The following is a 72,089-nucleotide window of genomic DNA, read 5'->3' as shown; positions in this document are numbered from 1 at the left end:
TTGCTTTGCTATGTCTGAGTAGTTCAATTATTAGATCCAGGGTTCAGATAGGTTTGTGGGATTAGCCCCAAACTATAGATCTGCCGTGTTGTGATACTCATGATAGATTTGTATTCATTGCTTGTTTTAGCCTTGCTAACTAAAATTTGATTATAGGATTGTATATTCAAGCACCCTTGTTATCCCATCCTGACATCTATCTATCATATTAGGACTGCTAGAGAGGGCTAACCGCCAATTTAGTATCTTAATAGGGCATATCATACTCGCGTATAGGTCTGGCTAGAACCCGTCGATCGATGTCCTCAACTGACTATCGATCGACGTTGGCAAAGGTGTATCGGTCGACTTCCCAATGTACCATCGATCGACACTCTCTCGTTGTCGACATACTAACCGTTGAGATACGAGATCTAGCCTGTTAACCAGTGAAACATGCGACAGCTGATCACTGAGTTAAGCGATTGAGCTCTAACATATCATGCATGCAACAATTAGGCATATATAGATATTATAATCTCCAACACCTGAATAGTGGCCTTGCATCTAATATCATTTCCAACCAAGTTACGTTTACTAGTTACTTTGCTTGTTACTATTGATATATCATTTAAACAATTTACAACCCTTAGAATTAATAAACACTAGATTTAATTGTTCTCTAGCTCCTTGTGGATTCGATCCCTAAGTACTACAACTGAACCTCTTTTGATGAGAGTAACACTCCTTAGGGTAATTTGAGTGGTATCAAATTTGGTGCCGTTGTCGGGGAGCTTTGATCGCCATTAGATTTAGTTTTATTGATTCTTATTCTTTTCTCTACCCCCTTTCTAATAATCTTTTTCTTGTCTTTTGAGGTGCATGTCCAGCGGTACCAGAAGCAACAAGGAGAAAGACTTGCTGTTCTCAGACGATCCTGCTCACTTGTAACGCACCATCCGTAGAGGTCAACGTTCCACATCGCTCGACGCAACAACTTCGTCGTCGATCGATACGCACAACCAACCGTCAACCGACACCAGACCTTCATCATCGATCGATCCCAATCGTTCGACAACGATCGATACTACACCGCGTACGTCGATCGATACCGTGTCATCAAAAATGGTAAACATTATTATTCTAACACAGGACGAGAACGGAAACCTGTATGACCAGGACGGTCATCTGCGTAATGCAACATGTCAGAAAATAGACGCTCAGGGGACTGTAATCCCTGATGCTAATACTACAGGAGCTGCTCAACCTGTAGATGAGGACGTTCGATCGATACCACTGGCCGACTACAATCGCCCAGATGAGTACTATTCCAACAGATCAGCTATTCAGCTTCCGGAGATCCAGAAGCAGAATTTCGAGCTGAAGCCTCAATACGACACCCTCGTGTCGCAGATACCCTACTCTGGGTTACCGCACGAGCATCCTATGGACCATCTGGAACGGTTCGAGGATCTAATCGCTGTTATTCGGATGGAAGGAGTCCCCGAAGATTACCTGCTGTGCAAGCTCTTCAGATACACGCTGAATGGAGAAGCGATGCACTGGCTTAGGCAGCAACCCGCAGGATCTTTAACATCCTGGGCCGACATCAAGAATGCTTTCTTACGAAACTTCTTCGATGAGGCGCGCGCTGAAGAACTTCGGAACAAGATTTCCACATTCTCGCAGGAGGCTGGAGAGTCCTTCAAAGATGCTAACACGGACTCTTCCAGCGAGACTGTCCATACCACAGATTTAACAAAGTGCAGATGCTAAGCACTTTCTTCCGAAGTCTCGCCTTACAGTATCAAGTGGCTCTTGATACGGCGAGTGAAGGAAACTTCACTACTCGGAATCCGTTGGAAGCTGTGAGACATATCGAAAACCATGCTAACAGCAGCAACACCAAAAACACTGATTCTGAACGGAAAAAGTCTGTAGCCTCTATCGGGAAGGAACATATGGACGAAATAAGAGCTAAGTTAGATGTGGTGCACGAGCTTCTTAGGAAGCAAGTCTGTTCAGCTGAAGGAGAAGTAGCAGATACGGAAGGAGAAGAAAATGTGAATTACATCGGAGGTACCGGATTCCAGAAATTTGGAAACCATGGCGGAAACATAAACTTCTTTATAAATGGTCAAAGAAGTAACCAAAATTCACAATTTCAAACCATTCAACAACAGCAAAAGCTACTCGAACTCTTACTACCAAAATCCACCACCCCAGACTCAGGAAAGCAAGATCGAAGAGATGCTTGATCGAGTACTGTTGGGACAACAACAAATCACCGTGGATTTTAACGGTTAGATAGACTCCGCCTACAACAATCTGAACACCAAAATCGAGACCTTAGGGACTCATGTGAGAAAACTTGAGACGCAAGTAATTCAGACGGGCGAGACTATAAAGAGGCAAGAAGCTTTCGCTAGAGAAGGAGGAGCCGACAAAGGGAAACACCATGTAAATGCCATCATAGATGATGATTTCTGGCAAGTGGTGAGAAATGAAAATCTTGAGGAAGGAGACTTTGAAATCGAAAGCTCCATGAGTCTCGGCGGATCCCAATGGTGTCGACCAATGTCGATGGACTCGCATCGATCGACAGACCATGACGAAGATCGATGGACGGATTACTCCAGTCATCGATCGATGTTGTCCGCTAAATCGACTGAATGCAATGCAGTTTAAATTCTAACTCATGAAGAATTCGCAGCTAAGCATCCTCACCCACCCTCCCCTTTCAATGATAAAATCGATCGATCGGTTGAGCCAACCATCGATCGACAGAGTGAGTCCGACGTCGATCGTCACACCCCACCTCCCATCGATCGGCAGGCACCTCTGACATACCGAGTGCGGTTACCCTCAATCGATAATGATTACATCAATGCACTCAGACCACCACCTAAACCATTAGCTAGCCCACCCGAACCAAAACCCAACCCTTTAAATAGTTCTCCAGAACCAGTTCAAGAAGAACAAGAAACTGAAGGGAGAAGGTTAATGAAAAGAAAGGAGAAGATTCCTAAGAACCTTAAGAGGGAAGCTAACGATAAGGAGATGGATGGTTTCACTAAAAGAGTCCTCAGAATCCCAATCGAAAAAGATTTTGATGAAGCTTACTTCACACACTGGTTGTGGATGTTCTTCAGAGAAACAAAGGTAACTGAGGAGGACATTAGGAGAATGTTTCATCAAGTCAGAGAGAATATGAAACACATGATCACATTAACGTAGAAGAGTGATCCTGAGAAATTTGCAATACCATGCGCAGTCAAGGGTGTTGAATTTCTCCATTCAATGTGTGACACAGGAGCATACTTAGTATCCTCCCTAGGATCATGGCAGACCAACTTGGTTTGACCATCGAACCTTCAACATAATCCTTCACCTTCGTGGATCTTTCAGAAAAACGATCAGGAGGTATAATACGAGATCTGGAGGTACAAATTGGTAATGCCCTTGTCCCTGTAGATTTTCATGTCTTAAACATCGAGCTTAACTGGAACTCTTCACTTCTGCTTGGAAGATCTTTCCTAGCTACAGTAGGAGCCGTATGTGACATGAACAAAAACAAATTGTGTCTGACGCTCATAGACCCCAACATCCACTACGACCCTATCCGACCTAAGAGAAAGGTTATTAATTCTGTGGATTACGAGAAAGAAATTGTGGAGCAGAGTATGAATTGGAGTACGAAACAGAGTACTCGGAATCGATCGACACCCCCACTTTTCCATTGATCAATTCCAATGAGTCAACTGTGACCGATGACCGCAACAACACGTCACTCGTCGTAAAGCAGCCGGTTGACCATTTCACTCCACCTAATCATTGTTACCCCCACTTTGCCTTCCAACCTCCAAGCAAGAGAACATGATAACTATTCCATAGGCAGTTGGGCAGACAGTGGTTTCCATGAAAGTTTTGCAGTTGACACTGTAATTACTTCATCTAACGAGGAACATACAGAAGAATACGATGAGGATTATTGGAAAGAACGTGCAATAGAAATGTTTTTGCAGGATGAAAGATTTGAAACACATAAGTTCAAAAACACGTTTCCAACATCGATCGCCGAAGTGCACTCCACATCGGTCGATACCCACCCTCGTCTAGCAAAACAACCGCTCACATCGATCGACACCCACACAGGAACATCGATCGATATTCGCGCCGCAGCGAAAATTCAGGAGCAGGAGAATATTTCCTCTCCAACTAGGTTTATAGATACCTATATTAATCGTTTTGCACCCCCGAAACCACCTCAACACACCAGAGCAGACACACAAGCAAATAAGATGAACACTCTGCCTTCTACATCAACATAAAAATCCATGAAGAGCAATCATCTCAAGAACACAAGTTCTGCATAAATTACTCTGCTATCGATCGATGCATCTGCATCTACATCGATGAATACTACTCTAAACCCTAATCTTTCTATTTTTAAATTGAATGATAATGCAAACATTGATTACGATTTTCTAACACCTGATGAATTTGGTATTTTCAGGGACCCAGATGGCAACGCACGTGCAATAGATGGAAGGATCTTACAAGTGTCCGGAGAAGACATAGCAAATATCCTTCAAGTAGCCAATGGACCTGACAACCTATTCTCACAGCAACTTGGCACTCCAGACGTCATTCAAACAGATCCTAACAACCATGTAGGAGTCGCCACAACAGAAATCAATCCAGATCTATCACGCCAACCAAAAGGGCAATCATCGATCGACGGGCCAACGGTGACATCGATCGACAGGGTAACACCAACGTCGATCGATAGGGATAACCCGACGGCGATCGATAGATGTTATGAATTTGGAAACTACGCTTTTGACATGTACGGAGCCAGAAAGTTCACTTAGGAACGAAGGGACGAGTATGGAGTCTACAGAGATGAGTGTGGACACGCACGAGGTGTAGCTGGTGAGATGATACATGTCACAAAGGACGACATCAGGAAATTACTGGAAAGAGCATATCTTTTTGAAGAGAGCCACATCTGTCTTCCAGAACATGCCACTTTCTTCACACTCACAAAAGTAGCGCCAAAACTCTACACCAAAGATGAAATCAATGAGATGGTGTTTGGTATTTGTGGAGGTCAGGAAAGGCTGGGAGAGGAGCTCAAAACATTGGTAGAAGATACACATCAACCTTTGGATAGAGACTACAATGAGCTTTTCAGAAGTATGGTAAAAATGAGGACAGAATTTGAGAGTTTACGTCAGCAACTTGAGAAGGAAGCCACGACCTCAGCATCGATCGACGCACCACATGCACCATCGATCGACGTCAGTCTTCCTACAGCCCAGATCCCTGCAGAACCGCAATGTTCAGCACAACACAAGGATGAATGGGAAGTCTCATACATCGACACAAGGATAAACGACGTGTACTACCCTCTCAACAACAACGTGGACTGGCTGAGCACTAAAATCGAGCTACTACAGCAAGATCTGGATACCATTCACAAGAAGGACCAACAACCAGCCATATCGATCGACGTGTGTACATTCAAATCGCTCGACGCGAAGGTCTAAGCCATGAATGAGAGGCTGAGGACTTACGAGGACATGCATGACCGCTTTATATCACTAGTCATGATAGATTTAAACAAATTGTCGAGTCAATTACTTCATGCCCAAAGGGATATTGATAACATTACTAATCAAAAATTTTTGCAGACAAAATCAGCATCGATCGACAGGCTACGAGGGCCTTGGATCGATGGCAAGAATCCTGTGGAGTTACTTCCTTACACAGCAGCAGAGGTTGACAAGATCACATCCAAGATCTACACTGCTATAGACACCATGGAGGAACGACTTGACAAACGCTGCGATGACATCTACTTTCCATTCGACAACAAAATCAGTGGAATAGACAGCCACGCAGAATGGCTACAGAAAGAAGTCAAAGCCATTCAGAGGCAACTCGCAGCTCAGCACCAGATATCAGCATCGATCGACAGGACGCGAGCGAAATCACTTGATGGTAAGTCGCCGAGATCGACCGACGAACACATAATCGCATCGATCGACGCCGAGTCTACACCAGCCGGCGAGCAGCTGATACACAAGACGATAGAGTCAATGCACAAGGAACTGACAGAAATTTCAGCATACGCCTATGACAACATAGGCTGGCACCAGTTCAGCATTGACAGCAATCAAGATAGGCTACAAAACATCTCCAATGTTCTTGAGAAGATGGATGACAAATGGACAAAAAATGATGAGGCCACAAGAAGTTTCATTGCATCTTGGTCCAGAATGTGCAGAGATGACGTGGATGCTTGTTTTCCAACAAGCAGTTGTTTCTCCACCAAATAGCCAATCACTACCATAGTCAAGCAAAATGACTATAACCAAGAGCTGAGTGGCAGACAACCCACTATTAGGTATTTCATTTAGGTTTTATTAGTTAGCATTTATTTACTTTTGTTTTATTTCTTTCAGATTTAGGAGATCCAAGTAGGAGGATCTGAATATCGACCGCCGACGAGACGTCGACATCGCTCGACATGAACAACCACACGACGATAGATGTAACATATTCCCATCGATCGATATCTACTCCGGTCAGATGTATCTTCCCTACTTGTTACATTGCGTACATCATGAACTATTTTATCATAACTCCGACTGAGTTACACTGGGACAGTGTAATTTAAGTCTGGATGGAGATTTACTGATATAATTTATTTTATTCTTATATAAAAGGAATTTTAATAAATTATGCTTAGCTATTGAAAATAGGGACAATAATCTTATATTGATTGAAACTTGAATATCTAACCAATCTTTAGCACCATTTTAGATTTACTGATTGCAGATAGCACTATAGATGCTAAAGCAGATCAACCTATCAACTACACACTTGCCTTGAAACGAATGAAGCAACCAAAGCTGATTTCAACCACTAAACCTGACATAACCGCTTGTCTTGGGGCTTGATATACATGGGATCGGATTCTTCAGACAAGTTTGGAAGGTAACGCCTGGTGTAGATTATTTATCACATTTTCTCTCTCTAAATTTCGACCCTAGAATAGTTAATGAGTATATTAAAAAATAATAATAATAATAATAAAAAGCAATAAAAAACATATATATATAAATAAAATCTATTGTTTACTTAGGATGAGTCTGAACAGGACTTGGTGGCTAAAACCATTAAGGCTTGATTCATAAAGACTCCAATAAAAGAGTTCGAAACATGATTTGGAGGCGGCAATCTTCAAGGCTCGATTTCGCAAAGAACTCTTGGATATAGGTCAAAAAGAAGTGAACAGAGCTTGGTGGCAACCACCATTAAGTTTTGATTCATGGAAGCCTGTCCAATCTTGGTCACTGATCCTGCAATGGAAGCAGACTTTGACTCAAGAGAGAAAATTAGAGAGAGAGAAACTAGGAACTAACTTTTACCTGCAGCTCCAGATACTTGTCTGATATCCTTGCATCCTATGATCGATAATCCCAAGGTAAATCATTCACTTTATATTTATGCTAAGAAATGAAGTCAGTAGAGGGGATGTCAGACGTGAATTGATGAGTTGTGTTATGTTAGAAATGGTTGCTAAGCTAGGATATTGCATAGTGTGCTTCTGTGATTAGGACTTTTTAAATGTGGTTGCAAAATTGTCGAGGAAAAGATTTCTATGCTTTAAAATCTTAAGTCCCTAAAATTTTCAAACCTCTTTCAGAGAGACTGCCTGTATGTTTTGCTTGAGGACAAGCAAAAGGGTAAGTCTGGGGAGTTGATATACCTTGGATTTGACCCGTTTTCATCCATGGTATATAAGTGTTTTACTATATATATCTATGTTTTCTACTCTTCTAGGTATGTTTTCAGGTTCAGGTGCATTTCGGAGTAAAGCTATGACTTTGGAGCATTTTGGAGCTTAAAGGACATTTCACCCGAGCTGACCACATAGAGGTCGACGAGAGAAGAACAATCGATCGATGCGCATCAGTGCTGACGATCGATACCAGGAGATGCCTCGACAAGTACCATCGATCGATGTCGAGACATCAGACACGCGACATTTTAGATTCAGCAGACTTAAAACCCAAGGCCAAGCCAAATTACGAAAATGCCCTGACGAGTTTTTAATCTAGTAGATTATATACTGCCTAAGTGTTTTGACGGCAAAGGGAGTTTTTCACAGAGTTTTCTTCAGAGTTTTTTCAGTTTCAGAATTTGAGTTTACAAGTTTTGGAGAGAAGATCACTTGTGATTGGAACTCCTTGTTACCATTTTTTTTCATCTATACTATGAGTTTCTATTTTTTCATTGTTATGATATATGAATTGCTTTGCTATGTCTGAGTAGTTCAATTATTAGATCTAAGGTTCAGATAGGTTTGTGGGATTAGCCCCAAATTATAGATCTTCCTTGTTGTGGTATTCATGATAGATTTATATTCATTGCTTGGTTTAGCCTTGCTAACTAGAACTTGATTATAGGATTGCATATTCAAGCACCCTTGTTATCCCATCCTGACATCTATCTATCATATTAGGACTGCTAGAGAGGGCTAACCGCCAATTTAATATCTTAATAGGGCATATCATACTCGCGCATAGGCCTGGCTAGAACCCGTCGATCGATGTCCTCAACTGACTATCGATCGACGTTGGCAAAGGTGTATCGGTCGACGTCCCAATAGGACCATCGATCGACACTCTCTCGTTGTCGACATGCTAACTGTTGAGACACAAGCATGTTAACCAGTGAAACATGCGACAGCTGATCACTGAGTTAAGCGATTGAGCTCTAACATATCATGCATGCAACAATTAGGCATCTATAGATATTATAATCTCCAACACCTGAATAGTGGCCCTGCATCTAATATCATTTCCAACCAAGTTACGTTTACTAGTTACTTTGCTTGTTACTATTGCTATTTCATTTAAACAATTTACAACCCTTAGAATTAATAAACACTAGATTTAATTGTTCCCTAACTCCTTGTGGATTCGATCCCTAAGTACTACATCTGAACCTCTTTTGATGAGAGTAACACTCCTTAGGGTAATTTGAGTGGTATCATCAATCCAGAAGAAGAAGAGGAGGATGTTAACTTTGTAAGGGGTGTTGGTTTTCCAAATCAGAGGTATGTGAATGAGAACAAAAACATAAACTTCAATGGTTCAGGCCAGAGGAGTAACTACAATCAGAACTCCAGTACCAGAAACCCTTCAACAAAAGCAACAAAAACTTCACAGGAAATTATGGAGCATCTTCATACCAGAACATTCCTCCACCAACTCAAGAAAGCAAACTGGAATCAATGAATGATCAAGTTCTTGAAGGGCATGAGAACATGGTTGTGAACTTTAATGGAAAGATAGATGTTGTGTACACCAACTTGAATGGGAAGTTTGACACTCTCAACACCCAGGTGAAGAAGCTGGAAACCCAGGTTGCACAAAACACTGAGGCTGTAAGGAAGCAAAAAGCAGGCGTTAAGGAAAGAAGTGAGACTGGACAAAGACACCACGTGAACGCCCTACTTGATGATGATTTTTGGGGTGAAGCATGAGAAACTCCAAGAAGGAGACCTGAAAGTCGATAGCTCCATTTTGATTGGCAGCTCGCATTGGTATTTTTTGATACCACCCGCTGAGCAGCGATTGACACCACCTGTTGAGCATCGATTTCCACCTCCGTTAGAGCAACTATCGACACAACCTTCAGAGTCCGTAGGATTTTGACAAACTGCAAGCATCGACCGATGCTACCCTGATGACGATATTTTCTACATAAAACCTTCAGTATTGATCTCACTCAAATTACCCTAAGGAGTGAATTACTCTCTCAAATAAGAGGTTCAATTGTAGTACTATAGGGATCGAATCCACAAGGAGGTAGGAAACCTAATAAATCTAATCAGAGTGATTAAGCTAAGTTGATTATGTTTAAATTTAAATAGCAGGTTGTGAGCAAGGTAGTTGCTTGGTTGATTTGATTGGGGTTTGGCACTTAAATGAAATAGCTAGACCTAGGGTTTCTATTCAGGTAATCCAGATTATAATCCTACAGATGCTTAACAGTTGCATGCAAGATATTATAGAGCTCAATCGCTTATGAACAAACCGATCGGCGTTTGCTTTCTAGGTTTGTCTATTGACCAGATCTAAGTGTCGATCGATGATTATAGAGGAATATCGATCGATACATGATCTTCACTCAATTAGCCTAACGAGATAATTACTCTCTCAAATAAGTGGTTTAGTTGTAGTACTTAGGGATCAAATTCTCAGGGAGCAAGAAAACCTAATAAATCTAATTAAGTTGATTAAGCTAGGTTGATTATGATTAAATGTAAAAGATAGGTTTGTGAGCAAGTTAATTGTTCGATTGATTGATTGCGGTTTTGGTACTTCAATGAAAATAGCTAGACTTCGATTGATTGATTGCGGTTGTATGCATGATATTATAGAGCTCAACACTTAATAACAAACCATTAGGCTCTCGCTTTCTAGGTTTGTCTATTGACCAGTGTCGATCGATTATTCTATAGGAATATCGATCGACGCTTTTGGTCAAACGTTAATGCGCGGGTTGAATGTGCTCACTAACCTTCCTAGATCAGCTATCGCCTTACTCTAGCAATCTTAGCTCAGTTAGGATGGATTCAGGGTGAGATGCTAGCTAACGCTTATGTCTACAACTCCTAGGACAAGTTCTAGGTAGCTAATCTAGAAGCAGACATTACTGATTATCATAAAGATGAATATCACAAATTAGCAATCTATAGTTGAGGCTAATCCCTCATAACCTATTTAAACCCTAAATCTAACAAAGAAAACTACTCAGATATGGCTAAGCAATTCATAACTGCAATAAGGTATAAAAACTGCATAGATAAATAGATAGATATCAATGGAGTTCTAATCACAAATCTCTTTGGATCTTCTCTCCAATCTAGTAAAAATCCTAGAAAACCTTTAGCTATGAAAATAGTAAAACAAGAAAGCAAATTTTGACTCTAACATGTTGGCAAAGCATATATAATTAGGTTAAAATACGTTAGAGGTAATCTTGTAAATTGGTGAAGAATTGGGCTTTAAGTCGGCTGAGACCAAACGGGCTTTCTGCGCGCTTTGCTGTCGATCGATGTCAAGATGTGAACATCGATCTATTATTCCTCTTCAGTGTCGACCGATGCTCGTGCTCGATGGTCATCTCGGGTGCTTACTCCAAATATCTCCAAAATGTTCTAAAATCATCAATATCTTCAAAATCACTCACGATCCTATAAATATACTAAATAGACTCTATAATATAATAAATAGTAGTTAAAACACTTATAAACCATAGAAAAAGTGGGTCAAATCCGTGGTCTATCAACTCCCCCAGACTTACCATTTTGCTTGTCCTCAAGCAAAACACACAGACAGTCTCTCTGAAAGAGGTTTGAAAACAGCAGGTTCTCACAGATTTTAAACTTAGAATCAACACCTTAGAAATCCCTAATCTGTTTGTTCAAAAAAAAAAAAAAAAGAAATTCCTAATCTAGAAGCAAACTATACCATATCCTAGTACAGCAACCAAGTTCATCTAGTCAACAATTTAGCAAATCATGTTTGACAATCCCCCCTATCAACCTCAATTCTTGCATAAAATAAAAGTGTAGGATTTACCTTGGGGGTATCGATCACAGGATGCAAGGATGCTCAAACAAGTATCTGGACCGCATGTAAACAATAGTTCTTATCCTCTCTCTCTCCACTAATTCTCTCTCTCAGTCAAAGTCTGCTTATATTGCAAGATCATTGACCAGGATTGGACATGCTTCCATGAATCAAGCTTTAATGGTTATAGCCACCAAATCCTGTTCACTTTTTTTTGACCTATATTCTAGGATTATTTGTGAATCAAGCCTTAATGGTTGTAGCAACCAAGTCCTGTTTGAATTTCTTCCTAAATTTATTTTTCTATTTCTAACTCTATTATATATATATATATAATTTTTTTTTAAAAACTATATCTATATTTTGAAAATACAGAGAGAGATGGTGATAAATCTACACAAGGCTTTACCTTCCAGACTTGTTTGAAGAATTCTGATCCCATGTATACCAAGCTCCAAGACAAGCAGAGTTGAGTTCAATTAGGTTGGAGGTAAGCTTTGGTTCCTTCAAACATTCTCAGCAAGTGTAACATAGTTGACAAGTTGATCAAATTTTGTATATTTAGTGCTATTTGCGACTAGTAAATTCTATAATGGTGTGGTTAGATAATAAGCAAAAATCAAACAAGTTCATTATCCTCTTCTTGACCCAATAAAAACTCTTTTAGAAAACATTTTAATAAGACTCATGAATAAACTAGTATCAGTAAACATCCCGCCCAGACTTAAACTACACTGTCCCTAGTGTAAATTCAGTCGGAGTTACGGTAATAACTAAATCATAAAGACTCAATGTAACAAGTTAGAACGATATACCAGACCGGATTAGATGTCGATCGATGTAAATGTTTTGTCATCGGTCGTGGCTGGTGATGTTCTGTCGATCGATGTCGGCAGTGTTTCATCGATCGATACTCACGATAATCGTCTACTCGGATCTTTTTTTTATGACATACAATAACTAAAAACCAACATAAATACTAAATTAATAAAAACCAATTAGATATTACATAATAGTGGGTTCCCTCCCACTCAGCGCTTTTTTATAGTCTTGACTTTGGAGGTGATTTGGGTAGTAATGTTGAAAGCTGAAACGTGCTGGGAAACAAGTGTCCATCTCTTCTCTGCCCTTGTTGAACCATGTGCCAGTGAAGTCTCGTATTGCTTCATCTCCTCTGTGCCATTTGTTCTTCATTGATGCAGTTGTGTTCTCCACCTTCTGCAATATGTCTCCAAGACGCTCAAGGTTGAACTGATGTCTCATAAGTGTGGCGTATGCGTCGTCTGAGATCTCCTATCCATGGTTGTGTGTATTAGACATGTCTGATTTCACCTTTGGTACTAGCCTGCCTCGGTTTGTAGCTTCGTCAATCAATGTTCGTCTGTGACTGTCGGTCGATTTGTTATTGCGTCTGTCGATCGATGTTGATGCTTCTTGTCGGCGAGCAATGTATCTCTGAATTTCTACTATCTCCCTTTGTATTGCTTCGAACTGAGAAGTCAGATAACTCATTATATGGTCCATTGGGAAATAGATGTCATCACACCTCCTATCAAGCCTCTCTACTGTAGTTTCCAGAGTTTTGTAGATCCCTTCTACCAATTGATCAATCTCTGCTCTGGTGTAGGAATCTGGTTGAGACCTCATCAGATTCAAGTGTGTGATGTCGTCGTCAATCGATGTTGAGTGGTGTCTGTCGATCGACGGTGGTGCGGTCTCTTCGGCTGCACGCTGTGTTTGTATCCTGGCTATGTTGATGTGATCTTGGCTAGCAATGGAATTGAAGAGATGTATCAGCTTGAACCAGAACTTGAGGAAGTTGAAGAAAGAACCAAGGAACAACTTGAACCAGAGGGAAGAAATGAGAAGGACCTAGAAGTACCGATTGGTCCAATGACAAGATCAAAGCAATCAAGATTTCGACAAGCTCTTCATCAACTACTTCAAACTATCCACGACAGTCTTGAGTGTGCTTATCCAACCACTCTGATTGTGATTCAAGCCATCTAAGAAATTCATCAAAAGAGGTGCTGTGACTTGCACTTTTTTCCTTAGTTTGGTTTTGTCCCAATGGATTTTCCAAACAAGGTTTTTAATGAGGCTTGGACACAACAATTATACATGAGCCTCTTGATGAAACTAAGCCCAAACAAGACCCATTTCCTACTCTAATTTCGTGCATGAAGAAACCAGAAGCCTTTTCTTATTTTAAAATTCGAACTTAGTCTTTGTTTTAATTGTTTTGTGTGTTTCCAAGAAGCTGTGCATGTACAGTCTTCTTCTTATGGATGAAATTCTTCAATAAAATCATCAAACTCTTTTCTTTTCAAAACATTCTCTGAATCTTGTTTGATCACATCTTGTCTAGTGTAATTCGGATCTTCGATCCTTACATTACAAGTTAATATGATAGTCTGAGAGCCAATTCCGAAACTCTTAGAAGTATCAATTCAATCCACTGCCTATTTTCATCATCACAATCATTGGAGAGCATTCAGGGACGTGATCATCATACCTAGGATCACTTCAAGTGGTATCAGAGCAGATCTCCATCATTAGGTTGTGTTTTTCTAGATTTGCAACTTTTAGACTTTTCATATTCTGTTATCAGATCTGTTCTAAAATCTAGATCTTGCTAGAAACGTGTTTATTAGGGTCAGATCTACCTAGAAAAAGTTTAAAAATTGCTAAATTATCTGATTTGATTTTTGAAATTGCAGAGAAAAGAATTAGGGTTCCTCATGAAAATTTCAGAAATCTGATTATTCTAAATTCAATTCCATTACTTTCTGTTATATTATGTTTCTGTGATCTCTTTTACTGGTTTTGTGATTGGAATTTGATCAGGAACCATGGGGGAAGAAAAAATTAGAAAAATGGAATAGATAAACTTTTGCTGGCGGCCTTAACTACGCAGATGTCTGCTTTGATGGATCAGTAACTAGAAGACTACAGAGCTGAGGTTGCCCAGTCAAAACGTGAGAGACCTAGAAGAAGTCCAAACCAATCTGCCTCATAGAGATATTATAGTCATTCCAACGGATCCCGTGGCACCAGAAGAAGGAGGCGTGATCAAGAAGAAAGACCACAAACCAATGATCGTCTGGGTGGTTTGAAATTGAAGATTCCTGAGTTAAAGGCACTGCTGATCCGGAAGAATATTTAGAGTGGGAAAAGAAAATTGAACTTGTGTTCAATTGCAGAGACTAAACTCAAGAGTATAAGATGAAGCAAGCTCCTACTGAGTTCAAAGAGTATGCGCTAAGCTGGTGGGATAACTTGGTTACAGCAAGAAGAAGGGCTGGAGATTTTCCTGTTGAAACCTGGAACCAGATGAAGGTGATCATGAGGAAGAGATTTGTACCAAGCCACTACCACAGAGAGCTTCACTTCAAGCTCAGAACACTGTCTCAAGGAAGTAGATCAGTTGAAGAATATTATAAGGAGATGGAAACCCTTATGCTGAGAGCTGACATACAAGAAGACAGAGAAGCAACAATGGCCAGATTCATGGGTGGTCTAAACCGAGACATCATGGACAGACTTGAAGTTCATCATTATATTGAGATGGAAGAGCTTCTGCTCAAGGAAATTATGTTTGAACAGCAGTTGAAAAGAAAAAGTTACAAGTCTAGTTATGGAGCCAACAAGCCACACTACCAGAAGGACGAAAAGACCAGAGAATCCAAACCATTCTCCAAGCCTAAAATGGAGGAGCAGAGTATTAAAGGAAAGGAAGTTACCACTGCATCCAAAACCAGAGACATACAGTGCTACAAGTGTAAAGGTTATGGACACTATACCAGTAGCTGCTCCAACAAAAGGGTAATACTCATCAGAGAAAATGGAGAAATTGAATCAGAAGAAGAGGAACAATCTGAGTCTGAAGAAGAAAGAGTGGAGATGCCAGCTCATAGAGAGTTACTTGTCGCAAGAAGAACACTGAATCTGCAAGCCAAGACTGTTGGAGATGAGCAAAGAGAGAATCTGTTTCATACTCGCTGTATGGTCCAAGGTAAGGTAGTTTGGTTATAGATGGAGGAAGTTGTACCAATGCTGCAAGTGAAACAATGGTTGAGAAACTTGGTCTGAAGATCATGAAAAGACCAACAACCTACAAGTTACAATGACTTAATGATGAAGGCGAGCTGGAGGTGAAACACCAAGTCAAGGTACCATTGTCTATTGGGAAGTATGAGGATGAGATATTGTGTGATGTCTTACCTATGGATGCTGAACACATACTGCTTGTAAGGCCTTGACAATCCGATAGAAGAACTCTTCATGATGGGTTCACAAACAGATACTCGTTTGAGTACAAGGGAAAGAAGACTGTCTTAATTCCTTTAACACCGCAAGAAGTCCATCTAGATCAGAAAGCTTTGAATAAGAACAAAGCTTCATCAGAATCAAAGACAAAACAGGCTGCCAATCTACTGCTTCAACCTAAAGGAAGTTCTTTACCTCACTTGCTGTTTGTTTTAAAATAATGTTTAAACATAAAAAATCCAGAGCATGATCTTCCTAGCAAAATACATATGCTTTCGTAGGAATTCAAAGATGTTTTTCCAGAAGAAGCTCCACAAGGATTACCAGCTATCAGAGGAATAGAGCATCAAATCGATTTTATTCCAGGAGCTTCACTTCCGAACAAGCCAGCCTATAGAACTAACCCTGTGGAGACCAAGTAACTACAACAGAAAGTCACTGAGCTTATGGAGAAAGTTCATATCCGTGAGAGCATGAGCCCATATGCAGTTCCAGTCTAGCTTGTACCAAAGAAAGATGGTAGTTGGAGAATGTGTGTCATTTGCAGATCCATCAATAATATCACTGTAAAGTTTGACACCCCATTCCTAGATTAGATGATATGCTTGATGAGTTACATGGTTCTAGCATCTTTTCTAAGGTTGATTTGAAAAGTGGGTATCACCAGATTAGAATGAAAGAGGGTGATGAGTGGAAAACCGCTTTTAAAACGAAACAAGGGTTATATGAATGGTTAGTAATGCCATTTGAGTTGATGATATCACTCAAATTATCCTAAAGAGTGAATTTAATCTCTCAAAAAAGAGGTTCAAATGCATTACTTAGGGATCGACTCCACAAGGAGCTAGGAAACCTAATAAATCTAATGGGATTTTTAAGTTGGATGGTTTGATGATTAAATTGTAAATTTGCAGTTTTTGTTGAGCAAGTAATTGCTTGATTGATTGGTTGAGGTTTTGGTGCTTAAAAGAAAATAGCTAGACATTGTACCATATCTTTGCTTAGCAACCAAATTCACCTAGCTAACAACTTAGCAAATCTTGTCAGACTTTCCCCTCTACCAACTTCATTTCTTAGCATAAATAAAAGTGCATGCTTTACCTTGGGAGTATCGATCACATGATGCAAGGATTTTCAAACAAGTATTTGGACCTGTAGGTAAACATTAGTTCTTATCCTCTCTCTCTCTCTCTCTACTAACTTTCTCTCTTAGTCAAAGTCTGATTATATTTTCAAGATCATTGACCAAGATTGGACAGGCTTCCATGAATCAAAACTTAATGGTGGTTGCCACCAAATCCTGTTCACTTCTTTTTGACCTATATCCTAGGATTATTTGTGAAGCAAGCCTTAATGGTTGTAGCCACCAAGTCATGTTCTAATCTTTTACCTAAATAATTCTTATGAAGCAAGCCTTAATGGCTGTAGCCACCAAGTCCTGTTCGAATCCCTTCCTAATAAATCTCTAATAGATATGTATAAAATATATAAAAAAATATTTTTTTTCTTTTTTATATCTATATTTCAAAAATAGAGAGAGAGGGTGATAAATCTATATACACAAGGCTTTACCTTCCAAACTTGTTTGAATAATCCGATCTCATGTATACCAAGCCCCAAGATAAGCAGTTGTGTCAAGTTTAGTGTTGGAGGTCAGCTTTGGTTCCTTCAAACAATCTCAGCAAGTGTAACTTAATTGACTGGTTGATCCACTATAGTATCTTTAGTACTATCTGCAATCAGTAAGTTCTACAATGGTGCTAAAGAGTGGTTAGATAACAAGCAAAATCTTATAAGTTTATTATCCCCTTCTTAACGCAATAAAAGCTTTATGTTTGAAAATATTTTTATTCATGAATAAACTAATATCAGTAAACCTCCCCCCAGACTTAAACTACACTGTCCCCAGTGTAACCTCAGTCGAAGTTATTGTGATAAATAAATCATAAATACGTAATGTAACAAGTTAGAATGATATAGCAGACCGGAATGTATGTCGACCGATGTAAGGATGTTGATATCGGTCGCAGCAGGTGATGCTATGTCGATCGATTTCGACAGTGTCTTGTCGGTCGATACTCACGGCAATTGTCTACTCGGACCTTATCTTTTTTTCTATAATAATGTGCAATAATTAAAAACCAACATAAATAGTAGACTAATAAAAACCAAATAAATATTACGTAATAGTGGGTTGCCTCCCACTCAGCGCTTTGTTATAGTAATATAGCTAGACTTTGGAGGTGATTTGGGCTAGTAATGTTGAAAGCTTGCACTTGTTGGGAAACAAGTCTCCATCTCTTCTCTGCGCTTGTTGAACCATGTACCAGTGAAGTCTTGCATTGCTTCATCTCCTCTGCGCCATTTTTCCTTCATTATTGTAGTTGCATCTTCTAGCTTATGCAATCTATCTCCAAGACTCTCAAGATTGAACTGATGTCTCATAATTGTGGCGTATGTTTCAGCTGAGATCTCCTCTCCATGGTTGTGTGTGTCAAACATGTCTGGTGTCACCTTTTGTACTAGCCTCCTTTGGTTTGTAGTGTCGTCGACCGGTGTCTGTCTGTGAGTGTCGGTCGATTTATTGTTGCGTCTGTTGATCGATGCTGATGCTTCTGGTCGATGGGCAATGTAACTCTGAATCTCCACTAATTCCCCTTGAATAGCTTGTATCTTGGAAGTCAAAGCACTAATGCTAAGATCCATTGGAAAATAGATGTCATCACATCTCCTATCAAGCCTCTTTTCTGTAGTTTCCAGAGCTCTGTAGATCCTTTCTACCAACTGATCTATCTCTCCCCTGGTGTAAAAATCTGGTTGAGACTTCATCGTATATGAGTGTGGTGGGTTATCGTCGACCGATGCTGGTAAGCGGTTGTCGATCAATGCATGTAAGCGACTGTTGATCGATGCCTGTCGATGTCTGTCGATAGATATAGAGGAAGAAACGTAGGTCGCACACGGAATTCTGGCTATGTCTTGCCGCATCTCTTCCAAGCAAGTAGTTAGTCAACTGATACTATCATTCAATGGATAGTAGACTCCATCAAGCTTCATCTGGAAGTCCATTTGGTCACAGACGACTTAGAGCCCAAATCTTCACCAATTTACAAGATTGCCCCTGACAAGTTTTAACCTAATTATATAAGCTTTGCCAACATGTTAGAGGCAAAGTGTGCTTTCTTGTTTTACTATTTTCACTGCAAATGTTTCTAGGATTTTAGTAGATTGGAGAGAAGATCCAAAGTTATTTTGTGATTGGAACTCCATTGATATCTATTTACTATTCTAATGCAATTTTCATACATATTTGCTGTTATGAATTACTTGGCCATGTTTGAGTAGTTCCCTTGTTAGATTTTAGGGTTTAAATAGGTTACGAGGGATTAACCCTAACCATAGATTGTTAAGTTGTGATATTAATCATTAGGATTGTCATTAATGTGTGATTCTAGATTAGCAATTTAGAACTTGCCCTAGGATTGTTAGATATAAGCGATAGCTTTCATCTCATCCTGAAAACATTCTAATTGAGCTAAGATTCTTGCTAAGAGTAAGGCGAGAACCCATTTGGACAACTCCTGCTTGGACAGCCAGCCACAGGGTTGGTTTTAAAAGGGGGAGGAACCCATACAACAGGAACGGGAGGCTTCACTTCGCCAATAGCCATCCGCCATGCAGCGACCTCTTCGGGATCGATCAACTCGGCCGAGAATTCCACCTTTGGCACAACTCCAACTTGCTGCGAGCTAGAACAATTAGGAACAGAACGGTCGCGCCAAGACTTGGTAGAAGATTTTCTATTCGAAGACATGATCTTTCCTTCTAAAAGAAAAAAATGAGAGAAAAAAGAGAAAAAAAGAAGAGAAGAGAGCAAAGGATCTTCTTTGGGAGAAAATTTGTGGGAATGAGCAAGTAAAGAATTTGAAAACTTACTCCAGCTAGTTATAGGAAAAAAAGAGTCACTATACATCTTCGGATTTTTACATGGCGGATTCCGTCTAACTCATACCAACATGTCTAATCCGTTCGCAAGAACCTCACGATCCTAACGAGCTGGGGGCCTAACTGTTGGGGTCAAAATCTGTTACGACGAAATCAACGTCAGAAAAGACGTCCGAGAAAACTTTCTCTTCATAAAAAAAATGAAGTCATGAAAGAACGGAAAAACTATCAAAGGTCTAAGGATCTCTTCCTCGAAACAAACAAACTTGATCATCGAACACGGATTCAGCTCGACCGTTCGCCGAGCTGGACCCAACGCGGTTTCAGCTTGGCCGTTCGCCGAGGTGGATCAACCGCGGATTCAGCTTGGCCGTTAGCCCTCGTAACTCCTCTCCCGAGATTGCATCGAACTCATTCTTGTTTCGTCACGATCGGAGGCATCGTCAGAACTTTACGATTTTAAAACCGAAAGAGCTCGTTCTTTCTCGAAGAACATTCGGATTAATAGTATAAAATGGCAACGGTTTGCCGAACACCCGTGATTTCCTACGCTATACGAGGAATTTGAATGTTCTCCGGAATTTACGTTGTTTCGGAAGCATTCTTGTTATAAAATCATAAAAGTGCCAAAGTCGGAAAACGGCCCAGAAAGGTGTTTTTACTACTAATTATTATATTATAGAGTCTATTTATTACATTTATAAGATCAGGAGTGATTTGGAGATAAGTGATGATTTTGGAGCATTTTAGAGTTATTTGGAGCAAACACCCAAGATGACCATCGAGCTCGACCATCAATCGATATTGAGGAACGAATATAGATCGACGTTCACATCAGAACATCGATCGACAGCGAAGCGCGCAGAAAGCCCGTTTGGTCACAGCTGACTTGAAGCTCAAGTATTCACCAATTTACAAGATTATCCCTAACGAGTTTTAACCTAATTATATAAAATTTGCCACCATGTTAGAGGCAAAGTGTGCTTTCTTGTGTTTTGTGGGAACCGAAATTCGCACTGTCGATTTTCGTTTAAATAAGGAAACTAGGAAAACCCTAATTTCCCAGAGGTCCTGGATCTCTGCGAGAGCCAACGACAAGTGATCGAATATATGCGGAAATCATGAAAAGATAACAAACGAGTTTAGAGAAAACAGTAGATCTTATTTCGAGTCCGCGTAAGAACGTTGCGATCATTACAAGGGATCATAAAAGCTTTGGCCGCAAAGGCTCTCAGCGCGTTACTTAGTTCTAGCAGCCTAAAAGCTCAAACCTAGTTGAGTCGCAGCTCGATAACAAAAGACGAAAAAGATATATAAAAGGTTTTTGATTGATTTCGGACTGAACCTTGTTAAAGGCTGCCTACGTACCCCTTTCGAGGATTAAGCCGAACGTAGTTCAATTGATAGAGCTGGAAAAGAGATCGAACTGCCTGGGCGAGTTTGTTTAGTAATTGAGTGCCAGTCATAGAAACCGAACTTGTCAAGAATAAAGCCTAAAGTTTCTAAGTGCAGAGAATTCCGAATCTAAAAAAGTTTTCCTCATGCCTCTCGCCTAGGACTCCTTATATACTATGCCCTTAAGCCGTCATAGCATAAAATGGAGATATTCCATTTTTTTCGATCTTCGTAATTATCCTCAAAATTTCGTATTTATCCGCGGAAACTTGATATTTATCTTTCCTTGCGCACCAAGCATAAACCGTCATACGGTTTATGGGCTTTTGGTTTAGAAATCATAAGTTGGGCCTCGAGTCGTGTCTTAGGTCCCTTTGGGCCGTCTTACGACTCGAAACGTTTATTACGACTTCTTTCGATAAAGAAGGAACTTTCCGCGGTTTTTACCGCAAAGTTAGATTGATTTCTTTAGAATGGTCGGAAGACATGAACTGAGTTCGCTACGGTCTTCGGGAGATAGCATCGTAGGATAGACGAGAATGCATGAACTGGAGTCGTAGATGTTTCAGAAGAGTTCGGTCGCTACGTAACGACCGAACAGAACGCACGCTCGGTCGCTACGTAGCGACCGAGCAGGACGGATGCTCGGTCGATACGTAGCGACCGAGCGGGATGGACGCTCGGTCGCTACGTAGCGACCGAGCGGGACGGATGCTCGGTCGCTACGTAGTGACCGAGGTTGGCTCGAGCTCGGTCGCTACGTAGCGACCGAGCGGGACGGACGCTCGGTCGCTACATAGCGACCGAGGTTGGCTCGAGCTCAGTCGCTACGTCGCGACCGAGGTTGGCTCGAGCTCGGTCGCTATGTAGCGACCGAGCGGGACGGATGCTCGGTCGCTACGTAGCGACCGAGGTTGGCTCGAGTTCGGTCGCTACGTAGCGACCGAGCGGGATGGACGCTCGGTCACTACGTAGCGACCGAGCGGAATGGATGCTTGGTCGCTACGTAGCGACCGAGCGGGACAGACGCTTGGTCGCTACGTAGCGACCGAGGTCGGCTCGAGCTCGGTCGCTCCATAGCGACCGAGCGGGACGGACGCTCGGTCGCTACGTAGCGACCGATCTGTGTGCATGCTTGGTCGCCGCGTATCGATCGAGCTTGGCTTGTCCGTGGTCCGATTGCCGTACTCGAGCTTGTCCGCGGCCGAATCGGATACATGTATGTTTCCTTCGGACAATCGGTATTTAGTGGTTCGATTGAGATTTGAACAAGATTTTACCGCAAGGCTCTTTGTAAAGATATCTTTACGAAGATTACTTTTTCGTAAAAACGTTCATGCTGATTTTTACGGACTTTCAAGCATTGATTCCGTTGTGACCGATTTTGACCCCGACATGTTTCTTGTTTTACTATTACCAGCCAAAAGTTTTTTAGGATTTTGAAGATTGGAGAGAAGATCCACAGTTTTATTTGTGATTGGAACTCCATTAATATCTATTTACTATTCTAATGAAGTTTTCTTACCTAATTGATGTTTTGAATTGCTTGGCCATGTGTGAGTAGTTCCATTGTTAAATTTTAGAGTTTAAATAAGTTATGAGGGATTAGCCCCAATATATATTTCTGAGTTCTGATAATAATCATTAGGATTGTCATTAATGCCTGATTATATATTAGCTACCTAGAACTTGCCCTAGGATTGTTAGATAAAAGCGATAGCTTCATTCTCATCCTGAAACCATTCTAATTGACCTACGATTCTTGCTAGAGTAAGGCGATAGCTATTCTAGTGAGCTTAGTGAGCATCATTCAACCCGTGCATAAAGATTAACTAGAAGTGCGTCGATCGATATCCATACTGGATAATTGTTGGGGTCAAAAACGGACACAACAAATTTAACATCCAAATAATCGAAAAAATCAGCATGAACGCTTTTAAGAAAAGTAATCTTCGTAAATAAACCTTTACGGAGAACTTTGCGATGAAATCTTGCACTAATCTCGGTCGATTCATTGAAACTAAATACCCATAGTCCAAGAACACGTTCATAGAACGTCAGAAAAAGTTCCAAACAAGGTCACCACGTAGCGCCGGTCCGCGAACAAGCCGGTCGCTATGTAGCGACCAAACAAGCCACTCGGTTGGTCGCTATGTAGCGACTAAACAAGCCACTCGGTCGGTCGCTACGTAGCGACGGACCCGCGAATGAGTCGCTCGCTACGTAGCGACCGAACTATCTCGGACATCGGACAACGGGTACGACCCAAATCCGTGCATTCTCGTCTGTTCCTCAATGCTAGCTCCCATGTACCGCAGCCATATCTTTTCTCACATTGTTCCGATTAAAGTTACTATTGAAACTTTACGATAAAAACCGCGAGAACTTTTTTTGTCGAAAAGAAAATTGTAACAAACGTTTTATGTCGAAAGACGGCCCAACGAGATCTAAAACGTGATTACAATCCCACTTAAGATTCTTTAAGAACGAACCCATAGATGCTATGATAGTTTATGTTATTTTTTATAAAAACAAATATAAAGATAAGTTTCCGCAGAAAAAATGTTAATTTTTCCTTACATACCGCGTGTTATGGGTAAAACGTAGCGGGCTTAAAGTGAATTGTGGAACGTATTAAACTTGGTCGATTGTCGACAAGTTTAGGTTTTCCGTTAACCGTTTGGTTGTTAGGACTGAGTTTTGTTACGAAGAATTTATCATATGATTTTTGACTATAGGTTATACGATAATTGTTTTCTTAATAGTCACACGAATTTTTAGACAAATCGCAGATTGTCGTTTAGCCGTTAAGTGATGGAGCAATCGTTGCTCAAATACTTTGGCTTGGCGTGGAGGATGTGTTAACTCAGATAGCCAAGGACTTTGTAGGTCAAGGATTAGACCATGGTACTTTCGTGTTAACATTAAGGTCGTGTTAGTTTACGGTTGTCCTTAAAGGGGATGTCGGATTCTGGTTCAGACTCACTTGAAGGCATAATTTCTGAGGGCCAAAGAGCGCTTGTCGAGATTGATAGGCCAAGTTTGTCAGGTATATTCGTATTAAGATGGCCGATAGTCGTAGAAAACGATTATCCGCTTTAGGTTTCAGTTATATGATGAATGTTCGTATAATGTTACCTATAATTTTATGAAAATTGATTCGTTTTTGTCTGAGGAAGACGAAGCCTAAGAGGTTTGATACAAAACTAGTGCAGAGTCAGTTGCAGGATGATTACCTGCTCGGATGTGACTGAGGGGAACGAAAGGCAGAAGCCGGTGAGCCGTATGGCTAAAAATGAGATCTATTAGATCGTAATGCGAAGAGATAAAGTTTAAATTGATCATACAAAGTCAGATCTTACAGCTTTGTATTTGTTATACGAAAAATACTTCTTCGTAAAACCTGTTATGTTTACTTTTGAACGTTTCTACGTATGAATTGATATGATTGTACGAAGGATGTTTCGCGTAAGTAAAGGGTAACCGGTTTTACAAAGGTTGTAAATCGGTGATATGTATACACGTGTCAAAGTGGTGTTGTTTCTGTGGGTTTTACAAGAAATATTTCTGCTTTGATTTCGATCTTTGGTGAAAGTTGCTTGGAGTTACTCGTGGAGTGTTACCGAAGTTTATTTTTCCGAGATCTAGTCGCAGAACGTTTTACATAGGATTTTGAGAGGATTCCCATGAAATATTTGTTTCTGGAACGAATTGGTCAACTAGCGGTAGATCTAGCCAACGATCGGGAAGAAAGTGTTCCCTTTAATGTGCTCGCTGCTACTTTTATTTTCTAGTTTTCTTCGTCGCAAATGTTTTCGATGCTTTTCTGTGACTCACTTGGTTTAACGGGAACTGAAAGAAATGCTTTGATGCTTGAAGATTTCTCGTAAAAAAATTTATACGAAACTGGCTTTAGAAAGCCGGAAAGGGCTTCAAGACTTTGGCTAATCGTCAAGTTTCAGTTTGACCTTGGTACAGGTTTTTATATACGCATGACTGGGACAAGAAATACTGTATAGTCTTTGAGATTAAGTTCATGATCGTTTGGATATGTTGCTAGCGTTTAGACGAATTTTAGATTGTCGTTTGCTTTTTTGGGACGATTTCAGTGAGGCATTGTATTGCCTAAATGTTTGTCTGCCTATTGCTGCGAGAGTTTTCTTTGACGATAGCGTTTTCTTGATGGCGAGGTAAAGGCTTTTGAATTTTGGGAGTATATGAGTATTGTGTATGTACCTACTCCCCTTTTTTCCTTTTTTTACGAAAGAAAACGGTTGAACCGATACTTTGAAGGGTTGTGTACGTTTCTTCTTCCGAGGATTGGAATGATCGACAATCTGGGTCGATATAAAAATGACGCTGGGACTGTAATTCGGTTGTTGGCGACTTGGAATACGTCGGTTTTAAGAATATTGCTAGAAACCAATCGGTTTTAAAATGACGTTCGTGTCTCTATTTCTTTCTTTCTTTTGGAAGCGAGCTGAATATGTCTGGCGATCGTTTCGCAATTTTCAGAGAGTTTAGATTGGTTCGCAAGATCTGGCTTAGTTCTCTCAAAGATTTGGGTTTGCCTCTTCTCCGTTTTGCTTGCTTATTTTCCCTTACTCTTTTCGTGTCTGTCTGCTCATTTCGAATAGCATGAATATTGATTGTTTCTGGATTTCTATGCTTTCCTGGCCGCGTTAAGGCTGATGCACATCTTGTGGTTTTTCTGATCCATGTTTCAATCTTAGTATCATTGGATTTACGAAACTGAATAAGAATCTTGTCGAAAACTTTTTAGCGTTTTAGGAATAGCAAGGGACGATCAGGAGATGCCGAGGATGATCAGGGAGACTCGCCAGGTGATGAGGTTTTGGCGATAGATCAAGGCAGGAGAGGAAGGATGGTGAGACTGTGGAGAGAGGTGGATGGGCGAATTTTCATTTTTGGATTTCGCTCCATCTCTTTTCTTATCCGAGAGTCTTTTTCTACGATCGTTGTTAGATTTTTGAAGGTTGTCGAATACTTTTGAGTTTTATTTACGAGAGTTGTTTCGTAAACGTTGAAAAACTTATTCTACGAAAAATTTATCACAAAATACAACCATGTTTAACTCATACAAATAATGTCTCTTAAAATAATGTCAAGTTTAATTTTACGAAAACTGCTTCGTAAAATGTTGTCAACTTTTACTTTTACGATAATTTTTCCAAAAAATAATATCTAGTTTAATTTTACGAAATTTATTCCGCAAAATGTTACCGATTTTAGTTTTACGAAAGTTGTTTCGTAAAATGTTGTCAAGTTTTGGCTGTACGAGAGCCGTGGCGAGGTTAATTATTGCGACCAAACTTAATCAGAAGTCAGAAGTTTTTCTCTTAGCCGTGGGATTTATTTCGTGGAAGTTTCGAGTAGTTTTTTCCGAAGGAAGATTTAGGTGACAAACATCAACAACTCGCAGAATTTGTTACTATAGAAGTGATACTTGAATTCTTACGAAATCTTAGGTTTCAGAAAACGTTTTAGCGGTGGGGATATGATCTCTCGTTTTGCTTTGTATAATCTTCATCAGCCGTTTTAGGTTTCAAGTGATTCTATAGAAATTAACTTTGTTTCTCTGAAAGTTATTTGGAAGAAGTACAGCCGTGGGGGATTGTGTAACCGATTTGTTATGCTTCCTTTTTCCGGGAGTAATATAGGGTTTTTCCTAAAGATATTCGGAAGAAGTACAGCGGTGAGTTATGTACCCAATATATTGTGCTTACTTTTTCCGCGATTAATCTAGGGTTTTTCCGAAAGATATTCGGAAGAAGTACAGCGGTGAGTTATGTACCTGATTTGATGTGCTCCCTTTTTCCGCGATTAACCTCAGGTTTTTCCGCTGTTTTGGGGAGAGCAAGTTATATTTTTCCGAAAAGTTTTCGTAAAACGTCTTTCGGTAAAACCCTTACGCGTTGAGACTTCTTTAGCTTGGTAATGAGCCAAATGTTACGGGTTTTGATAAAATTCACCGTTTCCCTCTATGTTTAGAGAGAGAAATCGCAAGCTCGTTTCGTTGCTCTTCCTAGGGTGAAAAGTCGCGACTAGGTTTTAAATTTTCTCAAGAACTGTGGCGTTTGCGTAAGCGTTGCGCAAAGGTGCAGTGGCTGCTTGAGTTGTTTTACCAGTGTTGTTGTGAACTGCGATTTTGTCTTTTGTATTTCCAGATATCGTTTTGATAAAGCGTTTTGCAGCTATGAGTTAGAGTAATCCGTACCCCCCCCCCCCTCCTTCTAGCGCCAAACTGTGGGAACCGAAATTCGCACCGTCAATTTCCATAATCAGAAGAAAGTCAAGAATCCCTAACTTTCCTTGAGGTCCCAGATTCTCTGCGAGAGCCAACGACAAATGACCAAATAAATGGGGAAAATATGAAAAGATAACAAAACGACTTTATAGAAAAGGTATATCTTATTTCGAATCCGCGTAAGAGCGTTGCAATCATTAAAAGAGATTATAAAACCTTCTGCCGCAAGATCTGTCAGCGAAGTACCTAGTTCTAGCAACCTAAAACCTTAAACCTAGTTGAGTCGCAGCTCGATAACAGAAGACGAAAAAGATACGAAAAAGGTATTGATTGATTTTGGACTGAACCTTATGAAAGGCTGCATACATACCCCTTTCGAGGATCTAGCAGAACGTAGTTCGATTGAAAGAGTAGAACAAGAGATCGAACCGCCTTTGCGAGTTCGTCTAGTAATCGAGTGTCAATCATAGAAACAGAACATGTCGAGAATAATGCCTTAAGTTTCTGAGTGCAGAGAGTTCTAAGAGTAAGAAAAATTGTCCCTTTGCCTCTTCAACCTCGAAGTCCTTATATACTTTACCTCGAGGCAGTTTGTCCTTTCCCTTTCTGCCCTCGGTCGAGTTTATCGCTTCACGGAAATATTCCATTTTCTTTCGATCTTCGTGTTTATCTTTGGAAACTTCACATTTATCCTCTCTTGCAGAATAAAAGATAAACCGTCATAACTAATGGGATTTGGGCTTGATTTTGTTTAAAGTCGTTAGTGGGCTTTTAGCCGCGTTCTGGACCATTTCGGGCAGTTTTCCGACTTAAGCGTTTTTACGATTTATCAAAAGAGCGCTTCCAAAACGACGTTGATTCCAAAGAAAGTTTGAATTTCTTGTATAGTGGAGGCAATTCAACGCGTTTAGTTAACGGTTGTCATTTTATACGATCAATTTGAATCTCATACGAGATAACGAGTTCTTTCGGACTACGATTGAGATGAAACAAGAGCAAGTTCGATCCGATATCGAAGGAGGGAGCTACAAGGACGGGACGAATATATGTTAGTTGATCCAACTCGCCGAACGGGCGAGTTGAACTGCTCGTTCGGTCCAACTCACCTGTTCGGCGAGTCGGATTGGTCTACCTCGCCGAGCGGACGAGTTGGACTGCTTGTTCGGTCCAACATGCCCGTTCGGCGAGCTGTACTGCTTGTTCGGTCCAATTCTCCGAGCAGGCGAGTTGGACTGCTCGTTCGGTCCTACTCACCGAGCGGGCGAGCTGGACTGCTTGTTTGATTTAACTCGGCACTGGGGCGAGTTGGATGTGCATCCAGCATGCCCCGATGGCGAGCCAGGTTGATCGAGCCTTATGCTCGTTTCGTTGTTTCGACACCCATGATTCGTTTGTCCGAGGATTCGAGTAACCTTTTCAGAATTCATATGAAACTCAATTTCGGGCTTATCGTATGAATCCTTTTCAGAATTCATATGAAACTCAATTTTGGGCTTATCGTATGAATCCTTTTCAGAACCCGTTTTGTTGTTTCGACACCCAGGATTCAAGTAACCTTTCTCCAGGGCTTATCATATCATCTCTTTCTTTTTAAAGAGAGACATTTTTCTTGAGAACTTTCGGACATTGATCCCGTCGTGACCGATTTTGATCCCAACAGGATTTACCATTTGACTTGATTAATAGGTTTAGTCTAGTTTCTATTTTTTGTTTTAAGTTACTTACATTAAAAAATTACTTGTTTTTCAGGTACATGCCCATCAGTTTGAGAAGCATCAAGGAGAAAGAACTTTTGATCTTCACTCAAATTATCCTAAGGAGTGAATTACTCTCTCAAATAGAGGTTCAATTGTAGTACTTAGGGATCGAATTCTCAGGGAGTTAGGAAACTTAATAAATCTAATTAAGTTGATTAAGCTAGGTTGATTATGATTATATGTAAAAGACAGGTTTGTGAGCAAGTTAATTGCTCGATTGATAGATTGGGGTTTTGGTACTTAGATGAAAGTAGATAGACTTAACAGTTTTTATTCAGATAATAAAGATATAATCCTACAGATGCCTAATAAGTTGTATGCATGATATTATAGAGCTCAACACTTAATAACAAACCATTAGGCCCTCGATTTCTAGGTTTGTCTATTGACCATTGTCGGTGGATTATTATATAGGAATATTGATCGATACACTTGTTGAAACGTTGACTGATTATTCTATTGGAATATTGATCGATGCTTTTGGTCAAGCGTTAATGTGTGGGTTGAATGTGCGCACTAAGCTTCCTAGATCAGCTTTCGCCTTACTCAGGCTATCTTAGCTCAGTTAGGATGGATTCAGGGTGAGATGCAAGCTATCGCTTATGTCTACGACTCCTAGAGCAAGTTCTAGGTAGCTAATCTAGAAGCATGCATTAATGACAATCCTAAAGATGAATATCATAACTTAGCAATCTATAGTTGGGGCCAATCCCTCTTAACCTATTTAAACCTTAAATCTAACAATGAGAACTACTCATACATGGCTAAGTAATTCATAACAACAATAAGGTATAAAAACTGCATAGATAAATAGATAGATATCATTGGAGTTTCAATCATAAATCTCCTTGGATCTTATCTCCAATCTACTAAAAATCCTAGAAAACCTTCATCTATGAATATAGAAAAACAAGAAAGCACACATTTCCTCCAACATGTTGGCAAAGCTTATATAATTAGGTTAAAACTCATCAGGGGTAATCTTGTAAGTTGGTGAAGATTTGAGCTTTAAGTCGGTTGAGACCAAACGGGCTTTCTACGCGCTTCGCTGTCGAGCGATGTCAAGATGTGAACAACGATCAATTATTCCTCTTCAATGTCGACTGATGGTCGTGTTCGATGGCCATCTCGGGTGCTTACTCCAAATATCTCCAAAATGCTCCAAAATTATCACTTTCTTCCAAATCACTCATAATCCTATAAATATACTAAATAGACTCTATAATATAATAAATAGTAGTTAAAACGCTTATAAACCATGGACAAAAGTGGGTCAAATCCATGGTCTATCAACTTTTCTTCTTAAACCCATCACTTTTGGAACGGTTGATCCGCAAAGATAAACACGCAGCATCGATAAACACCATCTCTTCTTCGATGATCGACCCTTGTGACCGAGCAGCGATCGATACTTCTACTCGAGCATTGATCAATAACAACCCGCGAGAAGACAACATGGTCGCGACTCTTGTGCCTGACAAGGAATGGGAATGGAGACCTTAATGACCCTGGGGGCTCATCTGTGTTATGCAACATGTTAGAAAATAGATGCACATGGGGATGCAATCCTTGAAGCATCTACTGCTACTGAGTATGATAGAGTTCTTCTACGCTAACAGGTTTGCGGTTCATTCTCCAGCATTCCAGGGAGCTGATTTAAAACCCACCTACTTCTTTTATGTGGGTCAACACCCTTTTCATGGTCTTCTTCATGAAAAACCCTTGGACCCTATTTAGACACTCGAAGACTTTGTGTATGGTATCCAACAGCATGAAGGAACCGAAGACTACATCCTCTGCAAGCTGTTCAAATATTCTCTCTCTAGGATTACAATTAATTGGCTGAAGCTCCTACCACCAGGGTCCCTCAGTACATGGAATGATGTCAAGACTGTGTTTTTGACTGAATTTTTAGATGATGCAAGGATTGAAGAGATAATGAATAAAATTTAGACATTTTATCAGGGACCTACTGAATTTTTCAGAAGCTCTTGGGAGAGATTTAAAAGATACCAAAGGGACTATCCACATCCTGGTTTCACGGATGTTCACCTGTTGAAAATTTTCTTTAGGGGTATTCATTTGCATTATATATTGATGCTGATGGCGCAAGTGAAGGAAACATAAAGACCAAGATTCCAGAAGAAGCTAAGAGACTGATTGAGAAATTGGTGTCGTGCAACAGTAACAAAAATATCGATTTGCACAGGATGAATAAATGTATATATATTTAAATTAAACTAGATATCATATAAAATAAATAAATATGTTAATTTTAAAATTTACTTTGAAAAATTATTGATGCCTGAATATTTTAATTTTGAAATTTGCATTTAATTTTGAAAAAGATTAGATTTTACTAAAACTTTTTAAAATCTCACATTGTAAATTTTGTGATTAATATTTTAACTTTTTTTTGTTACAGGAAATATACAAATGTTAATGACATCATTTAAGTAGAAACTAAGAAATTTCAATTATATATTCATTTTAAAATATACTAAATATTTGGTGGAAAATATTCTTCACCAGATTTTGGAAATGTTTTTAAAAGGATTTAGGAAATCTAATATTAGAGATTAGGTGAATCTATTTGGTTATTTGAGAATCTTAAATTAGTAAAATATGGAAGTTCGTATTGTTTCAAAAACAAATTGCAGATATTTTTAACTATAGTTAGGCTATATTTAAATTTTAGTATTTAGTAATAGTATAGGTTAAGAGAAATATATAAGGTACATTTTTTAGAAAAAATATACTATCTAGAATCAAGTTGGATCCAAATTTGTGATTATGTTTTAATAGATTGTACATAGTAGAATATAAGTGATGTAAATAAGATGAACCAAAATCATTTCGAACAAATAGATGGTAAATAATTTTTTTTTTTTTTGGAAAGATCAGTGAACACACTTTCCCTTCTATATCACATTGAAAAATGGAAAAATTATCAAATATGACTCACAACTTAATTTATAATGCAAAAGTAAACCCAAACTTGAATCAAATGCAAAATTAACCTAAAAGGCTATTGAAATTACAATCAGCCCCTTGTGAACAAACAAAAAAAAATCGTTTTTTTTTACGTTTCTAACCCCCGTAAGTCATCTGAGACGACTTACTGGAAAGTTGTCTGGACTAGTTCTACTTAGGAATAATTTAAAAATTTTGTAAAAAATATTTTGGTAAGTGAAAAATTGAAATCATGTAATTAACATATGTTTTAAGAGATATAAATTAAGATATAACAAAAGTTAATTGTTTTCTAGTTAGATGAGTGAAAGTAGTGAGTCATGATATTCTTTGGTTTAGGTTTTGCCAACGTATGTTGTAGTATTGTATGTGTTCTTAGGGTTAGATTTTGGAATGCATAAATGGTTTTTTGAAAACTTTAAAATTTACCTAAGTGTGTTTATTTCTGTGTATAGTAAACACTATTTAAGTATAATTATGGCTTTATAACATGGTTAGTTAGTTAATTTAGTCAATTTAGTTTAGAGGTTAAATTTAGGGTCTGGGACGACTTACTAGTAAGTCGTTTGATGTACAATATTCAACAGACGACTTACTAGTAAGTCGTCCAAACCGGACCGAACCTTTAATTTTACAATGTACTTTTAAACCTAACCGGATTATTTACCGGACATATATAACGTTTTTTTTATTCCCTTTTTTGCGAAAATTCAGAAAACCCTAACGCCGTTTCTCTCAAAGGAGATTTCGAAGGCGATTTCTGTCGATTCTCTCTAATCAATCGTTCTCACCGCCGGTTATCTCTCCGCCGTTATCACCGTCGTTCTCACCACCGTTCTCACAGACGCTTCCTCTATTTAAGATCTAAGAGGAAACCCTAGCGCACATTATCTCAAAGGCGTCTCGTTGAACTCCACCGCCGGTAAGTTATATCTCTTACTGTCGAGTGATTGGTTGAGGAAAAGATGAACATAAAACGTTGTCTCTATCAATTTATACAATCGTTCTTTTTTCATGTCTATTTTTGCCGATATATAACCGCTACGTCGAAGGCGACTATATCTTCTCCGAATTTTCAGGTCGGCTTTAAAATGTTCTGTCTTGGAAGACTTTCCAGGCGACTTAATTATACCAGAACTCCCCCGTAGGATACATACAGTAGGGGAAGAGCCCCCCCGCAGGGCATTGCATTTCGTATCATACTTGTTGGGCGTTCCATACTCCTTTAAAGAAAGCTCTTCATGATGACGAATATGAAGAGCTGAAGGAGTCGAAGTTGGGAGTTTTCATCAAGTTCCAAGAGCTGGGATTTGAATGGGCTTCAAGGCTGGTTCACTACATGCTCGGTTTCCAGCTGGACATAAAGAAGAAGTATGAGCTGTGGAGTCTCGTTGGTCCAGAACCTGTGAGGTTTTCACTGTTAGAGTTTGAAAACCTCACTGGTCTAAACTGCAAGTACATCGAGGACCTTGAGAGACCTCAATGTGTTGTTACAAAGGAGTTGACTTCTTTCTGGGGGATGTTGGGAGTTGATGTCGAAGCTGGGACATCTACTGAGGAGATAATAGCAGCATTTGGGAGATGAGAAGGGTGGTCTCGGGATGATCGCAAGCGGCTCGCGTACCTTGCCATCTTCACTGGATATATTGAAGGGAGAAAGTATTCAACCCCTACACGGGTAAGTCTGGTAAGGCCAGTGATGGAGCTAGAACGGTTTGAGAATTATCCATGGGGGAGAGTCGCGTTTAAGGTGCTGATGGACTCTGTGAAGGGTAAAGATTTTTCGGGTTGTTACATTGTTAATGGGTTTGCGCAAGCTCTCCAGGTCTGGATGTACACAGCTCTGCCGGAACTGAGTGCTACTTATGGTAAACCTCTCCCAAACAATCCGTCTCCACCGATACTGGCTTACAAGGGTGGCAAAGGACGCATACGCTTTAAAGAGGCTATCCTCGACTAGGTATTTACTTCAATCTGGACGACTTCGCAGAAAACTTTTAATTAAGTCGTCTGATAAGTCTTCCAACTGGAAGACTTAGTAGAAGACTTATAATTAAGTCATCTGAAAAGTCTTCCAGCTGGAAGACTTTCCAGACGACTTAATTATAAGTCGTCTACTAAGTCGTCCAGCTGGAAGACTTTCTAGACGACTTTATTATAAGTCGTCTGCGAAGTCTTTTCTTTCCATCTTTCTTAATCCGTCAAATATCTAAGTACATATCTTCTATTTACTGCAGACTAGGGTGATCAAATTTGTTGAGAAGGACATTGCTGAAATGTTTCCAAAATGGGAGTTTGATGTTGCGGACACGCCCGCGGAGAACATAATTAAACTCATGTTTGTGAAGAAACCGTGGAAGTAGACCCTGGAACACTGGAAAGTCACCGGTACTAGGGTCAATACAAAGCCGGTGGTTGTGATTCCAAAAAAGAAAAATGTAGTGAAGGAAGACAGTGCAAGACCTCGGAAGAAAGGTCGTAAAGAGAGACCTGCAGAGGCTAGTGAAGAGGCACCTGAAGAGTCTAGTGAAGAGGTTCATACAGTGGCTCGTTCAGAGGTGACTACGACTGTTGGTGGGTTGACCAAAGAGGATATTAAAACCATGTTCAAGGACATAGTTAATGCCATGAGGGAAGGGTTTGGGACGTGCCTTAAGGAGATCAAGTATCTGTCAGAAAGGGTGGAAGCTGTGGAGAAGAAGGTTGGTATCACCACAAAACGGAAAGGGACATGGACATCATCTCAAAATAGAGGGACAGGGACATCATCTCAAAACACTACCTCTCCACCTAAAAACACGCTCGAATCTGGGGTTAGTAACGAATCCTCTCCCAACAAGAGATTGACTAGACAAAGTCTTAAGAATAAGAACTGAAAAGTTGCACTTGCTTTGTTTCTTGTATGTCAGAACATGTGTGCTTTGTTTATAGTGTATGGATTTTGTATTTCACTTTTGTTTCATGTTTGAAGACACTCATTGGTTATTATTGTTTGAAATGGATCTTTGGTTATTATTGTCTAAACCCATCTTGTATATTGCAGAGTGAAAGTGTTAATGGGATGAATGCGGGAAGGAAGAGGATGTTGGAGGATAAAGGTCCAGATGTGCCCGCAGATGATAGTTCCTAGAAAGATAAAGCTCCTGAACCGAGCCTTGTTCTATTGGACAAAAATCAGTCCACTTTTTCGGATTTACAGAAGGAGGATGCTAGATATCAGGATAAGAGGGATGCTGCTTTAGCACTTTTCCGTGCAAAGAGTGATCGAACAAGGAGACTTGCTGCCTCACAGCAATCTCCTTATACGGCAAACCGCACGGCCAAAGTGATCATTCCAAACAAAAAGCTTTATCCAGGCTATAATCCTTTTGAACCAATTGACAAGAAGAAGTTGAAGGAGCTCGCTGATTGGTTAAAAACTTGTCCGTAAGTGTTTGCTTTTCCCATAATAGCTTGCTTTGGTCTATAAAAACTGATTGCTTTTCAACATTTTGTGTTTGCAGTCATTATAGAGCAGCTCTCGATAAAAAAACACGTACAAGTAGAGCTTGGTGGTATCACATCCTCCGGACGTCCTTAGAGTGGCTGGAGGACTGTGTAAGTCTTCTGTTATGACTTAGATGACTTTCTGATAAGTCTTCTTTGTAGACGACTTACCAATAAGTCGTCTGGTAAGTCGTCTACGTAGAAGACTTACCAGACAACTTAATTCGTCTACGAATTACTTGTAAGTCGTCTGGTTCGTCTTCTTTGTAGACGACTTATCAATGAGTCGTCTGGTAAGTCGTCTACGTAGAAGACTTACCAGACGACTTATTGGTAAGTCGTCTACGTAGACGGCTTACCAGATGACTTAATTCGTCTGATATCTTCTGACTTGTACCCTATTTTATATGCAGCATATTGATGCTTGGATTAATGTACTGAGGAAGAGGTACGATGCTAACCCACAAAATTTCAGGAGCGAGAGAATGTGCTTCGTTGATAATCTCTTTGCTCAGCAATGGAGATTCAACTTCAAGGATTTTAAGGACTCGGAGCCCAATCAGAATGGTTTAGGAAGAAGCCTCCCTGGTGGGGCGTGGAACTATTATGCAGGCACTATACCATCATTTTGCCAATCGAACAAGGTTTGGGGGACGGATATTTATGATATCTATGTGCCAGTGAACTACAAGGACAATCATTGGATTGCTATGTGGATATCGATCCCTAAGAGGCACATAGTCGTCTTTGACAGCATTTGTTCCAATATCTCCCCAGAAGAACTCGATGTGGTAATGGAGCCTTTTCTCTACATGGTCCCTTATCTGCTTGTTGAGTGCGCTTCCTCAGACAAACAACGTGTCCAATACAGCCTGGAGCCATTCACATTTGAGAGGCCGGACAATATACCTCCAGCCCGAGCTGGTGATTGTGGCGTGTACACTCTAAAGTACATTGAATGTCATGCTCTTGGGATAGAGTTTACTAAAAAAGACTTTGCTAAGGCCAACGGGAAGACTATGAGGGATAAGATGGCGGTGGATATATTTCAAGAGCTTCTTGACGCGCATGAGTTCTTAAGCAAGGACAATGATGCCAACCTGAGTGCGTATGAGGCGTGATAAACAGGCTACGTTAGATTATTTTGTATGATAGATTAGGCTGATGTGTGTATTTGAACTTGATCCCTATTTTGTAACCTATTTAAGTCGTCTGGAATGTTGGACGACTTAACTATAAGTAGTCGACCTATTTTGTAACCTATTTTGCAGTGACCTGTAGAACCTTTCGGATAATATAAAGGGCAAAACCTTCTTAAATTTGTTTGGTAGTGCAATTTGACAAAGAAGTTGACACAGATAAGTTCATAACACAAATTTTTAATACATTGACTAAACACTGGACGACTACGTGGACGACCTCCTGGACAACTTGCTTGAAGGTCTTGTGGAAGAAAAAACCCTGGACGACTTACTTGAAGGTCTTCTGGACCACTTACTTGAAGGCCTTCTGGACGACTTACTTGAAGGTTTTCTGGAAGACTAAACACTGGACGACTAACTTGAAGGTCTTCTGGAAGAAAAAAACAAAGGACGACTAACTGGACGACCTTTTGGACGACTTACGTGAAGGTCTTCTGGAAGACTAAACACTGGACGACTAACTTGAAGGTCTTCTGGAAGGAAACACCCTGGACGACTAACTGGACGACCTTCTGGATGACTTACGTGAAGGTCTACTGGAAGACTAGACACTGGACGACTAACTTGAAGGTCTTCTGGAAGAAAAAACCGTGGACGACTAACTGGACGACCTTCTGGACGACTTACTTGAAGGTCGTCCACGTCATTCCTTACATTGTGGTTTTGTATGGCCAGTTTCGTTGCATTTTGAGCATCTATAAACCCTTTGTTGCTTCCGGGGTTTGCGTGCTCTCATCCTGGATAGCTTCAACCAAGACTGCCATCTTGATTTCTTCTGTATTCCCGGACCACGCTTTACCTCCAGAGGAAAGCATGTGAGTTCCTCAACTTGTTGTCCAGCACAAGGATATATATTCTTTGAGTATCCTACAAACAGAAAATTCTTTGAGTACATTGGACATACAAGTGTGGAGATATGCAAACCAACAGATGTTCCAGCGGCTGTAACATGAGAGCAAGGTATTTTCTCCACTGCATAGACACCACAATCACACTTTCCATGTTCCAAATCAACCACACAGTCAATTTTACCACCTTTCACAAAGAATTGCCATCCATCAATTGGTTGTACTGTCATCGTATCTGCTATCTCCGATCGAACAGCAAGCAAGTATTCGACACCTCGACTATGTTGAGTTGGGAGACTCAAAGCATCTTCTGTCCTTTTCCAAAACCACTTTCCTAGCTTCTCCCTTATGAACTCCAACAGGAACTGAAACTGAAATCTTCTAGATTGCTTCAGAGCGGAATTAATAGATTCAGCAATGTTGCTTGTCTTTATGTTGTACATGTCCCCTTGACAATAAACCTTTGACTATAGGCTGACGTTGGCATTCTCCAAATACGTTACAAGGTCCGGGTTTGCACTCTGTATCTCAGCCATGTACTGGTCAAAATCTGAAACCGTATGAGCATAAGCAGCACCTTTCACCAAGTACAAGAGATGTTTCCCTTTATACTTTTTGACAATGTTATCTTGAAGGTGATAATAACATATTCCTCGGGTTGCCCAAGGAAACACCTTATCACACGCACTTTTAATGACCGTGTGCCGGTCGTAGACTATCACCAGAGGCTGCTCATCATATATACAACTAGCCAATTTTGTGAAAAACCATTCCCAAGAAGGTTCATCTTCAGCATCTACGATCCCAAAAGCCAATAGAAATATCTGAAAATTCCCATCTTGTGCGGCTGCAACTAACATAACACCTCCATACTTCCCACTTAGGTGAGTCCCATCCACCACAATGACCCTTCTATGATACTTAAAACCTTTGATAGAAGCTCCAAAAGAGAGAAATAGATACTTAAATCTATTGATAGAATCGAGTTCTATAGCCGTGATAGAATCGGGATTTACTAAGGAGATTTGCTCGAGATATGATGGCAGACGCGAATACCCATCTTCTGCTGATCCTCTCACCAATGCTTGTGCATATAAAAGTGCTCTGTATGAAGAGGTGTAATCAAGCGTCATGCCAAACATGTTCTTCATTGCATCAGTGATATGTTGCGGATTCAACCCATCAATGATTCCAACATGATCAACGAGCCTACCAACATACTTCGGAGTACAGTGTCTCCGCTGAGCGAGTCGGTCTCCCACTGAGCATGTATGTTTTTCCACATACTTTGTTACGCAAAACGTGTTTGTCCAATGTTTCACACTCGCTCTGACCTTCCATTGACAACCACTAACCGGACATGTTGTCACAAGGAGAGTTTCGTTGACTTGTATATTCTGAAGGAGAACTTAAACCTCACTGCTGTCAACCGCAGCTCTGAAAGCAGTGCATCCTTGCTAACAAAACTCTGGTTGACATAGATATTGTTACCATTCCATCTTCCTCCTTCAATCTTTTTGATATCTTCAAAACACATATCATCATCTTCATCATCCTCATCTTCAACCTTTCCATAAACACTGTAATCTTCACCATTCTCGTCCGCTTCAGCAACAATAGAGATTCCAGCATCCTCCTCCCCATCGTCCTTCTCCCCATCATGATTTTCATCTTCAACCAAATCATCATCATTATCTTGAAAACATTCATCAGCTTCATTATCTTCTTCCCTGAACTCTGAAACCGTTTCCACCTTGCTACGGATTGATAAACAAAGCCGTACTCCATACGTTTTGGTTATCTCGAGCAAGTTTCAAACTTGTCTATCACTTGTAACATGAATAGAAGGGGTGTCTGGAGCCAGCATCATTTCTGCTGGTAATGAGTAGGTTATCTCCACAGATTATGTGCTCATGTCCAGGTTGAAATCTTCTTGAGCCATTGCAAGAAGTTCAGCATGTGTCGAATCTTTCCCCAAAAAAATGATTCTCGCTCCTTTGATATTATCAACCACAAAATCCCAACGGCAATCTTTCAACAACTATTCTCCATAAACTGCATGTAACTGACGCATCATCTACAAAAATTCAAAATAAAACACATTAGTAAACATAGAGAAAATGAAAGTTTACTAAACATTGACGCAGACGACATATCAGTAAGTCGTCTGGAAGACTTAACAGTAAGTCATCCAAACAGGTCATTTTTGCAACAAGTTAGTCGTCCAACTTTGTTTGTTAAAAAAAAATCTTTTGACGACTTACCAGTAAGTCGTCTAAGATAAACGGGTTAGTTTTCATTGACCGAATTGTATCAGATATTAGACTTAAGTCATCTCTGGGTAAACAAAAATTTCAATATTTTATTAAAGCTAGACGACTTATTTGTAAGTCTTCTCAGGTTAGTTTGCAATTCGAAAAAGAAACTTAAATATTTAACTTTACCCAAACGATTTACTTGAAAGCCGTCCAGATAAACAACGTACGAGAAAGTCGTCCGAGATAAGCAAGGTTTGACCAGAATCTAGGAAATAAATCTGGACGACTTTGCTTATCCTGGACGACTTTCAAGTAAGTCTGACTTGACGACTTCCGCGTAAGTCGTCTGGGAAAAGGTAAATATTTAAGTTTTATTTTCCAATTGCAAAAGTAACCTGAGACGACTTACAGATAAGTCGTCTAGCTTTAATAAAATATTGAAATTTTTGTTTACCCAGAGAAGATTTACTGGTAAGTCGTCCAGGAAAAGTCAAATATCTGACACAATTCGGTTAAATGCAAAACTAACCCATTTATCCTAGACGACTTACCAATAAGTCGTCTAGGGTATTCTCTAGATTTTTTTTTAACAAACAAAGATAATGACTTATAAGTAAGTCGTCCGTTTGACCAGAAGACTTACCCGTAAGTCTTCTACAGCAAGACTACTTACGGGTAAGTCTTCTACGCGAACAGATCTGGAAAAAAATTCAATTATATACCTTAAACTAGTGAGATGACTTCTTTAGCAAATAGAGTCTTCTCCAACCACCCAGAATCTCAAACGAAAGTAACCCACCAAGAATAGTATGCTTGAATGGTTCTATCAACCATAAAAAAATTTGAATCAAAAGCTTGAGTTTTTTGGATGAATATGGAGGCAAAGTGAAAGAGATGTTGTTTTTAATTCATAACAAGTGAGAAAGAGGGACAGATGACCGACACGTGGCAACACGTGATTAGTCTGGATCACTTCTGTGGGACCAGGATACTTCTGTATAATTCAAAAAAAAAACAAGTGAGAAAGAGAGAGTGTAAATCGATTTTAGGTGCATTAAGAGCTTCAAATTGGTTGTTCATGGTGGTTGGGGTATTGATAGCAATGGCAATCTTGTAAATACTTGAAGATGATGAGGTTGAGAGAGTAAAAAAGCCATTTTCGAAAAAAAAAAAAATAATGGCATTTTCGTAAATAATGTGAACATGTGGGGTGAATAGAGAAAAACAAAAATAAAAAAGAAGATGTTAGTTTTGTGTTTGACTTTATGTTTTGAGTCAAATCTGCAAAAAACCCTTGAAAAATATCACATCATTATTACTTTGAGTGTTTTTATGCAATTCCAAAAAATGAACAACAAAAGACAAACATAATATACATAATTTGTCATTCAAAATTTATATATGCTTTAAGCAAGAAAAAAAATTTACACAAGCAATCTTCATGCTCAATTTGAAAAAACTAACCATTATAATTGTATAAATTTAACTTTTATTCCATACCGGATGTAGATTACCATCTAATAAAATATTATAAATTTAACATTATTAATTTATAGTGTTTTTACTTTAGTCAATGATTCTATCAATATTGGTGAAATACTTAAACGAACTTTGACTTTTGGACGTTGGAAGCGGCTTTGTAGCCACTGATAAAGATTTCCAACGAAAATTCCATAGAAAATATTATCCTTAAACGTAGGACACATCCACAACCATTATCACTTTACCAAATAAACATATAACCTAAGAAATATTTTCAAACGTTTGTAACGCCCTTGATCAATGAATCTACAATCGTTTGGATCCAGATATGAGTGACAGTTTAAGTTACTACAAGAGTGGCATAGTGGAACCAGGACCCATTGGTCCAAGTGGTAAACGAGTTTCGACTGAAACTACCGTCACTTGGATTCAATTCGCACTGGAAAGAACTATTTACAATAGGGGTGATTGGTTAGGCTATAGGAAGTAACTTTAAGTTTAATTTTCATCTACATCCATAAATACTACTAATCATGATTTATTTTAGTTTTTAAAGTTACAACAAAAAAAACTAAAGTTACAGCAAAAACATACAAAAAATAGTTAGAAAAATCTTATTTTTTAAATCTCCATCTTTTTAGCTGTAGGAAATTTTAAAGTTACATCATTTAAAGAAAAATCAAAAATCTTATATACTAAATTTTAAAATAAATTTTCTATAGTTACAGCCCAACTAATCACCTCCAATGTTTAGGTTCCTCACTAAGAGATGAAATTACTTTCTTTTACACCAAAAAAAATGAGTGACATGCTTGAAACGTAAACATCTAGGAAGGAAATAAATGCGTTAAAAGAAACATATTTTGGAAGCAATGAAGTTTTTATTCGTTGGATAGTGAAGAGAAAAAAAAGGAGATATCTGCTACGATTAGGGTGATTAACATAAAGATGGAATACAATTTGAGTGAAAGATTTTTGGAAAAATTGTTTTTTTAGAGCAAAAAAATGATAACTATGTCCCTTTAGACTAATTATTTTCCAAAACATATGATTTGTAAAACATATGATTCACAAGTGCATCAATAGCAACTAACTTCAAAAAAATCTTAAGAGCCGAAATAAACAAATTTATAATTTATAGTTTGAAACTACCTAGCTAATTCTACAGACAATACTGAAATGGTTTCAGATGTTTCTATCATTTTCAGCGAAATAAAGATAATATAATAACGTAATCCATACAGAATGTGCTTACTGAAAAAAAATCTGAATGGGGAAAATTATTTAAGTCTAAATATTACTCATTTTGTTTCGTGAAAAATGTCATTTCGACAGTGTTTATAAAAATTAAGAAAATGCTTAACATTCATTTGTGACATTTTCTTAACCGATAGTTTTTGAAATAAATAAAATTATTTATAAAATTAATTGTCTAATTAAAATTAAATTTAAAACATGTATAAATTGTATTGGAAGTCTAAAGTGAGATTTTTGTGTAACAAGAAAAAATGTGAAAATTACATTCTCTATGAAACGAATTCATAACTCATTTGTGTATGCATATGACAATTAGCCATGAGACCTTAACGATAGAACGGGAAGGAACGTCATTAGCCAATGATAGTTTGGTTGTTCTTTTTCAATGGTATTTTTCATATCTTATCCATAAAGATTTTTGACCAGTAATCTTGAGGTTAAACTGTAACATTTGTCTAAGATCATTTTTTACTTCAAACGGCTATTTTATTATTCAAACTAGAGGTGGTCCGAGTAATTTTATTGGAATAGAACAACCAATAAAATAAGAATTCTCTATGAAATGATCTTTGCAGTTCTAGGTAAGAAATCTGAAACTTCATTTTGTCGTCGAAAAATATGAAATTTCTTGAATTCTTGGAATCTTGTTTTAAAAGTCTTTATCGCTTTCAGCTCTGTTGAGAAGTTCGTCCATGTATCAGATTCTTTTACCATGTTGATCAGGTTCATATAATCTATTCCAAAATTTTGGCATGTAGAATGTGTTAAATATAGAACTATGTAATGTACAAAGTGTTTTATATTTTGGGTTCCATATAAAATTAGTATTTGTATAGAAAAACCAATTATTGGGTATTACTTTTTGTGGTTGCCCAACCTTGAGTTATACCTAATATGATATATACTTGGCGACTGATTCGAGAATCTCAGATTAAATGTTTATGTACACATCAATACCGTTCTTAAGTTTGGTTAAATTACAAAAATGGTTAGTTATGTGTGTTCTTATTTGATTAATACATGGTCGATCATTTCAACTATGACTTTGACCAAACCTAGGTATCACAAATATCCACTTAATCAGTTGCGAAGAACATGTTGTTTTCGTAGTTACCATTGCATACAATGATACAGTACACACACGCGTGTGTATATCTATATATATCTATATATAAAGTAGGCATGTGCTCTAAGCACAGTCTTCCACGTCATCAAGTAGAGAAGGGCTTTTTGCGCCACGTGGCACCATAAAAAAATAAGACATCGAGTGATTTTGTAACTTATCTGTGCTGGACCATTGCATTTTTTTCATAATCTCTCACCCAACAAACTCAACAAAGCAGCCCAACTCCAAAACCTCAACGAAGCCCGTTTTGGTTTTTTCCCTTCTTCTTACAAGTGGCATGAGGTTTTTGCGACACATGTTATCACATATGTTTTTTTTACATTTTAGGTCTTTCTTTTAGATTACCAAGTAATTTTTAATCTTGAACTACCTAATCATTTTCGCACTAACTATTACCATATGAAGTTTGATAATTTATTTTATTGTTCACTAAAATTCAAGATGGATAAAGAAATAAATAAAATAATAGAAATATATTTTACATATTTAATTTATTCACAACTAAATATAACTAAAAAAAAATATTTTATTATTTTTGCCATTTTCTATTATTTAATTTACAAATTATGTATTTATTTAACTATTAAAAATATAAAATGACCAAACTAATAAGAAAAAATTAGAGTGCAATACATAATCTAAACATAAAACTTCTACAGTTAGAGTGAAAAAGTAACAAAATATTAATCACATAATATATTAACTTATTACCTACTACTACATAACATAATAAAACATCAAATAATAATCTTCATAAATAAATACTTACCACATAATCACATCATCAGAAAAACATATTTAAGAACAATAACAAAATATATATATATATATATTATATATATATATATATATTCAGTACAACACACGAACATGTGCGTGTTTATTTGCACATAGTCCATTACAATGTCTGGATATTTTTAGTTTAGATTAGGATTTTTAAAAAGAAAAATTGTTCAAGAAAAAGATCAAAAATTTGTCTCACTTTAGGGTCCATTATATTATTGAGACGGGTCTAGCGTGTTTCATATAATTTTCAAAATTAGAGAACAATATTTATTTATTTTTGACAAAGGGCTTAATTAGAGAACAATATTGCAACTAGAAAATATATATAAGAACTAGATCTGGTTTTTGTGGGAAATGAAAAGACAAATTTTGATTGGGTTAGGTATTACGATAAACAAATAGCTGCTTGTAGATTTGTAGTTACCAATGCGTTAAAAAGCAGCCTCGGCTCATATTCTGTGTTTTATTCAGGGATATTATATTGGTTAAGACGACGCTGTTGAAACAGAAGCTGCTTGTAAAAACTTTTTTTTTAAGGGTAGAGGTGTCAGGTTCTAGTTGTAACAGCTCCAACTTTTGTCCCTTATCTAAGGAGATTGTGGTGTTAGACGCAAAAAATTTTGAATTAGAAAAAAGAGTCAGACTATAAAAGTTTTGCACGGAAGTCAATATAATGTTGAGATGTGTCGGTAGGAAAGAAGACTTTTGATCTTATGATAGGTTAAGCGGTCATTATCTGAGATAATAAATAAAAACATAGTTGCTTGTAAAAGTCAGATGATGAAGTTTTGCATGGAAGTCAATATAGGATCAATTTGGTTCGAGGCGCACTTGCTAAAAATAGGATCACATTCTATAACTTTAACTTTGGTATCTATAAATATCAAAGTTAATAAATTAGTGAACAGTATGCTACTGATTCTATTAGGAAAAAACTTTAAATACTTTTTTATTTATTTTGAAACAATTTCAAATAGTGCAAGTGTCTTACGTTTCAATATATTAACTAATTTTATAATCAGGGACAAGAAAAAAAGTTGATTTGCCGGATGACAAAAGACAATGTTAAAATTGACAGCCATCAATTTGTTTTCTTCTTTCAGTTTATTTTGCCAACAATAAAAAAAATTTAATTTTTTTAAAAAAAGGTTGAAAATAAAACCGGTGATATAAATCAATAAAAAGAATTTCTAATTGGTGCAAGTTTTTCCACCATTATGTTTTTGCTCTTTGTAAATGTTTAAACAGACAAAACTAAGGAAAAACTATTTACATCGCTAAAACTTATTCATATATGATGTGAAGGCTGATCATCACGTCTGTGTAGAGATAATTTTCTCCAGTTGAAAATAATATGTTACAAATACTATATCAAATGGGAAATTTTTTAACTTTATCTTAAATTTGATATCACTTTAAAATTTACCTTTAAATGATAATTATTGTCATAAATGCATTAAATTTATTATAAAAAGACAAAAATAATTCTCCTAAATTATTTACATCCAATCAAATTAATTGTAAATATATCCTAATAAAACAAAAAAATTGATTAAAATTCAAATTTTATGAATAGTTATTTCATTAAATATTTGAAATTTATACTTAGATCTATTAATTGACAGAAATATTTGAAAATTTTAATTTTCAAGTTATTGAATTTCTTTGGATTTAAATGCTATACAATGCAATGGTTGTCTGATTGAGAATTATTTTATTAATTCCAATCGATCAATATGTTATATCTGTTAAATGGCATAAATATATGACTAACCTAAGTTTTTAAGTTATTGTACTTAATTGGATTTAAATGATATAAAATGTTATGATTAACAATTATTTTATAAAAACAAATATAATAAAGCATTTAATCGGTTAATATATTGTAATCAACAAAAATGTAAAACTAAATATACATGAACTCAACTATAAAAATAATTAAAATAAAATACTTATTAAACAATTTTTTGATTTTAAACTTAATTTTAACTAAATAAAAAATAAATTAAAATATTGTTTAACTAATTGAGAAAATAAATTAAAATATTGTAAACCAGTAAAGCATAATTCAAATTTTATTTTACATAAAACTATTCTTAGAAAAAATATTTCATGCGCATGTCATAGAAAACCAAGTAGTTTAATGTAACTTAACCTAATTAAATAAAAATAAACTTATTCACATTGATGTTTCTGAAACACACAAACACCAAATAATCTAATAGAAATAAATAAATACTTTTATTTAAAATAAAATAAAAATTCTTTTAAAAATTGAATCTTAAAAACATTTTCTTCAATTTAATAATTCTAAAAATTAATAAAATATTATAGACTAATAAGATTATCTGTATACATATCATAATAATTAGCTAATGAAACACTTAATTATAGATATCATAATAAGTTTATCCGTATACATATCATATTAGAGTATTTTAGAATAAGTCAACACTAAACACTAAACAACGTCAGCAAAACTTTCAAAGATTTGACTATTCCAAGTTTATGATAACTAAGCTAATAGAGTAGTTAATTTATTAACCAACTTAAAACCTGATAATTTTATTCACTGAACACTCTTTATTTTGTCATAAAGATTTGACTATTCCAAGTTTATGTAGAACACAATCTAAGATTCGACAGAAGGAAAATTCACTGATGGCCCTCGTCAGAACAATAACAATAATATTTGTCCTCATCAACATTAAAATCATCAAGAATTAGCGTAACACCGTTGTTCCTTACGGAGTTAATAACAGCTCATACCTTGGTTTGACTCTTGAACCCTTTCTTTTCGATTTCTTTCTTGACATCGACGTGGATGCCTCTTCCTTGCCCATCTTGGTGCCCTTCTACTTTCAGCCTCATCGCCAAAACCTCTTCTAGAATAGCAGCTGCTTTGGCACTGCAAGTACGACCACACTCTAGTAAGTTCTTGACTGCGTGCTCTACCGTTGAAGCTGTTGTCACTACTCTCCCGTTGTTTTTATCCACTACGTTTGCTGTTATGTACTTAATCGACATGAACAGCCTTAGGACGTACCTTTTGAGAACCGTCATTGATTCTATGGAAACAACAACACTGTAAGCACTGTGAAGAAACAAGATAATTGTACAGAACAAAAAATTTAATCTCAAACATATCATTTGTTGATTCAACTTTATTATTAAACTACAGGTGAAATAATTTGAAATGTTTATATAATCAAAATTAAAATTTTGGTTTTAAAAGTTTAGCTTTGCATTGTGTACATTTCAATATAAAGACAATCCATGCTAATACTCGTTATAAGATTTAAAGACAGGATCAGCTATTAAAGCATCATATAAATTAACAGTATATGAGAAAATTACCACCTCTTACAACATAGATAGGTTGCTAGACACATGAGAAAATAATTATTCAATCCCATTAAAGAAACTTGTTATCACGGTACTTCGAGTGTAAAAGAATTAGCTAATATACTTCATGGAACTTGCAATTGGGTGTAAACCTTTGTATTAGTTTGGTTGATGAATTATGAATATTGATTACTTTAAGAACGAACCATTATATTTGTTCTTCATAGATTTAAAACATTCTGACTACGTTGAAGGTTCTTTATGTCCGGCAACTATTAATATATATTGAAATTCATTTTGATCAAGGCTCGTGTAAAACCTTTTTTGGTGTATTAATATGTATTAACATGTAAAGTTATTATTGGAAGAGGTGGATAAATATTTATCACGTCATATGTAATGTAACACTAATTATAAAAGATGATATAGAGTTTAATTAACACTAGATTTCGACCCGCACAACTGTGCAGATGTTTATTTTTATTTTATATAAATAATTTTTTACATCATTTATGGTATATATATTTATTTAACAAATTAATATATGCATTAAAAACATATTAAATATTATTTTTGAATTAAAATTATATTCAGTTTTGACCCACCGACCTTGAAAACTAAGTTTTCTATTAGCAATATTTTTACATTTATTTATTTCAGATAATATATTATCATATATACAAAAGTCTAAGATATGTCGATTTTTATACATGTATTATATAATTTTTGAATGTTAAGTCGTTATATCATCGTATTATATTTTTAGCATAAATATTTTATATTTATAAAAACTTTTTTTTACAATTTTATCAATTTAATATAATGTTATCATATTTAGTTCAATATAATAATCTCATTTAATATGAACTATTATTATTATAAAATGATGAAAAGGGAGTTTTTTTATTTTATAAATGATTACTATATATATATATATATATATATATATATTAATGGATAATAATAGTTCATTGCTATTTACGAAATTAGTTGAAATATTTAACAAAATATTTTTGAAAATGAAGATAATGCTATAATATTTTCAAAAGATTTGTTAAAAAAAATTATACATATATATATGTATATATTTATTTATATTTATATTTAAAATAAAAAATATCATGCATAAATTATTTGTATTATTAACTTTGATGAAATACATGTTAATTTATATATGTGTATTATATAGTTTTCTAATATTAACACATGTTACCTACATATTACATTTCAAATATAAATACTTACAAAAAATAAAATATATAAATTTGACAATTTAAAATAATTTAATCATATTTAGAACAATATAATAATTAATAATTTCTCTTAAAATAATTGATTATGATTATATAATTGATAAAATGGTAGAATTTATATTTTTAATATTATAAAATATATAAATGTATAATATTATTCATAACTAATTTCGAAATTAATGAAAATTTACATATAATTTTTAAAAATTAAGATCTTGTTAAAATCTTTTAAACAAGATATATATTTATATTTAAAATGAAAATATATCAAAAGATATTGTGATTAACGTAGTTTAAAGATTCTATATATTAGTCTTGATAAAATATATTTAATAATAAAATTAAAGGATGGTCCAAATTATAAAACAATATATGAAAGAATTCAATATTTCTATTTTAATAGATATTATAGACTATAATTAGAAATTTTAAGAAAATAGTATACAAATTTTTTTTTATAATAAAATCTTAACTAATATTAATATATATAATAATATTAGAGCACTAGTCACGAAATTAGTCAATGATTCATTATATAATAATATTTAAAATATCTAATAAGATTTTGTAGATTTTTTTCTCAACATATTTTTATAATTAAAAAATAAGACAATTTTATAGGTGAGTTGTTATATATGTCAATTATCTAAGATGTGATATTTTAATGATGTCATAATGTTAATTAGAATTAAATGAAATATAATTTTCTAGGGAAAGTCCATTTTAAAAAAAAATCATACATGAAGAGAAGTTGTGACTTCTGTTTTAATATAATACATTAGATCTCGATCCGCGTAACCGCGCGGGTGTTTATTTTTATTTATTTTTATTGAAATATTTTATTTTTAATTCTACATTGATATATATTAGTATAATATATATGAGGTGTGTCTATCATTTTTTAAAACATAATAATTTTATTGTATATATTTTTTTATTGAGTTGGTTGTTTTCAGATCACGTTTTTGGCTTGGAAAAGATTGATAATTATTTAATTCCTATAATGTAGTAGACATATTATTTAGTTCCTATAATCTAGAAAGTAAGTTATTTAGATCTATAATAATGTAAGATTATAAATTAAATGTAACATGACTTTCTAGTATTATGTCCATTAGGTTCATTTTTTTTTAAATCACACATGAGTAAAGGTTGTGACTTCTCTTTTAATATAAAGATATATATTATTAGTCTTGATAAAATATATTTAATAAAAAAATTAAAGGATGGTCCAAATTATAAAACAATATATGAAAGAATTCAATATTTCTATTTTAATAGATAATATAGACTATAGTTAGAAATTTTAAGAAAATAGTATAGAAATTTTTTTTTATAATAAAATCTTAACTAATATTAATTTATAATAATATTAGAGTACTAATCACGAAATTATTCAATGATTCATTATATAATAATATTTAAAATATCTAATAAGATTTTGTAGATTTTTTTCTCAACATATTTTTATAATTAAAAAATAAGACAATTTTATAGGTGAGTTGTTATATATGTCAATTATTTAAGATGTGATATTTTAATGATGTCATAATGTTAATTAGAATTAAATGAAATATAATTTTCTAGGGAAGGTCCATTTTAAAAAAAAATCACACATGAAAAGAAGTTGTGACTTTTGTTTTAATATAATAGACTAGATCTCGATCCGCGCAACCGCGCGGGTGTTTATTTTCATTTATTTTTATAGAAATATTTTATTTTTAATTCTACATTGATATATATTAGTATAATATATATGAGGTGTGTCTATCATTTTTTAAAACATAATAATTTTATTGTATATATTTTTTTATTGAATTGGTTGTTTTCAGATCACGTTTTTGGCTTAGAAAAGATTGATAATTATTTAATTCCTATAATTTAGTAGACATATTATTTAGTTCCTATAATCTAGAAAGTAAGTTATTTAGACCTATAATAATATAAGATTATAAATTAAATGTAACATGACTTTCTAGTAATATGTTCATTAGGTTCATTTTTTAAAAAATCACACATGAGTAAAGGTTAGTGACTTTTCTTTTAATAAATAAAATTTACAATAGGTAAGACCAATGGTATTTTATGTAATTACTCTAGTAATAGATGGATATTTAATTTAGGGGGTGTGAGAGTAAACTATTGAGCTGACACATCATTAACATAGCATTTCTGTTAATAAGATACATCATTAAGGTTATTTCTTACAAATGCTCCTCACATATACGGACTGACATAATCTGTATTAACTACATTACACATACGAAAAAATAAAACACTTCTCTTAACATGGCACCATAAAGTTCACACAAGCCTAAAAGCATACAATTGAGAAGGACCGATTCAACACAGGTCGTCACAGAGTCTTCTACTTTAGAACAAAACACACAAACCACCGACCTAATAACAGAAATAAAGAAAGTGTTGGACCAATTTATTAAGCCCAATAGCTTTAATAAAAAATTGGAAATGATGAAAAGAAATGGGCCTGCGGGAGTTAACACAAGAAGCCTTTCATGACTTTAATGAAGGAGTTTTAATAACATCCCACATCGGTTACATGAGGAGAAAACGAGCAGTATATATAAGTGTATACACTTACACTAGATTAAACGGCTCAAAGGAAGAGACAGCTCCCCATGCGCGCGCGCCGCCGCCGTCCGGCCGGCTCGGCTCGGGCTCGGCTCGGCGGGGGCGTGGGCTTGGGCTTGGGCTTGGGCTAAGGCCCGATAAGAACTATTCTTTTTGGACCAAGTTAAGCTCAACACTTTGCCATTTAAAATCTCAAAAACAACATGCATTTTATTTTAAAACGACAAGCAGTTTGTCTATAAAATAAAAAACGTCATGCAGTTCATCCTCTCGAGATATTTAAACGAGATAAGAGAGAGAGAGAGAGCGAGTCTTGGGGAATAAGTTTGTAACTTAAACTTCCCGAGATCTTTGCCAAATCCCCACTAACGTGCGCACGTTATGCAACAGTTACGGGAAGTCGCTCCTCGTCCATCCTTTTAAATACAACTCGTCTCTCTTCTCATTTCTCTAACTTTTTCCGTATCAAAATCCAACAGCAAAAATCCCTCTGCGTAAGTCTATTTTGCGAGAGTGTTTCGTAGAATTTATAGTTCGATAGGGCGATCACGAGTGAGGCGTGATTCGTCTGCCATGGTTTTATCCTGGGACTCTATATTCGTACAGTTCCGTCTCACTAACGGAGCGAATATTTTGAGTTAACGAAAGAGATCATATCTCGACTCCATGTCTCTTTGCGAATACGATTTCTTATCGTTCTTGTATTTGTCTTTACATTCGTATATTTCCTTAACATCGTTTCTTATTTTATCGTTTATGTCAGTCCGGTTTTCCGGCTTTTACAATCTTAACTCAAAATCGCTTTATTCCTAAAGCTCGAATCGGGTTGAAGAACGATTTATAAAAACGGGTTTTGGAACCGTGTTTGCGATTTGCTTTCTAGCACTTCCGCGAAACGTTTTATTCTTATCTGATAACGATGTTTGCGATTTGCTATACGCTTATCCGCGAAACGTTTCTGTGTTATTCTGAAAACGCGTTTGCGATTTGCTTTACAGCACTTCCGCGAAACGTTTCTGTTTTATTTCATTACGATTTGCGGATTGCTTTCTAGCATTTTTGCAAAACGTTTTTGATACATCTTCAAAACGTTCTATAAAATGAATCGTTTCAAGACCGCTTTCTTAAGCGAGTTTGTGAAACATTCTAAGTCTATAAAAAATGGTTTCTGCGAACGCCTTTAAGCGAGTTTGCAAAACGTTTTCTCAAGACTATATCGATATGATTTGGTTCAAACACCAAAAATGAACATCGATTTTAGATTATTATTTTCTTTAAAATAATATGTTATTTGTTGAATGGAGTACTAATCCGTTTTTTCATGTTTTCTCTACAGAAAAATGACAAACGATAACAACAATCCCATTGACACCTCCGATGTCATTCAGACTCCACTCAACGCTGCAGCAACTGATGCAACTGGCGTGACAACCGCTGGAAACATCACGGCGTCAACCACTGCAGCAACTACAAGCACTATCCTCCCTGCAGGAAATGCTGCTGATGAAACCACTCGCCGTAGTCTATTCGGTGCTGGTCTTTATCAGACGGGTTCAATTTCAGGAACCGCAAGTGGTCCGGTGGCAGTTCAAACTCCTCCGGCTGTCCCTAGTGTGTTCACTCAATGACTGATGCCAAACCAGTTTGATGGCAAAGGCTTCAAGACGTGGCAGAAGAAGATGTTGTTCTTCCTGACAACGATGAAGCTAGACAAGTTCATCCAGGAGGATAAGCCCATTATGCCTTACGGGATTGATGATGTTCACAGTCTCGCAACTGTAGACATATGGGTGCATTCGGACTTCATCTGCAAAGGCTACATTTTGGGTCGCCTCATTGACCATTGTACCGTATCTACTGTGAGTTCCCCACGGCGAAAGAGCTATGGAGATCACTGGACAAGAAGTACAGAGGTGAGGACGCTGGCTGCCAGAAGTATGTGGTTTCAAAATTCCACGACTTCAAAATGGTGGATTCAAAACCCATCATGGATCAGGTGGAAGCGCTTCAGCTCATTTGCCATGAAATCGCTGCTGAAGGAATGTCTATCTGCGAGACATTCACAACTCTCAGCTTCATTGAAAAGCTTCCTCCAAGCTATGCGGATTTCAAGAACTACTTGAAGCATAAGAAGAAGAAGATGGGGCTCGAGGAGCTCATCATGAGGCTTCAGATGGAATCCAGAAACCGAATTGCTGACAAGGTCACTGCTAAGGAGCACAGTGTCAACATGGCTGAGCACAAAGGCAAAGGAAAGGCACACGCCCATTCTCCTGCCAAGCCTTCCAAAATTGCTGCAGCCCTGAAGGCTTCTGGAAAAAACTTCAAGAACAAAGGCATCGAGATCAATGCGAATGCGAATGTGGAGAAGTTCAGGGGAAAATGTCACTACTGCCACAAAGTGGGGCACAAGACAATTGAGTGTCGCAAAAAGATCAAAGATGAGAAGGCTTAGGCAAATCTCACTGAGGAGGATCTCGTTGCTGTGGTGACTGAAGCCAACATGGTTGAAAGCAACAACCCCAAGGAATGGTGGTATGACACTGGTGCAACCACCCACATTTGCACCGATAGGGCAATGTTCAGCACCTATCAGAAAAGCAAGACTGAGGAGAAGCTCAAGATGGGAAACACCGCAGTCTCCAAGATTGAAGGATGCGGCAATGTGATTTTGAAGATGACATCTGGACATGAGGTCACTCTGACGAATGTGAAGCATGTGCCTGACATGAGGAAGAACCTGGTCTCGGGAACCTTGCTCAGCAAGAATGGATTCGCCACAAGTTTTGAGGCGGATAAGCTCGTGATTAGGAAGAATGGGATGTATTTGGGTAGGGGTTATGTTAAGGGTGGACTGGTCAAGTTGAATGTAATGACAGTCACTCCAAAAGTTGTAGCTCCAAAAGTTTCAATGAATAAGAAAGAGCCAGTTGCTTATTTGGTTGAGTCTTTTAATATATGGCATGAAAGATTAGGCCATGTAAACTACAAGTCTATACAAAGATTAATGAATTTAAATCTAATTCCTAAATGCAAAACAAGTAAACAAAAATGTGAAGTATGCGTACAGGCTAAGCTCACAAAAACGCCATCACTTCGTGTTGAAAGAACTAATAAACCTCTAGATTTAATTCACACTGATTTATGTGATTTAAAATACTTACAAACTAGAGGTGGTAAAAAGTACTTTGTGACCTTCATAGATGACTGCACAAAATATTGTTATGTTTATTTATTACATAGCAAAGATGAAACCTTAGAAAAATTTAAAGAATTTAAACTCGAGGTTGAAAATCAGCTTAAAACAACTATTAAAGTAGTTATAAGCGACAGAGGAGGCGAGTATGATGGTCCGTTCAATGAATTCTGTAAAGAACATGGAATAATCCATCAAACTACAGCTCCTTACTCACCAGAATCTAATGGAGTTGCTGAACGAAAAAATCGAACTCTAAAAGAGATGATGAATGCTATGTTGCAGGAATCTGGGTTACCCCAGAACATGTGGGGGGGGAAGCGTTGCTTACCACTAATTATATCCTCAACAAAATTCCACACAAAATAACTGGCAAAACTCCATATGAATTATGGAAAGGTAATTTACCTTCGTATAAATACCTCAAAGTGTGGGGGTGCCTAGCAAAAGTTGCGGTACCGCCACCAAAGAAGGTCACTATTGGACCTAAAACAGTGGATTGCATCTTCATCGGATATGCACATAACAGTAATGCTTATCGATTTCTGGTACATAAATCTGAAATATCAGATATTCATGAAAATACAGTCATGGAATCAAGAAATGCATCTTTCTTTGAAAATATTTTTCCATATAGGGAAAAACAAGGTTCAAAACGAACTCGAGAAGAAAGAGACAATGACAAGAACTCAGAAACTGAGACAAGCGTCGGGATTTCTATAAATGATATTTCAGAAAATGAAGAAAAAGATGAACCTCGAAGAAGCAAAAGAGCTCGAAAGGAAAAATCTTTTGGAGAAGATTTCCTAATGGCATTTTTAGTAGAAAATGCTCCAAAAACTTTGGCAGAAGCCATGGCTTCACCAGAAGCTCCATTTTGGAACGAAGCTGTCAGGAGTGAATTAGATTCGATTATGCAAAATTATACGTATTACATAACGGATTTACCACCTGGCTGCAAAGCATTAGGGAATAAATGGATAATGACACGCAAACCTGGTGGAAAATACAAGTCTAGGCTTGTAGTTCAAGGATTCCGACAAAAAGAAGGCCTTGACTATTTTGATACATATTCTCCAGTGACGAGAATAACATCAATAAGACTGATGATAGCAATCGCAGCCTTAAGAGACCTAGAAATCCATCAAATGGATGTAAAAACTGCTTTTCTAAATGGTGATTTAGAAGAGGAAATTTACATGAAACAACCTGAAGGTTTTGTCATTCCCGGACAAGAAGACAAAGTATGTCGACTTGTAAAGTCACTTTATGGGCTTAAACAAGCTCCTAAACAATGGCACAAAAAATTTGACAATACAATGATGTCAAATGGTTTCAAAATAAATGAATGTGACAAATGCATATACTACAAAACTACCAAAAATTCGTATGTTTTGCTATGTCTATATGTAGATGATATGCTCATTATTGGAAGCAATAAAGACATTATCAATCAAACTAAGAACATGCTCAAAGGGACATTTGAGATGAAAGACTTGGGATTAGTAGATGTAATTCTCGGGGTTAAAGTCACAAGAAATTTAAACGGAATTATCTTAACCCAATCTCATTACGCTCAAACAATATTAGAGAGATTTAAAAATTACTCTAATAGTACGGCAAAAACTCCATTAGATCCCTAAATGCACTTGACAAAGAATTCAGGTGAAAGCGATTTCACAAAACGAGTACGCACGTGTGATCGGAAGTCTCATGTACTTGACAAATTGTACTAGACCAGATCTAGCGCATGCAGTAAACGTACTTAGTCGATATACTAGTAATCCAGGTCATACACACTGGAAAGCTATAACGAGGGTACTCAATTACTTGCGCTACACCAAACATTTTGGGCTTCACTATGGTAAAGAACCAGCAGTTTTATAAGGATACAGTGATGCTAACTGGATATCAGATTCTAAAAACTCAAAATCCACGAGTGGATATGTCTTTACACTAGGTGGAGCAGCAATATCATGGAAATCTACCAAACAAACAGTGTTAGCCAGATCAACCATGGAATCTGAGTTCATAGCCTTAGACAAAGCAGCAGAAGAAGCTGAATGGCTTAGAAATTTTTTGGAAGATATTCCTATGTGGGAGAAACCTGTGCCAGCTATACGCATACATTGTGATAGTCAATCAGCTATAGCTCGGGCTGAGAATAATCTCTACAATGGTAAATCTCGTCACATCAGAAGACGACATAAAACCATTAGACAACTTATCTCAACTGGTGTAATTACAATAGACTACATCAAATCGGCTGATAACCTAGCGGATCCATTTACTAAAGGGTTGTCACGAGATGTTGTTGCTAAATCATCAAAAGGAATGGGTTTAAAGCCTATAACGAATGAGGATGCTTGATTGCAACCCTACCTATCATGACTGGAGATCCCAAGACGTAGGTTCAAAGGGAAAACAAAATCAAACAGAATCTAACCAAAGCACTTGAGATAAGTAGTCTCTTCCCAGCTCCTAAGATGATAAAAGTGCTAACAAATGTGTGAAGATAAGCATAAGCTTTTAATGATTCCATAGCTTCTGAGCGGAGTATTACTCAATACTTTTCATGGTCAATCACCTAATGAGTGTGAAATGGGGCCGTTTCTAGGAGAATGAATGCAAGGCTATATTCTCTAAGTTCACTCATGAAAACCAGGAATAGTTCAGGGCCACAATGAACACAATAGAGAACTAAGTTCTACGAGAAAATGAAGCTGCGTTATGCCTGTTGTCTCGGTTTACATAAAACACCGGTTGGTTCAAGACATCATGTTCACCTTCTGGTAAAGTAAACCCGACAGATATTAACTATGAGTGGTTCAAGGATTAAAAATGCCACCAACTCAAACACAGTGAATTTTTCGCAAACACTCTCGATAAGTCTGTCTAGTCTAGTCAGGATTAGAATAAGTATAGTTTTTTAGAGTCTATCGAGTCTGCATTTAGTCTGCATATGTCTAGAGTCATTTCTATTCATGTGGGGGATTGTTGGACCAATTTATTAAGCCCAATGGCTTTAATAAAAAATTGGAAATGATGAAAAGAAATGGGCCTGCGGGAGTTAACACAAGAAGCCTTTCATGACTTTAATGAAGGAGTTTTAATAACATCCCACATCGGTTACATGAGGAGAAAACGAGCAGTATATATAAGTGTATACACTTACACTAGATTAAACGGCTCAGAGGAAGAGAGAGCTCCCCACGCGCGCGCGCCGCCGCCGTCCGGCCGGCTCGGCTCGGGCTCGGCTCGGCGTGGGCGTGGGCTTGGGCTTGGGCTTGGGCCTGGGCTTGGGCTTGGGCTAAGGCCCGATAAGAACTATTCTTTTTGGACCAAGTTAAGCTCAACACTTTGCCATTTAAAATCTCAAATACAACATGCATTTTATTTTAAAACGACAAGCAGTTTGTCTATAAAATAAAAAACGTCATGCAGTTCATCCTCTCGAGATATTTAAACGAGATAAGAGAGAGAGAGAGAGCGAGTCTTGGGGAATAAGTTTGTAACTTAAACTTCCCGAGATCTTTGCCAAATCCCCACTAACGTGCGCACGTTATGCAACAGTTACGGGAAGTCGCTCCTCGTCCATCCTTTTAAATACAACTCGTCTCTCTTCTCATTTCTCTAACTTTTTCCGTATCAAAATCCAACAGCAAAAATCCCTCTGCGTAAGTCTATTTTGCGAGAGTGTTTCGTAGAATTTATAGTTCGATAGGGCGATCACGAGTGAGGCGTGATTCGTCTGCCATGGTTTTATCCTGGGACTCTATATTCGTACAGTTCCGTCTCACTAACGGAGCGAATATTTTGAGTTAAGGAAAGAGATCATATCTCGACTCCATGTCTCTTTGCGAATACGATTTCTTATCGTTCTTGTATTCGTCTTTACATTCGTATATTTCCTTAACATCGTTTCTTATTTTATCGTTTATGTCAGTCCGGTTTTCCGGCTTTTACAGAAAGATATACTGAAACTACAAAGCGAAAACAAACTGCATCAAACCTCTGGAAAATCTGCAGTATTTTTTTCTTATAAGTCACAGAGTTGGATGCAGTCTTGCTTTGCCAGAAAGCCGTGAAGACATTAGCAGATCATATGTGAGCTTTGGAAGAAAAGAAACAGAGAGATCAACAGGCTATATAGCTTCCTGATTTTCATATATGGGTTTCTCTTAAGATTGAGATGATATTTTTGCTGATCTTTGTGTAGAGAGCAAGAGAAAAAAAAGAAAGATATTTGCCGAAACTAAACTAAAACAGATTTTCAAACGCAAAACTAAACTAAAATAGTGATTTACAATTCGTAAGCTGGCAGCAAGCTGGAATGTATGATATGAATTGAGATGAAAATGATCGTGAAAGGAACATTCAAAACAATTAGGGAGAGAAACTAGGCACAATGGTTAAACTTAAAGAGGAGAAGCTTTCTCGGAGACATTTGATCGAGCAGTTTGTGTGCAACGTCTATGTTTCGTTAAAGCACATATATTGAAACATGTTGGGTATTAACAACCAAACTATTATCACGGAAATAACCTAAACTGGTGTTTCTAATTTTTACCATATGGAAGTGGGGAAACCCAGAGCTTCTGCAGCTATAGACGCATACAAAGATCAGAAAATCCTCAGAGAGCGATGATCATCTTTGACCATATTCCGATTAATTCTGGGAAAACCAATTGTGATTAAAGTATGACTTAGAACGGTTACCACAATGGGAATATAGCTCAGATGGTAGAGCCCTCCCATACCCTGCATCTCCTCTTTTTTATATTCTCTGACTAGTGGGCTCTATACGGTGTTATTGACATCTTGTATATATATTTTCTACTGATATATGTTGTCTTTTACATCTTGTATATATATATTTTTCTTAGTTTTCATCGAGTCTTTCTATTTTGGGAAATTAGGCTCTATAGCCACACAAAAACACCTAATTCACCATCTACACAATTATCCTAACAGATCTATACACGTCGTTACTTTTCTATATTAATACTGTTTTGCCCCTTATGTCAACCGGTGAAACCTGCAAAACAAAAGATAATTTTTAGTGTTAATTATTAAGCGTAAAACAGTAAATTGTGGCTTACCTTTCTCCACATCTTCTGGCACAGATTGGAGTAACCCCGTCGCCTTCGTCTGCATCTCTTCAATTTTTGATATCTCCTTCACTGTTATAAACATCCGTCTCTACTCTGCTTCTGAAATCGGCTCCCAATCGGCGGCGTTAAGTCCGCAGCGGCGCCTTCCAACAACCCGTTAAGTCCGCAGCGGTTACAAAATATTTGATCACCTCCATCTATACGAACGACACCATCATCGCGTCACCACCGTATGTTCTTCTCTTCTATTTACTGTATCAACAACAAAATCTGTCTCTTTGATGCGGTTATATGTATTATCTCCACTAATATCGCAAGATACACTTATATTTTGTCGCCGTAGATGACCTAAGTTGATCAGAGAAGATGAACAGTTTCTGTTTATTTTGTTCTATTATATTCGCATATGGAATAGAAATGTATTATGTTTGTTCTATTCTTGTTATGAAATGCAATATATTATGCTACTTTTCTATTTTATTATGTTCCATTCCATTTGATGATTACTAAAGAGTGTTTTATTTTGTTTAAAAATATAGTTTTTGAACAAGTAAATATCGTACTATGATCTAGATTGTGTAGTTTAATATTACATAATATAATTTAATTTACATAATATATGTTATTTTTTAGACTTTGATATTTGAGTTTAGGGTTTATATTTAGGTTTAGTGTTTATATTTGGGTTTAGGGTTTAGTGAATATAGTTTACGGTTTAGTATTTAGAAGGTGAAAGGATATGGTTGGGGTCAGCATTAACTTCTTCGATGAAATCATGACATTTCATTATTTCACCAATATATACCATGCTATTTATTTTGTTCCATTCTATTTGGGTTTAGAGTTTATTTTTGGGTTTAGGGTTTAGTGAATCATATTTAGGGTTTAGTATTCAGAAGGTGAGGGGTTTTGGTTGGGGTAAGCATTAACTTTAATTTCTTCTATGAAATCATAGATATTTCATAATTTCACCAATATATAACATACTATTATTTTGTTCCATTCTATTTGAGTTTATAGTTTATATTTGGGTTTAGGGTCTAGTGAATAGGGTGTTTAGTGAATATGGTTTAGGGTTTAGTATTTAGAAGATGAAGGGGTATGGTTGGGGTCAACATCAACTTTTTCCATGAAATCATAGACATTTCTTACATGCAATCGTATACATTTCATAATTTCACTAATATGTACTATGTTATTTATTTTGTTCTATTCTATTTGGGTTTAATATTTATATTTGGGTTTAAGGTTTATATTTGGGTTATGGTTTAGTGATTAGAGTTTAGGGTTTAGTATTTAGAAGGGTTTATATTTAGGGTTTATATTTTTCGTGTAGGATTTCGTGATGATTGGATAGGGTTTAGTTTCTGGAATATGGAGTTCACCATTGGAAAAGTATTACTTGTTTCTATTCTGTTTGGATATGGAATAGAACACTTCTGAACTTTCATACCATGTGTTTTAATTTTGGTGATATATTGGTATATTACATAATATAATATAATATAACATAATTTAGTTTAATATTACATACCATTATGTATTTTATAGATTTTGATATATGAGTTTAGGGTTTATATTTGGGTTAGGGTTTAGTGATTAGATTTTAGGGTTTAGTTTTTATCTGATATGGAATAAAACTTATATGATATAGAATATAAATCTTGATGCTTATGTATGTGATCAATAAAGTTATACGTGGATGACTTTTTCTTCTTTCAAAAAACCACAAATACATACTTTCAGTATTATAAGAGGTGTTACTATGGTTCACAAAATGGCCACGTCGTTTTCTTTATGTGAAGGAACCGGGTACCTGTTACCAACAAGGGTATAACCGGCTGGAATGATGGCAAAAAGACAATCACTACATTCTGTCAAAATCATGTCTATTCTTTTGATTCTCCTCTGAAATATGGCTATTAAGCCAATAAGCCCTTCTATTTTTTCAAGTCGTTTTAGATGTGGAGCTGTTTTGGATGAAATATGGACCAGTTGGAGCAAAAGAGGCAGAAAAGAGTGTAATTTAGAAATTTTCACACAGAGCAACAGTCTGATGGCTGATCCCGATCGAGAGGAGCACCCGAGTACCTTCTCCAGCGGTAGAGATTTTTTAAGAAAACTACAATTTATTTCGAGATTTGCCGTAATCATCCCAATTTTCTCTCTGAGACACGAGGAACCTTGATATATCTTTTTTTTCTTTTACTTTTTGTTTTTCCACGCTAGTTTTTTACACAAGAACCCATTGAAGACTTTTGTACTTGGCGATTTGCTACTTGTCAGGGAGAAGACTTCATCTCTCTCACCTAGAGAAGATTATCCCGAACTCTCTTTTTATCTCTTTTATTTACATGCAGTATTATTCATAATTGATTTATGTGTTTTCTTTTGTTATGACTTAGTAGTTGATCTTGTTAGCCTAGAGTGTTAGGGTGTTAGATCGTGAGCTAACATAGATAGGTATCTATCGATTGTCTTCATTCAGAAAAGAATGTAATTTAGAAATTTTCACACAGAGCAACAGTCTGATGGCTGTTCCCAATCGAGAGGCTGATAGCTTAGGCGATAAGGCTGATCAATGAAAGGTGAAACACCACGATAGTGGGTTAATCTAGCATTGTTTTCAAAGTTCTAGACTAGGACCATAACTGAACTTGAATAATTGTTTGGCTCATGATTGCAAGTGCCTGTTGAAATCACCCTAGGTTAGCTTCTCATCAATCTGAAACCTAAATCAATCTGTTATTCGTTTCTTACGTTACCTTGAAATAAAAAAACGCATCATTTTTTTAGCTTAATATTGAACCCATAGAAATAAAGTGTAAATTGGTCCTCTGAAGTTGAATCTAAAGTATTACAACAATCACTGTTAACTTGACCGTAGATAGAATTCGTTTTTAGAGTATCAGCTACGTGGAAAGGCTTCCTCTAAACAATTAATATATTTTGTCAGGGTCCAATGGGCTTAATAGAAAGGCAATTTCAGATTCACTAATCTTCTACTTACCATTTTAATTGTGTTTAGCAGTTTAGAGTTCCTTTGTTACCTCTTTCTCCGACACCGTCTCCGATCAAAAGCTCTCGCAATAGCTAATAAGACAAAATCGGCCGCAACTTTTTTTTGAACAACATCGGCCGCAGTTTCTAAATCTGCTTTAGAAATGTTTCTAAATTCTCCGACTGGTGAAGGCTAACAACCTTATTGGTATTTACGGCTTGCGGATTCAATTCGTACTGAAACAGTTTCTCTAGTGAAACCAGCTTTTCCTGTTAAATCTCCAAAAGCTTACTATATTAGGATGATCCGCATAAGCACCGGCGTTCATTGCTGTTTGTGTATTCGATTCTCATTTTTGGCTAGCTATGGTGAGCTGCATCCAGGACCTCCAAACCCTACTGTATCCAAACCTTTCGTCTCGTAATCAAAATTAATATTAGGCGTGAAATAAAATTAATTCAGCTGTAAAAAGAATTAATCCAGCCTTCAAATAGCATTTACCTAGCCTAAGAAACAATTAACTCAGCCTTGGAAACAATTAACTCAGCCTTTAAATAGCATTTAATCAAATATCAGAAAATAACATTATTATGCGTGTGAGAATTTTTGGCTGCCATGATAATATCGAGACTCATTATTAGTATGTCTTTACATATAGGGATACGGCAAGCACTCATGTATTATAACTAACAATAACTCAGCAAGAGGGTTCATTTATCCAGACCAGTGTAAATCGAGACTATTATTATGCGCGTGATCAAATTCAGTTGCCATGAGTTTTTCGATGTTTTCCTCAACTCTAATTGGCATGTAAGATATAATTCAGCCAACTCATTCGAAACATGATTCGCGACGGTTGGGATTTCACGTGAATTTTAATAAATCAAATTTAATATTAGGCGTGAAATAAAATTAACTCAGCTGTAAAAAGAATTAATTCAGCCTTCAAATAGCATGTACCTAGCCTAAGAAACAATTAACTCAGCCTTGGAAACAATTAACTCAGCCTTTAAATAGCATTTAATCAAATATCAGAAAATAACATTATTATGCGTGTGAGAATTTTTGGCTGCCATGATAATATCGAGACTCATTATTAGTATGTCTTTACATATAGGGATACGGCAAGCACTCATGTATTATAACTAACAATAACTCAGCAAGACGGTTCATTTATCCAGACCAGTGTAAATCGAGACCATTATTATGCGCGTGATCAAATTCAGTTGCCATGAGTTTTTCGATGTTTTCCTCAACTCTAATTGGCCAGTAAGATATAATTCAGCCAACTCAGTCGAAACATGATTCGCGACGGTTGGGATTTCACGTGAATTTTAATAAATCAAAATTAATTTTAGGCGTGTGAAAATAAGTCAAGGTTCTAACAAATATCGAGACCTTTATACTATCGAGACAATAAATTTTTTTTTAATGGAGTTTCTAACAGTTGGTTTAATTCAGTCCTATGTTTTAATCAAATCATTTAATAACCGTGAAATTAAATTAACTAAGCTGTAAAAACAAATAATTCAGTCTTCAAATAGCATTTAACTAGCTTAAAAAACAATTAACTCAACCTTGGAAACAATTAACTCAGCCCTTAAATAGATTTTACTTAGCCTTACAAAAATTAACTCAGCCTCGAAATAGATTTTACGTTGCCTTAGGAACCATTAACTCAGTCTTCAAATATATTTAACTTAGCCAACGAAATAATTAACTAAGCCTATAAATAGCATTTAATCAAATATTAGAAAACAACAACTTAGCCATAGAATATTAGTCTCGACATACAACATACTGGAATAGCAAATAACATAAAAAGATAAGTTTCGATACATTACATCTTCACCACTTCCTTGTGTCCCTTAACAGGCTTATCGGTTCAAAATCACGTAAGAACAAGCCGAGCTCTTTGATCCAGAAACAGCGGTTACACATGTTATCATCCTTAGTGACATCAATGTGCCACAAGCAGTGACATTGTCGCTGCACAAGATTTGCACATTGGCATCTGTAGAACGATGACATAAAAAAGCAATTGAACAGGACCTTATGGTCGCGAAAATAGTCACCATGCCACAAACCCCAACCCCATTTAACAAAGCGCACTAGTTTACCGATCCTGTCAACAGATTCAAATGGAATACCATCAAAATACTTCTCTTCACCCTCAAAGATTGCTCAAGTCATTGCGTGTGTATACACAGCACGCTCATATCCAGCATCTGCTGCATGCTTCATGAGAGAAAGCCCTTCTTCATGAAGGTCCAAGGAGTAGAAAAACTGTACACCTTTTATATAAAGCGTGCTTGGATTTCCCTCATTGTAGCAAGCTTTCAACAACTCATAAGGCATATTGAGTCCCCAGGGAACGGATACAACATCGAGGAAATGGTAAACCCCACGCCGCTCTGCTAACGCCTTCATCGACCTCGACGATGCTTTGAGGCCATAGAGATCTTGGATGGAGTTACGGGCCGCACGTTCAACCAGTACCGTCTGAATTTCTTCAGGCAATTCAAGAAGAGTGAATAATTCCATTTACTCTCTCAGGGGTGAAATTGATTTAGATAGACAGAGAAAATGTGTAAAAATATAGAGTTGAAAGTCTTATTTATTGGCAGTGTGAAACTCAGTCGTCTGACGACCTTTTTTTTTGGCGGGAATTTTTAAAGAATAAACATGAAAATCAACAAATCAGCCGTAATACAAAAACATTAAAACCATAAACTAAGCCGTAATACAAAAACATGAAAATCCCTACAACACTTGCTTACATCGGACAAGTTTTCGCATAATGATATAAGAAAAATAGGATCAAATCATCCTATTTCATACTACTAATTCAAAATAACTCAGCCGTTAAAAAGGTAACTCAGCCTTAGTAAACAAAAACTCAGCCCATGTTAACACTAACCCAGCCGTTACGCATATCAGAGTCGTTGAGATGCTTTCCAAAGGACATGAAAAATAACAGCCCGGCCATAAGTATTAACTATTAAAATCAACAACCCAGACGTAAGAAAAACATGAAAATCAACAAATCAGCCGTAATACAAAAACATTAAAACCATAAACTAAGCCTTAATACAAAAACATGAAAATCCATACAACAACCCAGACGTAATAAAAACATGAAAATAAACAAATCAGCCGTAATACAAAAACATTAAAACCATAAACTAAGCCGTAATACAAAAACATGAAAATCCCTACAACACTTGCGTACATCAGACAAGTTTTCGCATTATGACCACTATGTCTACATCGAGAACATGTGTGCTCTTTCCTAGGACGTTTGTTTGATAGTGCAACTTCTAAAACAGATTTCATCCTATTTTTCTTCGGTCTGCCTGGTGGTTGACGTACAGTCGGGGGCAAGCAGCGTTGGTTAGCCACGAGTTCTGGAACAGGTTGCGCTGAATCAACCGGCATGACCGATTCACCGATTCAGCGTATGCGCTAACCAAATAATTACTGGTATAGTAAGGACTGCACAGGGATATACGAGAAACATTCTTGTACTCCGCCGCTGCGATTGCGTGTACACATGATAATTTCTTGAGTTCGAAACGGTGACATGTGCACTTTCGCTCTACCAAATTAACAACATGCAAAGACTCGCCGGAAGATCCATATTTAACTTCAGTGTGATGATCATCAGTTACACGACCCTATTAAAAAATATATAATTAATGTGAAACGACTGACTTAGTACATCTTAAGGGCTGACTTAAGAGCTGTAAAGACTGACTTATGAATTTAAAGGCTGACTAATTTTTTTAAAGGCTTACTTACATGTAGTAGTTTCTCCACACCACGAGTAAGCGTGGTTCGCTGCGATCTGGCATCCTCTCTTCGTTCAGCAAACCATCTGGTCATCATAACCCGTATCGATTCTAATATCCGAACAATGTTAAGACCTCTAGCATTCGACAATGCTCTGTTCATTGATTCCGCTATGTTCGTAGTCATCAAATTGTACCTCTCGCCCGGGAAATGAACACGCGTCCACAGTCGGACATCAGCCCTTTGGAGGTAGCCGTGGAATGCTGGATTAATCGCTTCAATCTCCTCGAAAATCTGAGTAAAGTCAGACATCCTAAAACATCTCACCGCTTTCTTCACCAGACGAAATGCATCTTTTCCTTTGTACCGTCCCAGTATATTCTTATATAGATGGTACGTGCAAATTCCACGAGAAGCAAGCGGATACACATTTGTAATTGCTTTCCCAATCGAGTTATGCCTATCCGAGATTATCGCAAGACCCTCGTAGTCAGGAATCAAAAGTTTTAGTTGCGTAAAAAACCAATGCCAGGAATCATCGTTTTCAGTGTCAACCACTGCGAAGGCTATTGGAAAAATCTGAAAGTTACCATCCTGAGCTAGTGCTGTGAGAAGCGTCCCTTTGTATCTACCATTAAGAAACGTACCGTCGACAACCACAACTTTGCGCATGAAAGGAAACCCATATACGCTCGCACCAAACGCAAGAAACACATACATGAATTTTCCATTCTCATCGATTTGAAGACGCGCAACTGTACTCGGATTTTCTCTTATTATCATGTATAAGTAAGAAGGCAAGCGTTCAAACCCACTCTCAGGTGTTCCCTGAACGATTTCCCTTGCAAATTTCAGCGTCCGGTAAGATTTCCAATATTTCATCTGTTCACATGAAAAACGATACACATAACTCAGCCACATCATACACTTAAGTCAGTCACAACGTAAAACTAATTCAACACTATTTTAATATAACTCGGCCGCATTGTGTAAATATATCAGCCGCTACGAAACACATATTACTTAGCTGTTTCGTAAACATAACTCAGTTACACCAAAGTAATTACCTTTACACCAAACTGCTTAGTGATAGCTATTCCAACACTCGTAGGGCGAACGGCCGGACCAACGTCGCCGAGAAAGTTCTTGTACAACTCTCCAAAATATCTGGTGTTGCATTTCGACATCGATTAGAACGCTCAGTTGTAGAACATGTATGATTCGATTCGTAAATACAAACATAGAACGCCGGGGATTCCCCTTTGGTAGAAGCACGAACCCTCCAGATACATCCATCAACACTTAACAATGAATAATGTTCGGGTTGATATGTCTACATCATAATCAAATCGATCCTTCACTGTAAGAAGTTTCAGTCGTCTCTCCAAATCGGCTTTACTCTCGTATCGTTGCCCTACCGCAAGATTTAATGACGACATCTCCAACCTTAGAAGAACCTCCTCACTCTCTTTAGACCCGCTCATCGAGAAGTTCTGATATATCTTCTTGGGAGGTATCGTTGGTGACTCTTTGTCTTCTAAAGGAGACTCACCGTATGAGCTGAAGTTATCATCTTCAGATGACGCACCGTCCGAGTCGTCGAACATATCAAATCGGCTATCAAATTGATCGTCTTCTTCGTTTTCTTTGCCTGTTTCATCTTCTCCACCTACGTTCTGATTTTCTCCTTCCACAATACTAGAGCAATCAATCTCATTGTCCTCTTCTTCCTTCTCCGAACTGCAACCATCGTAACTCCCACTGTAATTATCGTCTCTGGACTCAACTTCTGACGCTTCTACTTCTGACGCTTCTACTTCTGAGCTAAAACTGAAGTTTGTTTTAGTCTTCTCTCTTGCTCTGTCGTCCTTGTTCTCCGTAATCTCAACACAAAGACGTAGTTGTTCAATTTTCTTTAGGGCTACAAAACCTTGCAACTGCCGAGTATTGGACACGTACACTGGTGGAGTGTCGTGCGCCATTGTTTTCAATGATTTATTCGAGAACATGTAGCTTAGCTGAATATGATCACTCATTTCATTCAATCCGTAATCATCGAGAACAGACTTTGCGAAAGCTTCATGTGTAGAGTTCTCATCTAAATGGAGAACTCTACACCCTCTACTATCAGCGTTGAATACATATTTGTTTTTCTTAATCCAGTTACCGGAAACAATAATAACCATATCCATAACCAACTGAGATAGATGAAGAAGAGAAATAACGGGTATGAAAGGGGAGGAGAGGAATATGAACAGGCTGATTAAAACCTAGTTTTGAAGTTCTTTCGTTACTGATGACATGGCAAATCCGAATTGATGACATGGCAGCTGACATGGAAATTCGGTTTTTCAGCCACCAAAATAATATATAACTCAGACACCCTAAGTCAGTCCACATATAGTAAGTAAGTCTGCCGAAACGTGGATACTAGTTCAGTAATTAATCTTTTTCGATAACCCAGCTGTAAATAAGATGAAATACAATAAGCCAACCATATCGTTTAACAATTCAGCCGTAAAACAATATTATTCTAGTAATTAATCTTTCGCTAATAACTCAACCACAATATAGCTGAGTCTCATGTTAAACCATCCAGTTTCGGCTGATTTAAGATAACCCAGCCGTCAAACATCCCATAACCCAGTCATTCGGTGTTTATTAACTCAGCCGTGGGTATATAACTGAGTCGTGTCTTTACTACGACTCAACCAAATTTTCCAGAAATCAATCCATCGATGATTAAGTCAGCCGTAACGTCAGTACGTAAGTCAGCCGTTGTCCAATAACTCAACTAGATTCATATAACTCAACCCTTACGCGTGGTTTACTTATTGTCTTAAATCAGCCTTTTTTACTAAGTCAACTATTTTATTATAAGTCAGCCGAAATTTATACATATACCAGCCGTAACGAAAGACGTATTCTTTTACCGCTGACTTAATGAAAACACGGAAGCGTATTCCTACGTGTCGCCGGATTTTTGCTTACGTGGCGTTAAAAAGTAATGGCATTCTCGTAAATACGTTTTTTCTCATAACGTGGATAAAGGGCACGCTTGGCATTTAAAAATGCCAGTAATAAAAAAAAGATTTGTATGGTTCTGATCATAAGTCCTAAAATATATAATATCTGAGTCAACTTCATGGAAACTACTGTTAATGTATTTGATAACTATATCAGTATCAGACACTTCGTGGCCGTTATATATAAACAATCGCTAACGTGAATAGTGGTGATAACGAAACACTAACAAGCCTATGCAACATTTACCACAAGTATGATTAGAGACAGGCCCGGCCCAGAGGGTAGACAACATAAGCAACTGTTTAGGGCCCTTGGGCCATATTTCACAATTTTACATTACAAATTATTATTATTTGTATATTTGCTATATTGGCTTAGGGCCCAAAAGAAATTTTTTATTGTTTGGACCGGCCCTGATTAGAGATTGATAAAAAACTGAAGAATAGCATGTGCCAGAGATCACTGGCGGAACCAGACGAAAAGTTCACCGGGGGCAACATACAATTTGAGCTCAAACTCATGGATGGCATTTAAATAGATCTCAACACGTAATCATAAATTTTTCCAAAAAACAATGAAAAAAAATATTTCAACAATTGGGCAACTGCCCACCTTCTCTCCTCTCTACCTCCGCCGATGCCAGAGATTACGAATTGTATAGTTATCGAAACAAATCAGTAGGATCGTGTTACAGCACATGCAAGTGGTCCGAAGTTTCAATTCAAATACGTACGAAACCACTTTTTGAAGTGATGATATATGTTAGGTAGTTCACTAAAATTATGTTTCTATAACTCTTGTGAATTTTATTAATGTTATAGGGTTTTAAAATGGCCAATTTGGCTGGAAATAAGTTTCAAAAAAAAAATTTGGCTGGAAATACACGAAAGAGAGATCAATTAGGAGTTCATGATTTTACCAAAAAAAAAAAAAAAAAAAATTAGGAGTTCATGCAAAACAAAAGATAATTAGGTACTTGGAGAGAGATGCATAAGCGCAATTACTCACATGTCCCGTTGTAGTATACAAGTTGTGTATATAGGCTGCAGAGCTATAGTAGGCCTATCCAGCTTAGATACACCTGTCAGGTCTTGTCAAATGAGAACGACATTTTGTCTCATATATAATTCGAACATATCAAATTCCCACGCGTTGACACACAATGCAGCAACAATGATAATATAAATTGTTACTTAGTACCCGCAACGGTGATCCTTAAGGAGGAATTCTTAAGAAAAAAATAATTAAATAACCAGTAGATCCTATTAAAAATTAAGGATCATATCATCTTTAAAATCTTTAAATAAGAATTGCTTCGTAGCGAATCGTTGCACTATTTGTGGGTCCTTACGACGCATAGTAGTCTGTGATTCGTTGAATTTTTTTTCTTTTTTTATAATTAAAAAATCAAAAAAAAAATTTAAAGACTCCAAACAAAAGTCCCACCGTTGCGGATGCTATTAGCCCTTAAAATTCTCCTTATTAGATGAATAAGACGAAAGTTTGTAATATATAGACTAGGTCAGAATTCGAACGAAATCAAACACACAGGAACACATTTTAAGTTTTAACAGCCTCGCTAATACTAAAGAGATTCCATATGAACACATTTCTCAAAAGAATGCATGATTACCAGTACCAAATAGGCAAATACCAACAAAAACCGTGTTATCCTTAGCTTCCTTTTCCAGTGATGATTGTTCGAGGGGTATAAGGACACCCATTGATCGTAACTTACTACCAGAGCCGGTCCTAGGCAATGCCTTATGAAACATTTGCAACAAATCCCCAAAATTTTTGGAAAAAAATTACATAGACATAAGCCCCCAAAAATATATTTTAGGCCCCTAAATAGATAAAAAAATTTTTTACATAAGACATTGTTACAGGCCTCCAAAATTTCAGGGCCGGCTCTGCTTACTACACCAGGTTCTTCTTTAAGAAAAATCAAACATGTTCACAATGAATCAAGCAACCTATTCAATTGTCACGAGGAAGAAAAATTAAGAAACATACCTTTGATTAATGAGCGTCCGCAGTCTCGAAGACCTTAATGTAAAGAACGTCAATTTGTCAAGAAA

At 37.1% G+C, this 72,089-nt stretch overlaps 1 protein-coding gene and 1 pseudogene across 1 annotated transcript in view; both read left to right on the top strand.

The window, feature by feature from the left end:
* Positions 1–848, top strand: part of LOC117127920 — a 14,886-nt gene extending 14,038 nt beyond the window's left edge. Inside the window, exon 2 of the mRNA XM_033278941.1 lies at positions 1–848. This exon is cut by the window's left edge and continues 2,160 nt beyond it. The gene's annotated coding sequence lies outside the window, so the exon portion shown is untranslated.
* A 23,358-nt stretch (positions 849–24,206) lies between these two features.
* Positions 24,207–66,274, top strand: LOC103873399 (annotated as a pseudogene).
* The last annotated feature ends 5,815 nt before the right edge of the window (positions 66,275–72,089 follow it).

The sequence above is a fragment of the Brassica rapa genome, chromosome A01, assembly GCF_000309985.2.
Source record: "Brassica rapa cultivar Chiifu-401-42 chromosome A01, CAAS_Brap_v3.01, whole genome shotgun sequence".
In the NCBI taxonomy this organism is placed as follows: Eukaryota; Viridiplantae; Streptophyta; class Magnoliopsida; order Brassicales; family Brassicaceae; genus Brassica; species Brassica rapa.
The sequence above is the reverse complement of the archived record's forward strand: the minus strand, read 5'-3'. Positions and strand labels throughout refer to the sequence as shown.